The sequence below is a fragment of the Ammospiza nelsoni genome, chromosome 18 (genome assembly GCF_027579445.1).
Source record: "Ammospiza nelsoni isolate bAmmNel1 chromosome 18, bAmmNel1.pri, whole genome shotgun sequence".
Lineage (NCBI taxonomy): Eukaryota > Metazoa > Chordata > Aves > Passeriformes > Passerellidae > Ammospiza > Ammospiza nelsoni.
The window spans coordinates 9,459,136-9,529,953 of record NC_080650.1 but is presented as its reverse complement, the minus strand read 5'-3'; the positions used below and the strand labels follow the sequence as shown (position 1 = coordinate 9,529,953).

The window sequence follows — 70,818 nt, the reverse complement described above, 5'->3', positions numbered from 1 at the left end:
AAAGAAAATAAAAAAATAAGCTAGAGGTTGTGCTTTCTAAGGCCACTGCCAATTTTTTGAAGGGATAATCCCAGCAGATAGAGCATTAGATGACAAAAGTCCCGTTGAGGAAACACAGCCAAGTTTTTAAACATCAGCATTTAATCTCTTGGCAATAACACCAGTCCAGCTATGGTTTATCTTTATTTTTTTAATAGTCACCAACAAGATATTTGCATAAATTATAGCAGCAACATATAGCCTGAAGGTTTATTTGTTCTGCAATTAATAGCAGCATGAAAACCTTCACACAGCAAACACAGGCTGAACCAACAGGCAGAAATCCATCCATGTTAGAGCTGGAATATAGAGAGGAAAGGGATATTTGCCAAGCACCTGCCTCTGTTTCAACCTGATTTTCATCCCAGAGCAGCAGGTGAAGGCAGCAACAGGTTAAATCCAGCTCTGTTCAGGCAAAACTCCTCCTGGTTTTTACAGATAGAATTTTCTAGGATTTGCAAAGAGAATTTAAGGAGCTGGGACCCTAATAAGGACTTAGGGCAGGGCTTTCTCAGGGAACAGAGCACAAAGCCAAGATCCCCATGGTACCCCATGGCAACAAGGATGAGCTGTAAGGAGGGGCTGAGTGGGAAGAAGCCAAGGTGGAACTGAGCTCTGAGCAAGGCAAGAAACCCCTTAGAATCATTATTATTTATATCCAAAACCTTCAAATTTTGGCAGTATGTAAAGAGATACAACATTATTGCAGGGCCATGACAACACAGAGAGTGACTTTGCACAGATGTAGATGTTTTTATCTGCATTTTATCTACAAAAGATATAAAACAAAGCTTAGTTGCGGTTCAGCTCAGCTCAGCTGTCCCACTCTTCCCAAGACAGAAACCCTGGCTGTTGATCCTGAATCCCCATGCCCAGGCAGGGGCTGTTGGTGACGCTGCTCTCCTGTCACTTCATTTTGCTGCAGGTCCTTTTCAGAGCAGGCAGGGATGGATTCAGAGCACTTTGGAGGGGAGGAAGGACCAAATCCTTCCCCTCCCTGCATCCAAAAGCAGCAGGAGCTGGGGAGCAAAAGAGCAGAAGGTCACTGAGTTTTGGAGAGGAAGATGCTGCTCTCAGAGGGAGGAGGAAGATCTCTGCCCTGCCCAGCTGGAGCGTTTCCTGGGATTTTTAGAGTCATGTTTTTTAGAGTCATCAACCAGGAGTATTCATCTTTAAGGAAGCAATTCATGTCTGGGTCCCTGATCACCTTGGGAAGGTGTGGGGCTGCCCCTGGGTCACTCCCCTTGCTCTGGAGATGGGTATTTTCCACCTTGGCTAAAGAGAAATGATGGCTTTGATGGTTTATACTCCCAGCCAGTCTCCAAGTGAGGCAAGTGGTCCCCAAGGATGGCAAAATTCAATAGAATTTTGAAGAAAAGGAAGAAAAGCTCCTTCAGAGCCAGGCAGATCCTAGGAAAAAAAAAAAAAAAAAAAAAAAAAAAAAAAAAAAAAAAAAAAAAAAAAAGAAAAAAGAAAAAAGAAAAAAACCAGAACAACCCTGTGCCTTTCCTGGACTTGGTGACAGCAAATTTTTTGCAAGCTCTCCCTTCCCTTACACTAAGGACTCAGGCAGGAATGGACTTCCCAGCAGGGCCAGCCTTTCCTACATGGCCACGATTTATCAACCCCAAGTTTTCCCAAGGAAACCCTCCAGGCTGAGCAGACCCTGGCAAGGCACAGGCCACGAGGCAGCTGGGAGCTGAAGGCTCCTGAATTACCAGGATTTCCAAGATCTTGCCATAAACTCATTTGATGTATTCCCCCTGCTTTGGGATGAGGCTCCCATTGCTGTGGATAAAATCCGTGGATGGGACTAAGAAACTTTATCCATGCTGGCAATTTCATCCAAATTCAAGGCTTTTATTATAATTGAGGGCTACTCTGATTTATGGTGCTGTTTTTTAAACACCACTTAATTCAGTGGTAGAACTCCTTGTGCAAGCCAAGAGCATAAATGGGTTCAAATAGCAATTAAAAACATTGAAAGATCCAACCTGGGCAATTAATTCCACACAAGGATGTGGATATGACCCCTAGCTCAGGAAATCCTTCAGCTGCAGATTGCCAGGAGTTGGAATGACCACAGGAAAAATCATGAGAGACTTGCCATGGTTTTGTCCTGAGCATTTGCTGCTGGCACCATCAGAGACAGAATTTAGGGAGAGATGTGTCTTTGATCTGAGCCTTCCCAAAGTCTCCAAAACATGACCTTTAACAGATTGACTCTTTCCAAAAGATTGTGGTTTAGGGCTGCAAGATACAGACCTGTCTCAAAAGCTTTATCTTCTCTTCAATCTGGAGATTGAGCCAGAATCTCAGGTCAGGAGTTCAGGATAACTTCCAAGCTTCAGCCTCAAGAAGTCCCTCAAAAGTGTGCTTTTATTAAAGGAATTTTCTATGGTAGGAAACCTTGATAAACAAATGGTGCAATGTTTGGTACAGATTTATGGTTGCCCAAGCTGGCAATGCTTTAAAAAAAAAATCCAGGGAGAACATGGACATCATGGCCTGTAGATGAGTTTTTTTGCTGGCTCCTTGGCATGGCACAAACCCAAAACATGGTGAACATTCAACTGGAGAACACACCTGGAATTTCCCAGAACACACCTGGCATTTCCCAGAACACACTTGGAATTTCCCAGATCTCAGCTCAGGGTCTTCTTCAGATGCTCCAGATCCTCTCTTATGTAATAAAAATGGGCTGAAGGGAAGCAAAGTGGGTTTATTGTTTATGTTTATGAAATCTTTGACAGAATCTCTTCATCCACACAGAGGCTCCGTGGGAAAACAGGGTGTGAAGCTGAGGGTATTTACTGGAATTTTTCTGAGCTGTTAATGATGGCAAAAAATAAAACACAAAGGAAAATCTGGCCCTATAATTCATGCACAGGCCTTTTAGTGGGAGGGTGTTTTGCAAGGACAGAGATGTCATAAGCAAAGCTCTCTCTTTAACTTGTTTTTAAATATTTGAATGTTTTTGTTTTAATCAAAGGGTCCATCATCTGAGAAGTCTCAGCATTTCATCCCTGAAGTTTTCCCACCCACTGAATTTTTGGCCAGCCCAGGTCTGGAGAGGACTTCCCTCCAATGTCTTGGACTGGTTCAAGAAATAATAAATGGCAGCCTTGAGGGCACAGAGGGCTGGGATTGCACAGCACCTCTCTGCTATAAGGCTGGGACAGTGAGCAGCACATTGGGCAATGCAGAGGGGAGGTGACAATCCTGGGAAAGCCACAGGAGGGTGGGCAACAGCCAAAGTGAAGCATCTTTTGCTTGGTACCTGCTTCTATTTGTGCCTTCTCCAGCAAATAAATCCTCCTTATTTATAACTCCAGGTGGAACCTGGCTGTCCCCAGGCACCACCATAATAACCCAGCTGCCCTAGAACCACACACCAAATACAGGAAATTTTAATTTCCCTTTTGCCAGGGAAATTCTGAGCTTTGTCCAGCTTTGTCAGCAGCTGCAGGGCAGAAGCACAGACCAGAGAACAAATATTTTGGCAAGTGACTAAGGTGGCACACAGCTGGAAAATAAGGTATTCTAGTAAAAGAAGTATTTTGGGCTCCCAAGAAGGCGGGATTCCTTTCAACTTTCCAGACAGATTATAGTGGCCATTTCACGTAGCATTTATCACTTTGCCCAGCAATTTACAACCTGCAGGGTTGGCTCTTTTTAGCCCAACAAAACACTCCTGGCTTGGGAGAAGTCAGCAAGCTGGCACAGGTGACACTGCTGAAGCCCTGATGTAACAGAAAAACCTCATTACAGCGAATTTGTTTAGGTAAATGAGCCAGCTAAGATTTCCTATGGCAGGGGACCTCAGAGCTTCTACACACCCAGCTTCAAAGAAGATTAAAAAAAATCCCTATTTGGAAAAGAAATGGAGGGGATTTTGTTTGTGTGTTTGATTTCCTCCTCCATTTCTGATTTAACATGGGAGTGTGTTTGGCTGGAGAAGGCCAAAAGACTTTCCAAAGGCACAGCCTTCCCTCCAGGCAGCCAAGCTGTGGATTTGCCCGCTGCTCTCCCGAAATCCATGGCACAGGCAGAGCCCTTCAGGCAGGAATGCAGCCCTGTCAAATCTCAGGCCCTGCAGGGAGCAGGGTTGCCCTGACCCTCTGCTGCCTCCCAGCTCTGCTGGGCTCCCCCTGATCCCTCACCCCTGTGCCAGGAGGTGCCACTGCTGCTTGTCTGAGCACCCATTCCTGTGCTGGGGGTGCTCACCAGCCTGGGATCTGCATCCCCATGCTGGGGTCTGCATCCCTCTGCTGAGAATCTGCATCACTCTGCTGGAATCTACATCCCCATGCTGGGATCTGCATCACCATGCTGGGAATCTGCATCCCCATGCTGGGAATCTGCATCCCTCTGCTGAGAATCTGCATCACTCTGCTGGAATCTACATCCCCATGCTGGGATCTGCATCCCCATGCTGGGAATCTGCTTCCCTGTGCTGCGAATCTGCATCCCCATGCTGGGAATCTGCTTCCCTGTGCTGCGAATCTGCATCCCCATGCTGGGAATCTGCATCACTCTGCTGGAATCTACATCCCCATGCTGAGATCTGCATCCCCATGCTGGGAATCTGCATCCCCGTGCTGGGAATCTGCTTCCCACTGCTGGGATCTGCATCCCCGTGCTGGGATTTGCATCCCTGTGCTGGGATTTGCATCCTGGTGCTGGGATCTGCATCCCTCTGCTGGGATCTGCTTCCCACTGCTGGTAATTTGTATCCCACTGCTGAGATCTGCATCCCCATGCTGGGATCTGCATTTCCCTGCTGGGAATTTGTATCCCACTGCAAGGATGGGCATCCCATTTGCATCCCACTGGAGGATGCCCAGGTGCTTCTCTGGCCAGAGCTGTCCCTCCAGCTTTTCCCCCCTTGCTGCATGACCAGGCTCAGCACAGTTTCCATGTCAATGCTGGAGAAACCCAAGAACGCTCCGGCTTTGAGCGCTTCCATCCTGGCCTGCACAGAGAATCCCAGAAGAATGCAGCTGTCTCAGGCCAGGATCATTTTTGTAAAGCAGGAGATAGACTTTTTTTCCTGATTTATTTATTCATTGCCTATAAGAGCTTGTCCACAAACATCCCAGCTTGGTTAAATCTTTGACATGTAAAACATTTCCAGAAATTCTTGCTGCCAGCCGACAAGACAAATGGGGAAGACTTGGCTTTATTAATTATTTTTTTTTAAAGACTCCTCACTTTTCTTCTGTTTTCTCCTTTCTAGTGTGACTTTGTCTCTGGCTTTCCCAAAGCAAGGCACTCATTTATCAGGCTTGCAAGTTCTTAGGGATTGGCAGACTCCGTGGCTTTTCCTCTTGGCTCGGGCCCTGCAGCCAGCATATGGAACGAGTTGCACATTCTCACTCCTTATCGGGGTTTAGGATGGAAATATTTCCTTGGTTCTTCTCGGGGCATTTCTGCAATTGCACACATGCTGGGAGTGTTTAACCCTGACACTGCTGCTGAGGAGCTGCTCCTGTTCAGATGCCAGCCAGGATTGAAGTGGGAATCTTTCACAGGGAGCTCTGCCAGTGGTTTGATTCTGTTCCTGGTTACAAATAGCTCCTTTACTCGTTTTGGAGTTCCATGCACAGAGCAGAGGAGAAGCTGGCTTGCTGGCTTGCTGTCTGTCTGTCTCTAAAGAGACAACTTTGTCTCCCTCAGCACACTGAGCCAGTTTTGCTGCTGTGCTGTTACAGCAGTGATGTCTGTGAAGGTAAGGAAAGCTATTCCTCTCCATCCTGCCTTTATGAAGGTGGGTGACAGATGAAGGCAGACAGCTTTTCAGGCCCAGAACTTCCATCCATGAATCTCCCATTGCTCTGCATCTGCTGAGGGGTTTCTGTCTGCTCCCTGTGAAGCCACATCACACTCAGGGTTTGTTTCTCTCCAGCACAGGCCACCAGTCAGCCCAGCTGTGGTAACTGGGGCTCAGCTCATCCGAGGCAGGCTCTCTGCATCCATGTGAGTGCAGTGCTCAAGCTCACAGGGTTGGATTGCAGCTCCAGCTCCCTCAATCCAGTCACATCCACAAACCAGTAACAATATCAGGAGACAACTTCTTCCACTGCCAGGACACTTCAGGGGATGCTGCAGCCAAACCCAGTCCCAGGCAGAGACCAGGAATGGCTGCACCATTCCTGATTTACCAACCCACAGCTCTCCCCCAGTGAGCAGGAGCAAGACCTCTCCTGCTCTCCCCTGTGCCCTTTCTCATGGCAGCAGCTCCTTTTTCTCTTTAACTCCACATCCAAGGCACAGATCTTTCTTCATCAGGCATCCAACCCTAGAAACCCTTGGATAAGATCAGTGGTGACAGATGTGTGCACTTCTTTTCACAGCTTCAGCTGTACACCAATTTACATGTTTAAAGTGAGCTGAAAATGAGGGATAAAGTCCCTTAATCTGCAGAGAAGAATCACAGCGCAAATGAGAGACTAAATAGGATGCAAGATCTTAAACCTCAGTGTCTCTTCCTCAGGGTCTCAATGGAAGTGAGAATCTTCCACAACAAAGGCCTGGGGCTGGATCAGTGCAGTCCTTGCTGCATTTGACAACTTGCTGCAGCTCAAATACATCACTGGACTCTGTAAATCCAGATTTTTACACTTGTCAGTTCTGCTTTTCTCATCCTATGTGGTTCCTGGCCACGTCCAGCCCAGTTGCCTGCTATCCCAAACCAGCCCACAGTGGTGGAATACACAGGCCTTCAGTGGGAAGGGAATTGAACACCACTTTTAGGCTCAGGAATGCTGCCAGGAGCTTGTAAAACAATATTACAAACAGAAAGCAGGCTCTGGTGTCCATAGATCTGAGATTGGTTATTCTTGGTCAAATTTCTTCCACACTATTATTATTATTAAATTACCTGATTTGCTTGTCTGGCCTGTGAGGATTTCATGTGAGCCCCATGTTTTTCCATCAGGCTCAACATTAGTCCCACGTTGATTTCCATGTTCAATCCAGTGGTTTCAGCACTAGCTCCAGTGCCAGCACTTCACCTTTAGTGAGCATACATCACCATCAGTCTCCAGAGTTGTTAAAAACCCCAGGTTTCCATGGAAATCATTGCTGATACTTGTCTGCATGTCTGGTTTTCCTTTCTCTGTGCCCACAGTTAATGGAGTAGAAAAAATACCTATGTGAATCCCAGTTTTGTTAAATTTCTCTCTTTGCAGTGGAAAGACAATAATGTATAAAAAACTGAGAAGAGGGATGGAGTCTGATTTTCACATCCAGAGCCCACAGCAGCTGCTTTTCAGGAGCTGGAGCCCCACTGATGCTGTGGCCAGAGAGGCGCTGCTTTCCTTGTCCTGTGTAAGAGGGATAGCAAGTGCAGAGTTTCCCTTTATATTTCATATAAATTTCCCTTCCTTTTGCCCCTCTGGGAGAGCAGTGCAATCTCAGATCTCCTCGGACATTTGGGCGAAGTCCGAGGGAAAAAACCCACCAAACAATTTCCAACTTTAACCTCCATTAGAGGAAGGCCAAATATTTTAAGAGCCTCATTCAACTTCCCATGTGTTGTCTCCTCCCAGTCCAGCCCCTCACACAGAGGGAGGGTTTGGGTTAATTCCTTGCAGGCAAATGACATTCCCCCACCTCTGCAAGCCTGGAAGGGCACTGATAGCACCGTCCAAGACAATTTTTTCCTCGTGTTCAAAGGATTCATTTTCTAAATCACTTTCCAGTCCTTTCAGTGAACAGGAGGCTCTGAAAACACTCTGAAAGCTTCTCTTCATCTTGATGCATCTGTTCTGTTTCTCCTCCATCTGGCCAGAGCACAGGTACACAGCCCAGCCCTGGCCTTTGGCCCACATGCTCCTTCCAAGGAATTTTTGGACGCTCAGTGAAAAATCCATCCAAAGCTCACTCTGCAAAGGGCTTTTATTTCCATTTGAGTCCACTTCAAGGGGCTGCAGTGGGCTTAGTGATGTTATTTTTGTTCCCCTTTCCAAAAGGATAGCAGAGCCATCCAAAGTTTGGATTTAGGGAATTATTGGGCTGTTGCTGAAAAGGAAAATAGGAGGAGCTGCCTCTCTTCCCTCGTGTCTCAGGAGCTGAGTCTTGACCACTAATTGTGCACCAGATTAAGTCCTCACTGTCATTGCCTAATTCCAGCTCAGACTCCTGGCCTGACTTCACAGGGCTGGATGAGGCAGGAATGGGAGCTGGCAGAGCCAAGGGATGCTGCTCTTCGTCCAGCAGGAGGAACAGAGCTCTGGGAATGACCCTGGCACCTCCTGCAAGCAAGATGGGAATGCTGGCTGGGAGATGGCACCTTCGGGGAGCCAGGACAGAGGGCACAAGCTGCCACGTCCCAGATAATTCCTGAAGCAGGGTGATTCAGGAGAGACAGAAAGAATCCTATCTACCTGCAATTTAAAAACAAAATCATCATTCCAGTCCAGGAAGGACATCTCTGCCAAGTTTCCTCCAGGAGCTGAGTTCACAGAGCAGGTGTTTTGGCTTCCCACAAAGCACTTCAGGGAAGGAGTGGATGAGCTGAAGTGTGGGAAACTGGAGAAGCCAAGGTTTTCCAGCAGGAAAGCTCCACAATGAGGTTGGGAAGAGGAAAACAGCCTTCAGTTTCACCCTCCTGTGCCAGGAGCTTTACTGCCAGCAGGGACACAGTGACACTGTGCCCCAGGGTTGGGGACAGGGCCACCAGGAGGGCTGGGGGCACCCTGGCAGCAAAGGCACAGAGGAGGAGGAGGAGGAGGTGAAGCATATCCATGTGCTGCAGATGAGAAAGCTGAAACCTCCTTTTCCAAAATAAACTCTTGGCCTTCCGAGGCTGACATCCTGCCTCCCAAAGAGCCAAGACAGGATTCCTCCCGTGGAACCAGCCACCCTTTCCATGCACAACAACTCTCCACTTTTTTCTCCCTCTCTGGGGCCAGAGGGGAGGAAGTCTTTAGTTCTAGATTCAAAACTGCCAATGGCTTTTCCAGGCCTGGGAGAGGAGAGATCTCCCCACACAGAACACACAGCCTCTTCCACAACCTGGAATTAGACAAGAATTTCCTCTTTCAAGACCATTTCAACCACTTCCTTTGATTTTATTCTCCTGTCTTTGATCCTGGGTGGGGTGCAAGAGGAAGAACAAGGCTTGGATTGTAGCAGAGATTTAAGGAAGCTCAGCTCCAGACTGAAGCACTTCTGATCAAACAGCAGCTGCCTCTTTGCTGCCCCACCCAACAGCGGATTTTACCTGTAGAACCCTTCCATGTCCCACAGTTTTGTGTTTTGCAGAGTAGCTGATCATGCCTTGTGACCGTGTTCAAAGGGGTTTGTGGATGAGGGAAGAGATGAGGATCTGACTCCATGTTTCAGAAGGCTTGATTTATTATTTTATTATATATATTACATGAAAACTATACTAAAAGAATAGAAGAAAGGATTTCATCAGAAGGCTGGCTAAGAATAGAATAGGAAGGAATGATAACAAAGGTTTGTGGCTCGGCTGTCTGTCCAAGCCAGCTAAGCTGTGATTGGCCATTAATTAGAAACAACTAACATAGGCTAATCAAAAATCTACTTGTTGCATTCCACAGTACCAGATAATCAATGTTTACATTTTGTTCTTGAAGCCTCTCAGCTTCTCAAAAGGAAAAATCCTAAAGAAAGGATTTTTCATAAAAGATGTCTGTGACAGTGCCTGGCTCTTGGTGACATCCAGGTTGTGAAGCAGCAGCTCATCCAAGCACAGCAGGATTGCAGCCAGCTCCTCGAAAGCTTTTTTGTGGTTTTAACAGCAGCCATTCCCTTTTCCCTCATGAATTGCCTTTCCTGTTCATCTTTGAATGCAAGAAAAACCAAAACCATTTCAGTTTTGACTCTGGAGGTCTGGAGCAATGTTTTTCTTTCTCTTCACTCGCTTGGGCCAGCGAGAAAGTTTCCACAGATTTTCCCAGGTCTCTTCTTCGAAAACAGAGCAGAACAATTCATGGAAAGCAGTGCTTGTGTTGCCTGCTGCTGTTTGCTTTGGAGGGCAGGAGCAGGGTGGAAAAAGGAATTAGATATCCTCATGTAGCTACTGAGCTGCTGGATTCACCTCTGGAAAACAGCTGAGCAGGTGCAGCCCTCAATTCACTGCTGGAAAATTAAAAAGCCCAGGGGGAATGAGCTCCACCCAGCACAGGAGCTGTTCTGGGGAAGACGTGTCTCAGAACATTGAGCTAAATTTGATGCTCAGCACATGCCCAGCAGCAGAGATGGTTTGAAATTTGTTGCAGACAGACACCATGATCTCATCCTATCTCATCGCCAAGGTCTGGATGTTCCCCTGAGGTCAGAACAAACGTTTGATGTTCATTATTATGGGGTTTTGCTGGTCTGTGGACAAAGGTTTTGGCTTCACAGAGGCTCCTTCCCTCTCCTGAGTACCTCACCAAGAGCAGGGAAAGCCAAGAGTCTGGAAATCTGCTGGAGAAGCTCCCTGCTCCATCCAGCTCACCAGTCTCTCTAGGTGCTGTTTTGGAAGGGGTTTGTCATCTGAAATGATCAGTAAGAAAAAGTAACAGAACCCGAGAGGGGCCACATGTGATGACCCAGAAGCCACCCAAAGCTCCTGCTCTCCCAACAGAAAGAGGAGTTTGTGTTTATCATTGCACCTGGATGATCAGGGAACTTCCTGCTAAAGAATCCATAGGATTATTTGGGTTGGTAAGGACTTTAAAACCCATCTCATCCCACCTCCTGACATGGCAGGGACACCTTCCACTATCCCAGGGTGCTCCAAGCCCTGTCCAACCTGGTCTTGGGCACTGCCAGGGATCCAGGGGCAATGACAGCTTCTGTGCCAGGGCCTGCCACCCTCCCAGGGAACAATTCCTCCTGTACACTCTGTATAATATCCACCATTTTTCTGACAATGGTGACTCCAGAGCTTCCTTCCACCTCGAATGAAAGGGAGCTCTGGCCCAAACTGCTCCAAAGCCTGGCTGTGCCAGGTCCCTGTGCTGTTCACCCTGAGGGCTCAGCCCCAGCGAGTTTGGTGACAGCAGAGCTGCTCCAGCCTTGAGGAGCACATTGCCCCTGGGTCCATCACAAACAACAGAGAATTTGCTCTCCCTTTGCTCCAGGGGGCTGCTGGAGCCCCCAGCCAGGCCTGGGGAAGCCTGGGCTCCTCTTGCAGAGTTCTATCTCTCTTTCTATTTCGAGTGCGCTTTCAAGTGCAGGGGTTGTGTGTCCTTATCACTTCCCAGCACCAGGGGCAGGCAGCCCTCAGCCCCTGCCAGAGCAGCATTTAGGAAAACAGGCCGAGGGGACACGTTTTTTATTGTTGCTGTGATTATTATTGTCTTGTTGTTGACTTGTTCTCTGCTTTGAAGGAATGCAACCACCCCCAAGAGCAAATAGCAGAGGAGAAGCTGCATTTGTGTTGCTCCAGCCACTGTTTCCCATTGCTGTTTATCTTTCTGTCTCGGCCTACGAGAGGCTCTGAGCAGAAATCTGAGTCTGTGCCAGCTCCCTGTCCTCACCCAGAGCCAGAGCATTGTTTTGCACTGCTGGGGCATCCCTACAAGCACCACATGCTCCCTCTGTGTTTTCTGCTGACCTGTGGAGCCGCCAGGAGCTGAAGGACACATGTTTATTTTTAAAAAAGCCTGGATGAGCAGCTTAAATTTGAGGCAGAAATTTTAAATTGCTTAAATTAGATGCCAAGGACTCCCAGAGCCCTGAGTGCAAAAACCCCAGATCTCTCTCGGGGCAAAGCTCTCTCCCTGGGCTCTTTTTGGGTTAAAATTAACTCAGATAAATTTCAGATAGAGTTAATTTTCAAGGAAAGCATTGGTGGGGATGGGGTCACACTGCAGCCATCCCCTCCTGCCCTGGGAGAACACTGCAGATCCTGGGACACACAGGGTGAAGGCTCCCAGGTGTATTCTGAGGGCTCAGAATCTTTTCCTGCAGGTTGATGGTTATGGTGCTTGTAAGAAAATGCAGGAGCCGGGTGCAAGAACAGCATGCAGCTCCCAGGGACATTCCCCAGGAAAGCTTTGTGGCCTCTGCTCCATCTGGGCTGCTCTGCCCAGGACCTGAGGCAAGGCAACTTCACAAGAGTGAAGCCAGAGTGGGAATCTGCTGGAAAAGGCCATTTCAGGTTGGAATAAAGAAGTTCAGGACACAGATTGCAGGTGACAGTTCTCAAACAGAGCTGTGAGCCCCAAAACACATCCTTGTTCCCTGTTCCCACTCCACTTGGGCCTGCTCTGCCTAGGAACTGAGGTAAGGCAGCTGCCCAAGAGCCAAGCCAGAGGGAGAATTTGCTGGAAAAGGCCTTTTCAGGTTGGAATGAAGATCAGGACACAGATCAGGACACAGATCACAGGTGACAGTTCTCAAACAGAGCTGTGAGCCCCAAAACACATCCCTGTTCCCTGTTCCCTGTTGCCTGTTCCTGAAAAGCTTTGTGGCCTCTGCTCCATCTGGGCCTGCTCTTCCCAGGACCTGAGGCAAGGCAACTTCACAAGAGTGAAGCCAGAGTGGGAATCTGCTGGAAAAGGCCATTTCAGGTTGGAATAAGGAAGTTCAGGACACAGATGACAGGTGACAGTTCTCAAACAGAGCTGTGAGCCCCAAAACACATCCCTGTTCCCACTGAGTGCATGGCATTCCTCTCCTTTCCCTGTGAGATTCCCACATGCAGGAATAATATAAAAATGTCTATCTTAGAAGCACATGAGACCTTTGTGGCCTTCTTGGCAACTGCCTGCACCATCTGACTGTGCTGCCAAGGAAGAGTTTTGTCTGGAATTCCCTTTTTTTTCTAATGGTCCCATTGCCTTTGGACCTTCCCAATATGAGTACGGGCCATTGACGATGTGGAGTCTCTTCCTAAATGGAAAAACCTCAATTTAGGGGTTTAGGTACCCCCATCAAAGGGAGCACTTTGGAATTGGACTTATCCCAGTTCACAGGGCAGTGAGATTCTCCCTCACCACCCCAAACCAAGCTCAGGCTTTTTTTGGCATGCCAAGGTGATGCCATATCTGTATCTGGCCTGAGTTCCAGCTGATTCCTTGCTCCAGGGAAGCACTGTCCCACATTCTTCTGCTAGCTGTGGTTTTTATCCCATTGTAGCTTTAGAACTGAAGGCATCTGAAGGTTTCTGGGATTTATGAGGCAGTTTTAGGCCTTCCTCCTTTCTCTTTTGTCCTACCAGCCTGGCTTTTCAATATGACCTAAAAACCATTCTGATGTCTCACCAGATGACTTCAGAAGTGCCCATTTTTGTGCCAAAAAGAGAGATTATTGATCAGGAATTAAAGAGCTCTCATTGTTTAGGCTCAGGGAGCAGAGCAGAAGGAAGCAGCAGGTATCTGGTGTGGAGTAAGAGCAGAGTCCCTAAAGCTGCTGGCCTCTGCCTCACTCCCTTCTGGACACATCTCTCAAACCTCCACCTCCAAAAGTGAAATTCCAAGAGATGCAACGTTATCAAAGGACAGGGAACACAGCCCAGCCCTTCTGATTGCCCAGAGAATTCCAAATGGCATGGAAACAAATAAAGGCAGAGATTACATTTCAGAAATCTCCACTGAGCCATTTGAAAGGCAGTGCATGTAGGGCTGCACATTCCAGACTCTCAAACACTGCAAGCTCCAGGGATGCTCAAAATCCTTAATTTTGCTAGCATTTATAAGGCGTATCTTGAGGCCATTGATCACTCCCAAAAGCCAAAGTTATCAACCTCTCTTATCTGCTGCCTGTCTTTATCCAGCTGGAAAACACTGTGTGCTCATTTAAGCATCCTTCAGGCACGGTCTGGTTATTCATCACATCTTAAAAAGGAGAATTCAGTGCCTTGGTCACAGTGAAAGCAGTTAAAAGAGCAGGGATGGATCTCTGCAGCTCCCAACAGCACCCCCTGATCCCAGCTCCACCATCCAACACACAGGGGAGCAAAAAAAATAACCCAAAACTCAAAGGGGCCTCCTGGGAGTGAATCCCTAAAATAATCTCTCAGGCAGGATTCAAGGACAGGGAATTGCTCCCTGCTGCCAGGAAGGAGGAGAAGGAGTGACTGGTTAAGGTAAACAATGAGATGGACAGACAGATGGAGACAGACAGATCTGTATTTATATTTTTCCACACATGTTTGCATTGAGTTGGATGCACGGGGAGAATTCTCCAAGCAGGTTTCTGCCCCACAGCTTCTTTGACCTCTCACTCTGTTTCCCCCTCTCTGAGTGAATAATCTCCCTCATGGAACCTTATCAAGTGATGTTTGACAGTCTGGGAACTCGATTGCATCCAGGAGCTTTCTGTCCTGCACCATAGCAGCAATATCTCCCAAAAACTCCTACTAAAGCCAGGCCCACTCCTCATAAATCACAGGCACACATTGGCTGTCTCTTAATCAATCTTCCCCAGGTGTTCCCTCACTCAACCTCACCACCAGCATCTTGAGGCTTTTACTGGAAATTCTATTTCTTTTTTTTCTCTAAAGCATGCTCAGGGCTTTTGGATTTTCTCTTTTCTCCCTGGTAATGTCCTGCTATCAATTTGCTTTTTGCAGAAGTCTCAAGGGTACATAGATACCTTCTACAAATGCCTGATGAGTTAGAAACTCCCCTCAAAAATATCATGTTGGTATTTCTACCTCTATTCGGTTGGCCCCCAATCAAGCAGATTTAAAAAAAAACATTTTATAGACAGCTTAAAATACTTTATATAGATATATAAAGTCAGCTCACTTCACATTTTTCCCTGTCTCCACAACATCTCCAGGAGCACTTCCCTGGTACCCAGAGAAAGCTTTTCTTCTTAAAATAGTTTTTATTCTCTAGGAAGAAAAAGTGATTTTTCAACAGAATGATAATTTTTTACCCTAAATTACCTGGTCTATTTGAAGACAGTTGATAAATCATTAAAGAAGCAAAACACTTCTCTGCATTGAATCATCTTGTAATGAGAAAGATTAATTTTGTCATAGCTTCATTGCTGGACAATTTTTTTTTTTATTTTGGCTTTTAAGTGTCTCATGAAAAACACACTGTTTGTAACATGCCTGCTCCATTTCAGCTTGAAAAAAATCATAAAAAAAAATCAATGAAAGCATTTTTAATTTCTATTTTAGGTCAGAGCTCAGGCTTAGCAGCAGCCTGACAAAGCCATGCAGGGCTGGCTGAGGTCCAGCCAGCAGAGGGGACGGGCAGTGAAGGTCGTGGATGCTTGGAAAAGCTCCCAGAGACATCCCCCAAAATTCCCTGAGCTTCTCTGCCTAAACACACAAGGTGATACCAAAAAACCCCATTCCTGAGAGAGCCTTGAGAGTCTTCTGTGATGGTGTTCACAGGGGTCTCAGGTTGAGGGAAGAGACGAGGATCTGACTCCATGTTTCAGAAGGCTTGATTTATTATTTTATTATATATATTACATTAAAACTATACTAAAAGAACAGAAGAAAGGATTTCATCAGAAGGCTGGCTAAGAATAGAAAAAGAAGGAATGATAACAAAGGCTTGTGCATCGGACAGAGTCTGAGCCAGCTGACTGTGATTGGCCATTAATTAGAAACAACTGCATGAGACCAATCACAGATGCACCTGTTGCATTCCACAGCAGCAGATAATCATTGTTTACATTTTGTTCCTGAGGCCTCTTAGCTTCTCAGGAGGAAAAATCCTAAGGAAAGGATTTTTCATAAAAGATGTCTGTGACAGTCTTCCACAAAAACAAGTCAAGATATGATCCAGGGATGCTCCTTGTCCATCCTCCCCAGCTTTTCCTTGTCTGCAGAGGCTGCTGGAGAACCCTCAGAGCTCTGGGACATCCCTGTGCCAGCACCTGAGCTGTCCCAGCCAGGGTCACAGAGCCCCCAGGGCACAGGGGCCAGTGCCCAGTGACATTTGAAGTGTTTGGGGACAGCCAGGGACCTTCTCCAGGGCTGCACGTGGTGCCCAGGCAGAGCCAGGAGCTTCCCAAGTTCCTGTGCTGAGCTGGGACCAGCCAGGCCCTCCCCAGCAGTGTAAAACACAAAAAGTGGCACAAATCAGGGGGGAAAAGCCCTTTTTGTGCGTTGTATCTATTGAACACCGAATCTTTGGGTCAAAAGCTGAAAAATTGGCATTTCTCAGCTTGACTGTTTTGTTTTCTGGCTGACAAATGCTGCTGTGCACAAAGTCACATCCCACTCCCCTTCTCCCACATGAGCTGCCTGAAACCCCAACAATCTGAGCCTGTTTAGGATGTTTGAACAAAGAGGATTTCCTAGAGGAAAAAAGACCCCTATAAATCCCATTTCTGAGAAGCTTTAATAGAGAGCCCAGCTCCTCTGCAGCTGAGCCTGTTGTGTCTGAAGTATCAGGCACTTGAGATAGCCCAGGGAAGTCGTGGTCCCTGCCCTTTTTATATCTATTGCCTAGTTCTGGAAAGCATCCTGTGAGGAGCCACTTGGACTTTAATAGGATGAATCATTGTTAAAACCAGCATGTGCTTGGAAATGTTTACATGAGGGGGCCTGAAATGGAGATACCGCAAAGAGAAAAAAAAGAAATTCAGCCGAAAGCTGCGGGCAGAGCTGAGAGACACTCGTGTGGAAGGGTTCAGGTCTGCTGGCTCCTTGTTTGAAATCAAAGTGTCACCTCAAGTGGAGAATTGCTAAACCCAGTGTTTTGGGGGATCTCCAGAAGTTCTGTCCCCTGCTGATAAATGACCCCAGGAGCAGCAGTGCCTGATGCAGAGGGAGGGAATTCAAAGGAATCGATGTCTCCTGGCAATGGGAGCCATGGGATTGTTCACCTGGTGTGAATGGCTCCTGGAAGGAAATAAACCTGCAATGTGAAGCCCCCAGAAATCACTGAAAAGCAGCAAAGAGCAGAAAAGGAGCAGCCTGGCAGTGCCTCCCTCCTGAGGAGCGTCCAAAGCACAGCTATAACACAAATCTCACTCTAATAAGTTGTATTTTCCTCTGCCACCTGCCTTTAGGAGAAATTCCCATCATCCCCTGCCATTAACCCACATTTTTCTTGCTTTATCTTCCACTCAAGGCATCACACTGGGTATCTGAGATCAGATGGAGCCTCGGGCCAAAGTTTAGGAAGCATTTTGAGGCTGTTTCTTGCAGCCACATGTTATTTTTAAACACCACGTGCACCCAGGGTACTGGCAGATAGGCTGGGTATGTTTGAGGGCACGGTAAAACAAAGCTCCTGAGGGTTGGGGGTGAGATTCCCACCAGCTCCAGCAGCTTTGAGATCAAACCCTGCAGGAGATAAACCTTAGGCCCCTCACAGACTGCTCTGGGATCTGGGAGCTTTGCCCTTGGCTTTGAGACTTTGAACCAGGGCCAAGCGATTGCAGCTCCTGGTTTAGGGGAAAAGGAAACATAAAGGAACTACAGGCTTAAAGGATTAGAAGGAAGAGCTAAAAATAAAGTACCAGCAATGCCAGACCCCCAAATTTACTGCTTTCCTGCAAAGAGGATGGGCTTTCCTGTTGTTTTAGTGAGGGGAATCAGCTTTCTGCGTGACTTGGAAGAGCAGGACACCGAGGGAAAGCTGAGTGCTGTTACTCTCCGGGAGTTGATCCTGTTGTTCTTCCTTCTTCCTGGAACTCATCCTCTGGCTCAACATGAAGAGCAAATGGGTCTTGGAGAGCATTTCTCAGCTACTTCAGCTGATTTCAGTGAAGGATTGCAGCCCATCAGTGCCAAAAGATGACACAGTTAAAGATATTGTGCCTCTGTCACATTTTCTGAAAAATCCCCTTGCCCAGGATTCTTCTCCTGGGAAGCTGTGAAGCCTCAGAGAAAAAGGAAAACAATATTATCTCATTTGCTTCTCCTGTGTTTTGCTGCTTTAGAATGTAATTAGAGATTGTTTATCCAACGTGAATTATTTTAACTTAATGACCAATCATGGTCCAGCTGTGTTGGGACTCTGGAGAGAGTCACAGGTTTTTAATTAGTATCTTGTTAAGCCTTTTGTAAGTATCCTTTCTCAATTCTTTAAACTAAACTATTCTTTAGTATAGTTTTAGTATAGTGTTCTTTAATATAATATAATATCATAAAATAATAAATTAGCCTTCTAAGAACATGGAGTCAGATTAATTTCCTTCCTGCCACGGGGCACCCCAAAAACACCACAATATTGGGCATTTCTGCTGGGGGAATATCCCTGCCTTGAATTTTTCTGCCATGCTGTCCATCTCCTCCTGCCTTTTCCTCCAGCCCTAAATGTCCTTCCAACCTGGTTGATCCTCTCTTGGGGCCTGGATGACCTTTTTGGGGTTTTCCAGATCCTGTCTCTCACCCAGTCTTTTTCCAGGGACAACAGCTCAAGGAGAACAGGAGCAGGTGCCACTGGGACAGGCAACTGAGGCTCAACTTGAGGGAATTTTCTGGGAATGAAAGGAAAAGTTGGAGTGTGGCTCTCTGCTGCTCTGAGCAGACAGTTGGCTCTTGAGAGGAAGCCCAACACTCAGCCCTAAAAACTCTACACACACAGATATGTTACATATTTATCCGAGGCAGAAATTGGCCAGGAAATGGCTATAAAACACACATTTTGAATAAAAGGGGGGAGATTTATGGCTCTTTTGTGAATCTGAGTCATATCTTTCTGCATCCCCCAGGCAGGAATACTCTAATCACTAACATACCCCAAACATGGACGCACAGTGGGCCGGGAATTGCTTCCTTCTGGCCACAGCTCCAGCTAAAGACGTGATAGGGATTGAGCTACTTTATCTGACAGTTGGTAAATGAATTGCCAATTCATTCTGAGCTCGGAGGGGGAGTTTTTCCCCTTGAAAAAAAAGGGTCCTTTTATATATGTCTTTGATCAGGCAGGGCCTTGACAAATTATTTTCCAAGGAATTTCTTGAGCCCTAATGCCATGAGAAGGAGAAAGGGGGGGTTGGGGAAAAAAAAAAAAAAAAAAAGTATTTGCTCTGAAAGAGAAGCTTTCATGTCTCCAAAAATCACAGCAATGTAAGGGATTTTCTGCCATTTCCCCCTCATCCCCTTGGCTTCAAGGGAGGCAGGCAGGTAGCTTGGGGATTTTTCCATGCCATGAGGAGGTGGATGGGGAGGGAGCAGTGCCAGCTCTCCCAGGCTGATCCCTCCCTGGTGAGGGGGAGCTCGGTGAGCTCCAGCACCGACTGAACATAAAGGTCAGGGCCATCAGTGACACTGAGAAAGAGCCCCTTCAGCACCAGCACGAGCCAGGAGAGCAGGGGACAGCTCAGGGTCGTGGCACCACAGAGCTGCTCCTTGCCACGAGTGCTTTGGAAAGGTTGGGAATCAAGGGAGCATCTCCTGCCAGGGTCACTCCAAAGTGTGAGGAGAGAGCAGCGTTTGCTTGTCTCTTGCTGGAGTCTGGGGGGTTTTTCCTGCCTTTGCCATTCTGTTCCTTTTATCCTACCATTTAATCCCTCTCCTCCAGGCAAGGATCGTGTCCTTGATGGAATCCCAAGTGAGTTGCACAAGCCAGGTCTGGACAATGGCTGTGCTTTCTGTTATCCCTAATGTACAAATCACTTATTCCCCTGTTATGGCACTCTTCTGTCCTGAAGGAGAACAGATCCCCACATTGAGCACAGCATTCAATTAATACATTTCTGCTACACTGAACAACATCAGGATGGATTAAGCAAAAAAATAGATTAAAAAAAAAAACCACATGACTTTTTTCTCTGACCTAACTCTGCATGGGCCCATCTGTCTAAAAGAATATTCCTGGTGGAATTCCTAGTAGCAGCCCTGCTGTGGACAAGACTGATGGATAAAACCTTCTGGTTAAGGAGTAGTTGGTGCAGGGAGTTAGGAGCAGCTAAATTTCCTCAAGAAATGGGCCGTTGCAGCTGTGTTTTGGGACCTTCACAAGCTAAATTCAAGCACCTTCAACAAAAAACCCAGAAGAATTTCAGGCTGAGTGTTGAGGGTCCTCAGTGAAATGCCATTGAGTTTGGAGAGTTTCTCCAGCCAATTCATTCTTTAAATAGTGCCTGTCCAACTTTTCCTGGCTCCCAAACTCTCCAGGTGAAGCCCTAATTTAGGTTCCATTTATTTACTGTCCCATCCCAGCCTGCTGCAGCTCTCAGGCAGTACCTGTCCTGAAATTCTCCTGGAATTCTGTCCCCCTGGAAAAAGCAGGAGCAGGATTCAGCTAGTGATCCAAGGGGGTTCTGCTCCCATCCATCAATAACTGATCAAGCTGTTAAAAAACCCTAAAACCTGTTTAAAAAGCCACAACCAGGTAAGAAAGGAGATCTCTTTCCTGTGCTTTATTAACAGTTGTGCCAATTAAACAAAGATCCAAACAAAACAACTTTAAAAATAATCCCATATCAGGTTCAGGAATGCCCTGGGATGGTGATAATCCTGCTCAGACCCAGAGCTCCCTTCCCTATGGGTAAAAACCTTCAAGTAAAGGCACAGACTGAGCCCCGTGCCTGGAAGAAAGAGGGGAAATACTTGAGATTTTTTTCTTATTATTTATATTATATATTATATATTATATCAAATTATTATATTAAATATTATAAATATTAATAATTATTAAATTGAATATTATATTAAATATATTGACTATATTTGATTATTATTGAATAATAATAAATAATGAATAAATAATATTAATGTATAATTAATAATAATATGATTAAATATATAGTAGCTTTATTATAACTATAAATAATTGTAATATAATGAATTATATTATAATAAATAATATTTATTTGTTATTATAATACACTGTAATATAATTATACTATAATAAACTATACATTATACTAAATATATTGACTATATTTTATTATTATTAAATAATGATAAATAATGAATAAATAATATAATAGATAATTAAATAATTATTAAATGATAATTAAATATATGCTAGCTCTATTATAACACAGCTAAGAATGAGTTGACCCTTTTTGGTTCCTGACTTCCCCATGTTTTATTCCTTCTGAATACTCTTTACAGCTGAGCACAACTTGGGATGCTGGGGTGGCCAGCACCAATATTTTATGCCAAAAACTAAGCAGCTCTGATATTCCCAGAGGCAGCAAATACTACTACTACTACTACTACTACTACTACTACTACTAATAATAATAATGATTATGATGATGATGATGACTTTAACAGAGAAAAATAATTTTTAAAAGCAAACAAACAAATTTAAAAGGCCCCAAAATGAAATATTTTTTGGCCCATGATGAGTTCCAGCTCCACCTCCCAAGTCATGGTTTCTCTGCCTCACTTTTTCTCTTTACAGTATGTTCTAAAATCAAACAAAAAAATCAAAAACAGCACAGTGGGGGAAAGACTCAGAATCCTTTGAGAACCTCATCTATTCACTGGTGTCCAGGAGCTGGAAATTTTAAGAGAAAAAATGAAACCACACTTTTGCAAATCACATGAGACTCATCATAAAATTGTCAGAGTTGGCAGCACTGTAAAATCTATGATATTGTGGGCTGGATTTATGGACAAGAATCCTGAGGCTTTGGGATATTTTTTTCCCTCAGCCCTCGAGGCACAACAGCAATTTTTTGGGAGGTTGGCTCTGCTGTGGGAGCAGCCTGAGCAGCAGAGGGGTGACTTTGCCCCTTCCAAGCATCCCTGCCTGTAGGAAAAGCTTCATCAGCAAAGGTTTGGGGGGAAAAGTCATCTCAAAACCCACCCAGCACTGTGGCTGGGGAAACCTGAAATGTGGAGTGATTGATAGGGGCGACAAAGAGCTCTCTGTGCCTCTCAAGGCATCAAAATCCTCCCCAGGTACCCGGCAGGGAGTGTTTGAGCCCAGGGAGGCAGCTGGAAAAACAGCATTGTGACCACAGGCTGGAATTGCTGCTCAGCCTTTCAGAGGTGTTCTCAGCATGAGCTGGGTTCTGTGCTCTGAGGAATTGCTCAGCCTGCCCTTGTTTATTCTGCTTCATCCCTAAAGGCCAGTTTGCCTTCAGCCTGGTGGTGTCCCAAGGCTCCTTTCCTCACCAGGCTCCCTGCTCATGGGGAGGAGGGGTCTCCACTGCTTCTCTCCCCACCTCAGCAGCTCTGGAGCTCCCTTTGGAGCCCAGCTCCCTCCTCACCCCGGGGTGAAGCTCTCCTGGTTCCATCATCCCTGTCCCCAGGCCTGGGGCAGCAGCAGCCCAGCCCCAGCCCAGCCCAGCACCCTCAGTGGGGTTTATGGAAAACACCAGAGGATTGTTTGGGGATGGTCCTCCTCATGTTTCAAGGCTCTTATTAAAGAATCATGGGATGGTTTGTGTTGGAAGGGGCCTTAAAGCCCATCCAGTGCCACCCCTGCTATGGCAGGGACACCTTCCACTGTCCCCAGCTGGCCTTGGACACTGCCAGGGACCAAGGGGCTTCACTGGCACCCTGTGCCAGGGCCTCACCACCCTCACAGGGAAGAATTGCCAGTTTAGCTCTGAATGGGGTGAATTTTGCAAGCTCTTTGGTCCAATTCCTCCACTGACAAATGTAACTTTCCCCCAATTTTGCTGTTTATTGTTATCTTCAGCATTATTATTCTTGGCTATATAAAAGAATATATATATATAAATCCATAAGAAAAGAAACCAAAGAAATCAAATCAGGATCTTTAGAACATAAAATCACAATCAGAGGGAGAGGACAACCTTCTTTTTGACAGCTCCTGGTGTTGTTTTGGACCACCTGAGGAAAAGCAGAAGCTCAAGGTAGAGCAGGCACATCCACATCCAGGCTGGGATCACTTTTCCCTTTTCATCCTGACTGCTCCCAGCCCTACCCATGGAAATGGAATTGCCATATGGAAATGCCATGTTGACAAACTCCTTCAAAAGAAGAGGAAAAGGCTGTATTGGATCCTCCCACCACCTTTTCTTTGCCTTGATCCCAGATTTTACTGCTGTGACTGCCGCCCCGATTTTTTAAGTCTTTCTAGGCCTTCTGATGTTTACATTCTTGTAACAAACTTTCTCACACACTTTCTGTAAATAACTTATTGTTTTGCATTATTTTATGGAGGAGGAGAAATTTGATGGACTGTTGGTTTGTCCAGTGTCATTGGAGAGGTTACACTGCCACCCTCCAATCCACTGTCACTTTTGGAATCTATAAATGTTGGAGTCAGAAATTAAAAATTCTTTTTTTACCTTGTGAGAACTGCATGTCCACATCGTGTTATTTGGTGTCCTGTAGCGACATGTGACAAGTGATGATTCTGCCACTGATGGCCTCCCTGCTCCTCATACCAATGAGGCTCCACAAGGCTGGATCCTCGGGGATCTGCCTGGTTTTCCAACCCCAAAACCCATCACAGAATCTCAGCAAAACCCCAAAGAGCCAAACCCCAAACCTGAGGCGCTCTGAGGAAAGGAGTGGAGTTGGAAGCTTGAGGCTTTCCTCCCAATGCTTAAGAAGTAATTTTCCATGGGAGTTTAGTTTTCCTTAATCCTCTTTGAGATGCCTGGCAGGCATTTCTGGGGAGTCCTCTTTACTTTCAGGGTAACCACAGCCCCTGTAATGACATGGGAATCACTTGGTGGGGATTAGATGATTACATGGTCAGCAGTGGGACAGCCAAGCTGGGAAAGGACAACCTAGATGACAGCTAAATAGAGTGTAATTGTTGTGTTCCTTTACTCGAAATGCAATTTACTCATCAATCTTGGAGCACTGCATGTTCTGTGTGATTTAATGCAACGTTTGGGTGATTCCCTGGGGGTGGATCCATGCAGACAAAAAGCTTTGCAAGGATTGAAGTCCCAGCCCTGCCCCACATGTGGTGCCTGCATCTCCTCCTGCCCACAGCAGAAGCTTCACATTTTGGCTGTGTCTGACCCAACAATCACTAAATGTTTTGCTAGCATGAGGCAGTAAAAGCAGATATCCAAAAAATAAAAGTTTTATTGGAGGCAGTGCTGGGAGAGGTGCAGAAGACCCCACATCCCTGGGACAGCAAGGTGGGAATATCTGTGGGGTGGCCCTACTGATCCTGGGTGGGAAATGCAAGCACAGAGAGCCCCCAAGGCCTTGAGAATGCAGGCTCAGAGATAGAGATGAATGCAGTGCTTGACCTAAGCCCTTGGAGAAGGCTCGAAGGTTTAGCACAGACTAGTGAAACAGACATGAAAACAAGAATAAAGATTTGTAGTTTAAGCAGAAATATGTTTTAAGCAAGTAAATATGGGCCTCATATAAGTGAATAAATATACTAAGCAAGATAATAGAATACAATTGAAGTTTGGCAACAGGACTTGTTACAGAGTTGATAAAAAGTAGAAGATACAGCAATAAGTTTCTGTAGAGTTATATGATTGCATAGAAAAAGATGCATTGGGGTAAGTCATATAAAACTTAGCAATTAGCAATTGGCAATGAAGATGTTAGCAAGCTTTGTGGAAAGTGCTGATTGGATAAGAACTTTATAAAAGTCATTGTAATTAGAGTTATAATGACTTCTGATGCAAGTCCTCTAATGTATGGCTTCTAAAGTGATGGCTTTGGGTGTAACAGCCTTAGAGTCTCACCCTTCCAGGAGCCTGATTTTGCAATAAACCATCTGTTAAACACCTCTTCAGCCAACACCATCTTTCTGTGTCCTGAACAATCCTGCTGCCTTTCTGTGCCTTTGCAGGTGTCCCTCGGTGTCCCTGCCATGTGGGACAGGCTGGGGACACACCCTCAGCTCCTTCCCAGGACATGGCCATGCTCTTCCTGAGGTGACCCTGCCCCAGGATGGGGACACCTCAGCTCTTCCTGTGGTGATCCTGGCCTAAGCTGGGGACACCTCCTGGGCTCATTTCCTTCCATGCTCTTCCTGAGGTGATCCCACCACAGATTGGGGACACCTCCTCAGCTTCTTCCTAGCACCTGGCCATGCTCTTCCTGAGGTGATCTTGGCCAGGCTGGGAACACATCCTGGGCTCTCCTTCCCCTTATCCTGAGGGGATCCTGCCCCAGGAGGAGAACACCTCCTTGGCTCCTTCCATGCTCTTCCTGAGGTGATCCTGGCCCAAGCTGGGGACACCTCCTGGGCTCCTTTCCTTCCATGCTCTTCCTGAGCTGATCCCAGCCCAGGCTGGGGACACCTCCTCAGCTTCTTCCCAGCACCTGGCCATGCTCTTCCTGCAGTGATCCTGGCCCAGCCTGGGGACACCTCCACAGCCCCTTTCCTTCCATGCTCTTCCTGCAGTGATCCTGGCCCAGGATGGGAACACCTCCTGGGCTCCTTCCATGCTCTTCCTGAGGTGATCCTGGCAGGCTGGGGACACCTCCTTGGCTGCTTTCCTTCCATGCTCTTCCTGTGGTGATCCTGGGTCAGCAGCTGCACAGAGCCAGCCTTTCTGTTGGGCTTCCCAGCTACAATCTCTTCATTGCTCTGGAGCTGATTTTCCCACCTGGTTTCCAGTTCCCAAAGCATCTCTCCTCCTTCACCAAGGCTGGGGCACAACTCCTCACCTCCCCTGGGCCAAACACCTCCCACCAGCCTCACTGCCCTGGGAACAGGGTGGAAGTTCCACCTCGCTGGGGGCTCCCAATGCCACCCCAGCACCCACCAAGGTCACTTTGAAATCTGCCTTGATGGAAAAGTGACCCGGGAGAGCAGGGCCCTGGGGGACCCAGGCAGCTGTGGAGCAGGCAAGGCCACAGCTCAAACGCAACTCAAGCTCAGTCCATCCCTACCTTCCCCCCTTCACCTCCTCTACTACAGCAGAAATCAATAAAAATTCAATTATAGGCATCAAGTATAAACAAAAACAAAGACAAAAAAAAAAAAAAAGAGGTAAAACCACTCCAAACCCAAAAATACATTTAAAATAGGTGGGGACTCCCTTGCCATTGAGAGGGTGTGGTATTTATTAGCCATAAATTGACACACAAAAATGGGACGGCACAGCTAGGTTGGGATTATTTTTTTCTCCTTCGCTCCAAGGATTTGGGTGCTTGTCTGTATTCCCTCCCAGATCAGAATTCCCACACATTCCCACCCACATTCCCAGAGGCTCACACGCAGGTATACCTCTTTAGTTAATTAGAATTACTTTTAATTAAAAATATATGTAAATTATATAGAGTGTGCACAGCTTGGAGAGGAAAAAAAAAAAGAAGAAAAGAAAGCAAACTTCCATTTCAATAAAAATTTGAACCTCTTGGAATCAGCTGCTTTTGTGACATCCTTGGAGTTATTGGAACTCCCATGTATAAATAAATAGGACCAGGAAATTTTACACCTGAAATATTCTGCAGTAGACATTTTTCCTCGCACAATTTTGCTTTTCCTTCTCTTTTTGCCTCCACCACTCCCAGCCTCTCATGATCACTTTCTGCCCCTTTTAAACACATTTATTTAATATCTCACTTCACACACCCAGACTGATATACTGATATCCCTTTTTTTTTTTTTTCCTTTTTTTTTTTTTCTGGAGAGGAAGCAAAGGAACACAGGAGAAAATGAAAGCCTGGGATTGCAAACAAGCATCATCATTATTTGGGTGAGCAAACTTTTTCCTCTCAGTGTCTGCATCCTCTCCCCACTCTCCCCCTGTGGCAGCTGGCTCAGAGCCTGGCTTTCCACATGCTGCTAAAAATCCAGCAGGACTCAAGCTGGGGATGTTTGCAAGCTTGGAAATAACCCCATGCTTCTGTCAGAGATGGCTGAGGGACCAGGAAAGACCAGGAGATGGGAAGGGAAGAAGAGCGAGAGGATTACAAGTGGGAAAGGAGATGAGGGGATGGTTTATGGAATGGTTCCTGGAGAGAATTTTGGGGAATTTGTAAGGAAACACAGCTCCCTGTGGGAGTAATTTCACTCTTGGTACAATGCCTGGGTGAGGTAGGTACTGGATGTATTTATTTGGGGTTTCTCAGTACCTCTTTCTGTTGAAAAGTAAAGATAACACTAGCCCAAAAAAAAAAAGAAACACCACTCCAAAATTCACCCTCGTTAAAAAGGGCCGGTGTCTTTTTTTTTTTTTTTCTGAGAAAATTGAAAGAAAAAATATATATTATTATTTATTATATAACATTGTCAACATCAACACCACAAAAAAAAAAAAAAAGTAACATCCTAATTGTTCTCGTTCAAGCATTCTGACCATGGTGAGAAAGGCAGCAGGAGTTTGGTGTCGCTTGGAGAACAAAAAGAGCAGAAGGGCGAGGGGGGACGAGGGTGGTGGCAGCAACACAAACTGGGTGGGACCGTGGAGGGACAGAAGTGTGCTGGGCTGTTGGCTTTTCTTTTGAAACAAAAGAAAACAAAAGGGGGGTCAGGGCAAGTCACAGCGAGGCCGTGGTTTCAGTCAGTGTCCGTCCCTCTCGAGTGCTAGCGGTGAACATTCACTTCAAGGAGTCTTGCAAAACGCTTTGTTATCAACAGGGGGATTCTTTTCCTTTTCCTTCTCCCTTTTGCTGGGATTTTCCCGTGGCTCTGGCACTCCCTGCCCCCCTGGTTAGCTGTTCTCGCTCCACTCTGGCACCATCCCCACGCCGTGCACCGAGTGGTACTGGTGGGGCGACAGGGTTCGAGGCACGCCGTGGGAATACAGGAATTCCGCCGGCTGGAGGCTGCTGGGAGGGGACTGGATGCCCGTTTGAGGTCCACACTGCCTCACGATGGGCTGGTGAGAGCTTTGGTGCTGGAACATGCTGTGGGTGTCTGCGATTTGGGGCGACGTGTGGTTGGCCACGCTGCCCAGGCGGGGCATGAGCGGCCCCGAGGTGAAGTGGGCAGAGAAATGCTGGTAGGGTAACCTGTCCATGGGCTGCATGGCAGACACTGTGCAACTGCTGTACGAGGGCACGCTGGGCCACGTGTTACAGCTGATGTCCTCCAGGCTGGGCACGGGCTCCGTGGGCGGCGCAGAGCTGGCGTACATGCAGGCCTGGCGCTGCGCCGACTCAGTCCGGTACGACGTGTTCAGTCCCTGCTGCTGAGGGTAACTGGACCTGTAGAAAGGGTCCTCGTCTGCTGGAGAGGTTTCCATGTAGGGCTTCTTGTAGGGATGCTCGGTGGTGGAACATTCCTCATCTGTTGGGAGAGAAAAGTCCTGGTAGTCACCAATGATAACGCGGCCGAGGCTGTACATTCTTCTCTGCAGGACAAGCTGACACTTCCCTTGGTGTAAATCCCCATTGCTTCCCTGGAACTCATCTATCCTGTGGAAACCAAGCCTTACACTTGGCCCTGCTAGAGTAGAGAACGGATTATCCAGGAGCTCTGGGAGGAAAATCAAGACGCTGGAGGGACCTGAGGTTTATCTCACTTGGTGATCCTCCCACATGCTCCCCATCTCCTTCCTGCTGCCACTTCTACCTGAGGAACAACATCTGCCTGTGACCTCTGCACCTACCAGGATCCCCCCTCTCCCCCAGGAGGCTCAGAGCTGGTGCTGTCAACTCAAATCCTTTACAACAAAATATTTGCATGATAAAATATAAATGATAAAAAGAGACAAAAAAGGAGATTACAATAAAAATCCTCCCAAGAGAGCACCAGCGATGGCACGGTTGGGACAATCAGATTTGGAGTCTGACAGCCCCAGGCTTCAGCTGTGCCAAGGCAGCTGGGCACATAAATCCTCACAGGGCTGTGGGCACATAAATCCACACAGGGCCGTGTGCTGGAGCCAAGGGGAACAAAGGAGAAAAGTAAATTTCACAGCTAGAAACAGCAAGGCACATCTTGCAGAGCCCTTTGTTTCCTGCAGCATCCCAGGCCAGCAGAGGGAAGGAGATAAACAATTTAGGTGAAATCTCCAGGGTGAGGCCAAATGAATAAATGAATGTGTACTTATTTATTCATTCATAGGGTCATCAAATGAAATCCAGCTCTGCTGGAATGGATGGCCAAATTCCCAGGGATGAGCACTTCACCAAGAGATTTTAAGGACAGTGTGGCAAGGGAAGGGGAGCTGTTCTGACATGGATTAACTGCTGCTGCTGCTTCAAAAACAAGATTTCTGGTGCAGGCAGGAAAACATCCCACTTGGTTAGAGCTGTCCTGGCTGCACCCTTTGAACAGGGGTCAGATTTGAAAGAAATTTGGAACAAGTTATCCTTTACAATTTTTCTCCACCAATGTGTTTTCAGCTGTAATTTTTTCCACCCTCAAAATATGATGGGGAAACAAACCCCAAACAGTTGTACAGAAAGGAGGACTGAAAGCATGTGCCCCACAAGGGGCACAGAGGTGTTGCTGCCAGTCTGCTCTGAGGGGAGTGCTCATGTCACACCTTCAGGAGGGGCAGGTGGGCAGTGCAGGCATCTTTTGTTTCATCTAAACACACACATGCACGTAACCCTTATTGCCCTGAACAGCCACGAGGGCTCTCCTGGAGGCTGCACCCTCTCTGCATGTAAAATAACCCCTTGCTCCCACCCAGGGGTTTTCCAAGTGCAGCTGGAACAGCTGCTGCTGCTCATCCTGGTCCAACAATCCCACAAAGAGCAGGTCCTGAGGGACACCACAGGGACATCCCCACAGTGGCCCTTGGCTCTGTAATGGCATCAATTCAGCTGGAAAGCCACAGTCCCATTTATTTCTTCCTGACAACATCAAAGCCTGGCTCCTTCACCTCAGCAAGGCAGAGCCCTGATAATCAAGTTTCTCCTCTGCCTTCCCTGTACATTGGGGTGGGAAGCAGGATGAGATAAAAGAGCAATTCCATCGTATTTTTGAAACCAGCTGGAACAATGAGCAGGGAGATGCAGGAATGTGTCAGCCTCCTCACTCCAGCTCAGGTCCAGTTTTTGTAGGAGCAGGGGAAAGGATGGGGTGCCATGAAAGCCAAAATCTGGAGGCACAGGTCTAACCTCTGTCCTGATCTCAGCTCCATGACAGGAGGTACATCTGGAAGAGCAGCCTGAGCTGGAGCTTTTATGGACAGTGTAAAAAGTTTGGATTCCTGACCCACTGCTGAGTAATAAGAACACTGGGGTGGAAAAACAATGTCTTGTAAAATGCAGCATTGTTCTGCTAATAAAGTTTTCAGCATTAAACCGCATCACTCTGCTGGCACCAGAAATCATTGGCTTGGGGTTTGACTGTTTATGTTATTTTGATTTTTTTAAATATACTACACAAACCAGTCAAACTCTGTTTTTCCATGGTGTAAAACTGCCCGACTTACAACCTGAGCTTGCTGATTTTTCCATTTAGCCCAGACATTTCACTGCCTGCCACAGCCCAGCTGGGCAGAGCCGCAGTGTCACAGAAACACTTCCAGAATCCATCACAGGTGAAGAGGAAACAACAAAGCCAACCAGGATTTCACCCCATAAGTGCCCTTTATCCTTCTGTAAGCTCTCAGGTTCACTCTACTGGTCCCTCTAGAGCCAGGTTCCCTCATGTTTTATGTGGAAAGGGATTTTAAGGTGTGTAAGGACCTTGTTCCCATCTCCAAACAGGACCTAGGCTGACCAAAGGATTCCAGGCTGCCCTAACAGCTTCTGCCTGTCCTCCTCCCCCTCTTCCCAGTGATTTTCCCATTTATGGAGCCTCAAAGTGCTAGAGAGGGAAGAGAATGGTCCCTGTGCATCCTGAGGTGGGATGGTGCAGAGCAGAGAGCCTCAGCTGGTGCTGCCTGAGGGATTTACAGCAGTTCAGGCTCTCTGGTCTTGTCCCACCTCAGAGGAGATCAGAGCCAGCACAGAGCAGCTGGAGGGCATCCCCAGGGTGTGAGGAGCAGCTTTAGGGTGGAAAGGGGACATCTGCAATGACAAAAGGGGCACAAGACCAAAGGTCTCTCATGCTGCAGTTTCAATTCATCCTCATGGGCTCTGGACACTGGACAGTGCAGCTCAAAGGACAATCCTGTCCCTGAAGATCCTCTTCCCTCCTATCAACATAACCAGGACACTGGGATATGTAACTGCTTGCTCAGGGTTTGATTCCTATGTTGGTTCCCTGACAGCAGCTCCTTGTCCTTTTCCAGGTGTCACTGAGCCCTCAGAGCAGCTGTTGGCTATCCTGGGAGATATCCTGACCATGTCCCCCTGTTGCTGCTATTCTTGGAAGCCAAGGGTGGTGATCAGCTCTAGGGAGCAGCCCCTCAGTGCTGCACAAACCTCAGAAAGGAGGAGGTGCTGCCAAGCAGGGGGAGCTGCCAGAGCCAGGGAGAAGCTGCTCTGAAGTGAATCCAAGGAAAACGGAACCTGAAGAATGGGCTGGAAACTGGCTCCCTCACAAGGAATTTGATGATCTATCTAATGAAGGAGCTCGAGTGAGAGCATGAGCGCTTCCAAGATTTCCGGTATTTACTACTTCCAGCTGGGCTGTAAATACCACACAAATGGCTTTTTAAATGGAATTTTCCCAGTTCCGAGATTCGGGCCACGTAGAATGAAACACAAACATGGAAAGCCTCTGGACTTCAGGGTGTGCTAAGCCTCCCTCTACCCCCCTGGTGTAAATCAGGAGAGCTCCTTCCCCACAGATGACACTCATCTCCCCAGGGTGGAAGACAATGAAGAATGGGACATGACTCCTTTGGATTTCAGAGCTCACCCGCACTTCCAGGGCGTTACAGGAGGTTCATCCTGACTTTGTGAGGGACACACAATGGGTGATTATCACTAACTCTGTTGTTTTATCCAGTCTGGATTCCAGCATGGATCTGGCACCAGCCTGAAGAGCCAATACCAGGCTGCAAGAATGACAAAGGTTGTCCAAGAAGAAAAGGACAAGGCAGATCCAATCAAAGTGAACATCTCTAAAGGGAAAATAAGTCCTAAATCCAAGGACATGGAACCCAAGACATGCCAGCCATTCCAGCTGTATCTCACCGTTTGTGATATGGCTGTGTTGTGTTGAACACAACAGGGCTGTGGGACAGGGACAATCCAGTCCCCAAAAGCTGTAATCTTTTCCACAGGCAGCAAGCTGCCAGCACTCCCTACAGAGGCACAGCAGGCACCTCTGACAGGAGAGGGGGATCAGAGGATGGGTCAGGCTGGAAGGGACCACAGTGGCTTATCTGATCCAACCTCCCTGCTCCAGCAGGGTCATCCCAGAGCACATGGCACAGGATTGTGTCCAGAAAATTCTGGAATATCTCCAGAGAGGAGACTTCACACCCTCCTGGGGCATCCTGGCTGGAAAGATGTCCTTTCTCATGTTCAGGTAGAACATCCCAAGCATCAGTTCCTGCCTGTTGTCTGCTGCTGGACACCATGGAGCAGAGCCTGGTCCATCCCTTGGCACCTCCCTGCAGACATTGATGGGGTCTCCTCTTAGCCAAGACTGGCCCAGCTCCCTCAGGCTTTCCTCATTAGGGATATCAAACTACAGTGCCACAAGAGTGTGGCTGCTGAGCAAGAGTTGGGTGCACCCCAGCTCCCTGAACATCTCCCCATGCAGGGAGTCCCTTCCTCACCCTCAGTGTCCCACGGGCACCCTGCCCTGGGCTCCACTGCATCTCTCCATCTGCAGCCTTGGCCAGCTCATCGCATCTCCAAACATCAGCAGGGTGAGCAGTGTGTCCTCCAAGGAGACATCCCATGCCTGAGTTTTGTCCTACAGATTCCTTGAGGGAAAAAACAGAGCTGGGTGGGATGTGGGAGAAGTTGGTTCAGTCAACAAAGAGGTCTGTGCACACTGACCGTGCCTGTTCCTGAGGAGAAGGTGGAAAGACATTGCTGTACCAGCAGTGACCTCATCAGAGCAGGAAGGAGATGAAAAACAAATCCTTCCCCAGGGTGATGTCCAAGTTAGGGGGCTGAAGGACACGGTCCTCACCGGTTGGAGCCAGTGGATTCTGCCACGTCCCTCTTCTCCCTCAGAGTGCCAACTTGACAACTTTTATAACCTCCCCAGGGAGAGGCTGTTCCAGTTGCCTCCTGTTCAGCATCACAAGCATCCCAGAAATCTGCCAAGTGGTTGGGATTGTGTAAGGCTGGGAGGGAGCAGAGGTTTAGAGGGATGACTATTTAGTCCACAAGATATCTGAGAGAGAGGATAATACAAGAGAAAACAAGGCCCAGTATCCTAACTGGGATGTGGGGCTAAATGAAAGACACAAGGCAAGCTGCCTGCTGGTGAGGCCTTTTGGGCTTCTCCAAGCACAACAATGGGAGAGGGAGAGGTGGAGAACAACCAGAAAAAAGACAAAGCTCCAACTGCTCTTTGTGTCAGCCTAAAAATCCACATCAAGAGCTGCAGCCACTCCTTGATGAGATACAGGGTTGGAGATAGTCCATCCTCCCAAGACCAGTGGCTTTGTCACATGCCATCAGCAATCCCAGAGTGGGGCTGGGATACAAGGCAGGATGATCCTTGCCATTCCCCATTCCTGGAACAGCAACCCCACTGCAGTGCACCGGGGTCATTCCCAATGCTGTGACCCTGCCCTCCCACCTGCACACCAGGAATCACCAGATTAGGAGCTCTGGGATGTGTCCTTCCTTCCTTCCTCAGCCAGGAGAGCATCACCTCCCTGAAGCAGGGGAGCCTTCAGAGATAACACCCCCTGGCAACCCTGCTGCTCTCCCCTAATGCAATTCCATATCAGATCTCCACAGTGAATCCATCTTGCCTTGACAGTTTAGAACAACACTGCCAGCCACAGAGACTTATCCTTGCCTTAGGTCACCAGGAAAGCAGAAGTTGAACAAGGTTCCTTTGAGTTGGGTGAACACAGACCTGTCCCTGAGTAAGCCTAACCCAAGGCTTGGCTCTGATTGAAGAGGAGGCAGAGAAAGTTCAGGAGATGTCAAAGCTGGAAGGAGACTGGCTTGGAATTCACCCCAGAAGATGCAGACAGCAGCTGGTCTCAAAGCCAGCTGAAGTGCCCTCTGCCCCTGAGAGCACTTATCCGTAACCACAGCCTTGGGAAAGGAAATAATCCGCTTGAGATAAATCCTAAACTGCCTCAGGAGGAGTCAGTGCTTGGGGAGTGGATAGTCCAACACAATCAATAAGATTTCCAGTCCAGAAAATGGACACAGGGGCAGTAGGAGCAGACAAACTTTTGCTTTTGAGTTTTCTGAGGTGGTGAGTCTTGATAATTGTTAAGCACAAACATAGGAAAGCAGGAGAACCATGAAGAAAAACTCAGAAATGAGAGGCTGGAACAGCAAAAAAAAAAAAAGAGGAATATCATACATAGGATTATGTTCCCATGTCCAACAAAGATCCTTGCTGGTGCTGGAAGGAAGCTCCACACTCAGTGACATGAAACCTTGGATCACGCTCGAATTGCTCATCTCTAGTGAATTTTTTTTCCTTTTAATTAATTTCACTTCGCAAAGAGCTGCTTGGCAGCCCAGGCTGTCTCTCTGGTTCCCATTAACTTTGTGTTTCTTTCCTCTAAGCCCTGGTGGCTGTTTTCCATTTACCAAAGGCACGGGGAGGGGAGAGGAGAAGGCTCAGTGAGGAGAGTGGAGGCTCAGGCTGCTGGGACACCCAGCCTCGAGGAAGAAGCCTCTGGTGTTGGGCAGGACGTTGCTCCTCTTTGATTAAAGCCTTTGGCGGCTCTGATAAAAGGCCCTTAACTGCTTGTGCCACTCAGGGCATGGCAGAGATAAGGAGGGGAGACGAGGCCTCCCTGGGCCTGTCCCCGCGCTGGGCCGCGCAGGCCAAGAGGGCCGGGGAGCTTTATTCCAGGCCAGATAGCTGTGCCTTTTGTGACAATAAGAGGAAGTGAGATAATTGGGGGATTGAGGGAAACCACCCATGGAGACAGCACTTAGCGGGAATCCCAAAACTGGAAGGAAACCTCTGCTGGTTCCTTATCACGTTCCGACGCGGAGGCGAATGATGAATTGCCCCGCGGGGCAGGGACACGCAGCAGCCAGGGATTGTCCCGAGGGATGGTTGTCATTTGGGCCAGCTTGTTTTGGTTAGTTTTGGAAAAGGGGGAAGAGCAGAGGTGAGAGCTCAGCTCCCAGGATGGAGGAGCTGAGAAAGGGCTCCCAGGAGCTGCAGCTCCCAACGCTGAGGAGGGATTGCAAGGATCACCTTCCAGCACCAGCAGTGGGACTTTGTAGCAGCCCAGCACCTCACCCCACAGCAGTGCAGGGGTTAAACAGGCCACACATCCCCCCTCTGACCTGGGGGACACTTTGGGCATGTCCTTATTCCCTGCCTTACAGCCAGCATGCCCATTTCCAATCCCTGCTCTGGCACATTCTATGTGAGCACAGGCACCTGGAGGGGACAGCAAATGCCACCTGCTTTCCAATGTTTACCTCAGGAAAACATTCTGATTTCTCAGGGATTTTTTTTTTTTTTTACTTTGCATACCTGTACACAACCCACGTGCTGTTACAATATCTGGGGGATTCACCAAGGACATGGGAGAGATTTCCACTGCCCTCCTGCCTCCTCTGCCAGCACTTCCCAGCCCTCCCTACCTTAGACTGTGTGTCTGCACATCCCAGTGCTCCAGGGGTTATGTTGCTAAAAATAATGACATGTGTCTGACTGATAGGGTTGTGCAGGGAAGTGGGAAGGGCTCTGCTGTGGGGAGAAATTCCTGCTGCCCTGGTGCTTGCTGCCTTCTGGTAGCTTCTCCATAGAGGAAATCCCAAGAAGAGCAACAGGGTTGGCAGAAACCAGCTCCTGCCCACCCCTTGTTTCATCCAGCCCTGGAAATCCCCTATTTGTTTCCAAGTAAAACTGATCTAAAGCTTTTCCTATCTCAAGTGGTGCTGCATTGAAGCATTCCCACTGCTCTGGGAGAGGAGGGCAGAGACCACAGACCCTTCATGCCTGCCCAGAACAATCCCAGCACTATCAGGGGGCTCTTCACGGCAGAACAAGCTGAGCAGTCACTGGAAAGCCCTCACAGTTTGATCCCTAAAGTTCCTAAAGGACCATGGATATCATGGGTTTCAATCCCAGGCACCCTTCATCAGCCTGAGCATTTCTGCAGACAGAAAACTGTCTCCCAACTGAGAGACAGCCCTGAGTTGAAAACTGGCCAAAATACAAACTGTCAAGGTGTCTCCACTTGGAGATTAAGCCTGTCTGAGGGGCTGCAGATAAGTCATCTTTATCTCCAGCACCAGCTATCTTTCCAAATGTGGATTCATGGTGGGTGAAAGGCACTGCCAGCCCTCCAAACAGCTCATTCCCAACCCAGCAGAAATGGGATTTTAGAGTTTCCCAGCCCACAACCCTCATGCCTTGCTCATCCTCCAGCATCATTTGTTGCATGCTATTTTTGCCCAAAAATCAACCATTGGAGGAGGGAGACAAAGGAAAGTATTTTCTCACTGAATATCTAAAATACTCTCTTTCTTTCACTTTGATGTTTTTCTACCCACAAAGGCAGTTATCCTTGGAGCTGTCCAAGGGGAAACATCAGGAAACAATGCTGACAGTCATGTTGGGAGGGGGAAAACACAAAGCAGAGAGCAGGCAAGCTCTGACCTTTTCTCTTGGTGCAGTGGTAGATCTGGCCATGCTCCTGGGAGATGGGGTAGGGGTTGGCAGGAGGCAGCAGGTCCTGGGAGGTGCTGGACACCCCGTTCTCACACTGGTACTGGGAGCCCAGGTTGGAGGAGGCAGAAAGGACCCTGGTCTCACCGCTGAAGGGGCTGTGGTTTGAGGACACTTTTTGTCTCACTGTGCTCCTGGGAACAACCGGGTACTCTTTACTGCAAGCAAAGAAACAGAAGAGAAACAAGTCAGCAAAGCAATCAATTAATCCTCTGATCTATTTATTAATAAATAAAGGCAGCACATTAGTGTCATGGAGTTTGTTTTGGCTTTCAGGGAAATGCATATATCCCTCCCTGGAGGCTGCAGCCCCGTCACACTTTATCCATGCAGAACTTGTTATTCCCCTTCCTTTCAGTCCCCTTAAATTCATGCCTTTTCAACCACCACTATTTTATACACACACATAAAATATATAAATTCAGTTTCAGCAAAATAAACATGGTTTCTATTTACATATTGTAGCATTTATAAGCTACATACTGTTTGTAATGTATTCGCAATATGCACATGCATGTAAATAAAACCAGCATTTCTGCCAAGATTACTTGGAAATTAATTAAATATTTTGGTCTACTTTTTTTCCCCTTATAGTAGTTGTCCCCATTCCTTTTGCCTGGAGTCTGTCAGCCTGCTTGCCCTGGGTGGGGATCCCTGCACCACAGACCAAGCTCAGAAAAGAGAAATAAATAAATCACTGAGATTTGATGCACACCAGAGCCTCAGCAGAGTCAAGATGAGAGGGAAAGCCTGAATTGTTCTCTTGCCCCCAGATCTGGTTTGAAGTCAGGATTCTTTGCCAACACAGGTTGGAAATTCCCTCTCCTAAAGACCCTCTGGTGTTTTTTGGAGATGTTCCTTCAAACACATTGGCAATGTGACAACCCCAAAGATGATTACTGCTCTGCAGGGAGAGCTGAAGCTGAACAGGGGGTCTCAGACACTTCAGGTGAGGTAAAAGTCTCCTCCTGAACCCAAAGGCTTGCTAAAACGCATAAAGATCAGGTAGTACAGCACCCCAAAGCGTCACCAGGCTCAGAGCAGCCACAAAGTGCTGATTCCAACACAAGTTTTCTCCTCTGAGTCTGTAACCATTGGACCAAGCTGGCTTTGAGGTACCCCCCTCACTTGTCCAAAATCATTGTGCTGGAGCAAGGACAGCTCCTTAAATGCCATCCACAGGCTCACCTGGCACTTCCATGCAGAGGAAGAGCCCTGAACCTGCAGTGACACCCCTCAGGGAGGATCTATCACCGTAGAACTCACAACTTATTTACAAAATTTAACAATAGCAATCATATAAACCTAGGCCAGCAGGGAGCTTTCATCCAAACCACTGCTGTGCTGGCTGCCAGAAACATCAGCAACTGAGCTGGAATGGAAGGGAAATTCACCCAGGAGCTCAAACCCAAAGAAATGTGGCTCTGGTTGGGCCATTAAAGCTTTCCCAAGCCCAGGAACTGGGGGCTTGCCAAGGACAGCCTGCTCCAAAGGTGGGGTTTCATCTCCTGGAAGCAGCATTTGCTCAGAATAAAATCCAGGCTGTGCACAAGGAACAAAGACAGATGGACTGGGAGGAAGCAGAGATTTATCCCTTGGATAGTCAGGGCAGCAGTGAATGCCAGGGTTTGTGGTGGCATTCAGAGGACCTGCCTGTGGACACACAGCATTTAACTCCACCAGGAGATTTAGCTGGAGCACAGCTTTGGTGGCTTCTGGGGAAGGTCAAGACCTGTGGCCACCAAATTTCAGGGATGACCCTCAGATCTTCTGGGTTCTAAGGGATCTCCCAGCCCTCCCTGGTGATAGTTTTGAGTTGCCTGTTCCACCTTCACACCGTGATCCTCAATGAAAATTGTACCAACAGAACACCCCTAAGCCGCATCCCCACCTTGTTTCCCTACCAAGGAGAGCACCTGCAAGGAGGTGACTCCTGGACATGCCCTTGGCTCTCCTTCCTGAGGAGAGGCTGCATGGATTGGCTGGGTTCATCTCTCTTAGCCTCACACAACCAACATCCAATTCCCAAAAAATGACAGAGCTTTGGTTTGTTTCCCAGTAGGAACCTAAGAGCTCCAGTGGAGGAGAAAGGGACATCTCATGGCATGATACCAGGCCATGTGACACTTAGGAACATCTTTCACTGATAGCTTTGGCCAAAGTGGGTAAATCTGGATGCAATCCTAGAGGTGTTTTCCTCAGTGATTCCATGACCCTTTTCAAAGGTCTCTGTGGAATGTGATCTCCATGGGGGTTTCTGACCATAAATTCTCAGTGGGACCCCATAAAGATCACGCACTCACTGTGCCAAGCCCCACACAAACACTGGCGAGCCATCCCCACCCCAGATACTTCTCACCCAAACCAATGGAGAACTGAGAGCAGGAAAAAATGAACAACCTGATTAGGGCTTTCATTTCTTGATCAAAAAACTATTTCCTTAGAATCATGAAGGTCAGAAGAGACCTCCAAGGTCGAGTCCAACCTCTGATCAACACATTGACAACTAAACCAGAGCACTGGGTGCCACATCCAGTCATTCCTTGGGCACCTCCGGGGATGGAGACTCCACCACCTCCATGGGCATCCCATTCCAAGGCCTGACCACCCTTCCAGTGAAGGAATTCCTCCTGGTGGCCAAGAGGAAGCTCAGCTCCTTTCAGGCCAAGCAGGAGCTGTTTGTCTGCACCAGCAATACTTGAACCCCAAGTGCCGGAGCACAGAGGTGTTGGGTTCCAGATTCCTTCCAGAATTTCCCAGGGAACAGGAGGATCTCCATGGCCAGAAGAGAGGACTGTGGTGTTCTGGGGGATACAGCAGGAGCTGGGAGTCACTCAGGAGATAGAACAGGTTGGAGTCACCAAGTTTGCAAACAGCAATTCCCGGGAGGTATCGCAATAACTTCTCTCCAGACTGAAATATTTCCATTTCAGTCAAAACATGTTGGGTGCTATTTTTGCCAAAAAATCAGCTACTGGAGGAGAAGGGAAGTGTTTTCTCACTAAATATCCAAATAGTCTCACAAATATCCAAAATATTCTCTTTCTTTTCAATTCACAAAGTCTGCTATCTCTATAATTCTACATATCCTTCCTTACAGGAGCTGAGCTGAAATAAATCCTTAGTATCTTCTAAAGCAGCAATCATCTCAAAATATTTAATATTTCTATTTTTTCCTGAGCCCACTCAGCATGTAGAGTGCACACCTATAATTTTTAAAGACTGAAGGGCAAACTGAAATGCATCAATTTTTTTTTCCTTAAAGTCACTATTCCTAAAGTAGTGATTATCATCCTGAGCTATAGTTTAATGGAATGAAAGGTTTCTGTCATATCCAGAAATTGTGCTGTCCAAAAAAACCCTGTAGTGAAGTAAGAAGAGGGGAAAAATGTATTAAATCTTGACTTAAGCAATGTAGGAAATTGTTCACATAGCAAGGATGAGGTTGTTGATACTTCTGGGCCAAAATATTAGTTTTACATGGGCTGTTAATAGGCTATTTTCATTTTTGCATTAAAAATTGCAAAACTAAAAGAATTTTTTTTAATTGATTGGGAAAAGAATTTCCAAGGAAAAAACCCATCCCTGGTCTATTTAAAGTCTGTTGGAGGCTAATAATTAATATTTAGTTACTATATTAAAATAGCAGAAGAGGACAGGAAGAAGCAGAAAAAGTGCTGTGTAATATTTTGGTTTTTGTTAAAACTTGGGAAAAGAAATCATGGATGATGTCCAAGCGTATAGGTACTGAAGTGTATTGGTAAATAGGCTTTGACATCATCCATGATTTCTTTTCCCAAGTTTTAACAAAAATCAAAGTATTTTTGATCAAAATCAAAGTCTGGGCTCTGTTTTGCCTCCTACCTGGCCAGAGGTTCCCCAAATCCACAGGGCTGGACAGCAGCTCTGCAGAACTTCCCAGCAGCACCCACATTCCACTTCAAATTCCTCAGAGAACTCCCACCCCACAGATCAGGCCTGACAAGTGAATCCCTCCTGAAATCCCAAATCTCAAATTCCACCTCTGCCAGGTGCAATTAGAAACTCACTCTCATTTTCTCTCATGACAATTTCCCCTTTCCCTGGCCAAGTGATGCTCTCACCACGACAGACTCAAGAGTTCTGTAAAATCACTCCTGCCACAAACTCAAGGCCAGCAAAGAATTCAAAGGAGCAAATACAAGATGATTTTGCAATATCAGAACCAGAAAACTTGTTGGCCACTACAAATTACTAACAACAGACCTGCACAGAGCAACATCCAGTTCACTTTCTTGCTTATTACTACACTCTAAAAGAATAATAATTTTCCATATATTTTCATGTACAGACCTGAAGTTTCCTGATGTACCAGCTAAGGCATAGCAAATGAAGCTGCCAGACAAAAACCTTGTTAAAAACCTCTTCAAAAGTCCACAGTTTAGAATCAGGAAGCTCCTGCATTGAAGTATCCAACCCCTCCTGGCCCTAAACAAGTTATTCTAGAAAATGGTCCTGATATTTCTGCAACAAAACATTGGATACCTCAAGGCTTTCCAGAGCTGCTGTAGCTCATGGCAACAAGGCTTCAAAAGACTTATTAAATATCAGATCCCAAGGATCTGTTGGAGGTCAAGGTGAACCATGACATGGGAAAGGATTTCCTTTCCATGTTTTTACAGCAGCCTTGGAAATCCCTGAACTGTCTACATCTTGTTCACAATATCAAATTTTAGTCCAAAACCTGACCCAAGGATGAACACAGGGATTCTTCTCCATTCTTTCCAAATTTCCAGGAGATTTCCTCCTTGGGCAGTCCCAACAAAAGGACAAATATTTGTCACCCCATCAGTGCTGTCCCCTCTACCCAGCACAGAATCAACCCCCAATTCCAGATGTGCAAACACAACTCAATGGCTTTGGGTTTATAGCTCCCAGGCCACCAATTTGTTGTCCTTCCTGCTGAGGCTCAAGAGGAGGGAAGGAGTGGAAGTCAGCCATAACAGACAAAAGGAAGAAGTGGGGAAAAGTGTCTGGAATAAACAGATCATCTCCCAGGGATAAAAATCAAAACCCAAACCCAGTTGTTAGTGTACATTCATTTCAGCTGATTTCCAGAATATTGAAATAAAATTGAACCACTCTCAAGAGGCTGTCTGGAAGGTGATAAGCTAGAGCAGGATAGGAAATGGTAGGAGAGGAATTAGTGAGGACTTCCTGCAGTCTCAGCCTCTGATTAAACATGACCCCTTTTTGTCATGTTTAACAGAGAGTAACACCTGGGTGTGCAGCAGCACAAACCAAAATATCCACTGAGGAACATGGGAATCTATTCAGTGCCCCATTCTCCTCTAACACAGCAGATGTCCTGACCTTCCTGCCAGGACCTGAGGGGCTCCAAGATCCCTGGGTTGGGTTGGGATGGGAATCTCAGGCAGCTGAACAAGGCCCAGTGCCGGTGCTGTGCTGGGGCAACCCCAGGATCAGTCCAGGCTGGGGATGAAATGATGGAGCAGCCCTGGGGAGAAGGGATTGGGAATGCTGGTGGGGGAGAGCTGGACACACCCCAGCACCCAAAAAACCTCCCATGTCCTGGGTTGCCTCCCCAGCATCATGGACAGCAGGGCAAGGGAGGGCTCTGCTCCTGTGCCCTGCTCAGGTGAGACCCCACCTGCAGAGCTGCCCCAGCCCTGGGCCCAGCACGGGGAGGACCTGGAGCTGCTGGAGCAAATCCAGGAGGCACCAGGGTGGTCAGAGGGATGGAGCAGCTCTGCTGGGAGAGCTGAGATTGGAAATTGTCTCTGCAAAAGAGAAGGTTCCAGGGTGACCTACAAGAGAGCTGGAGAGAGACTGTTTACAAGGGCCTGGAGTGACAGGAAAAGGGGAAATGGCTTCACAATGAGAAAATAGGTTTAGATGGGATATTTGAAAAAAATCCACCCCTCTGAGGGTGGTGAGGCCCTGGCACAGGGTGCCCAGAGAAGCTGTGGGTGCACCTGAAAGTGTCCAAGGCCAGGCTGGACAGGGCTTGGAGCCACATGGGATGGTGAAGGTGTCCCTGCCATGGCAGGGGTGGGATGAGATGGTCTTTAAGGTCCCTCCAATCCAAATCATTCCATGGTGATCCTGTGGCCTGTTAGCAACTCCTCTGAGCAGTGCAGCCCAAAGCCATCTCTGCAACCAACCCAAGAACCAGCAGTGGAAAGAACCAGGTGGAGACCAAGAGCTCTCATTAGCAGAAATAAAAAGATACATTTCTCCATAAAAGATGCTGGAGTAAGAGGAACACAAGAGGAGCTGGAGAATGGACGTGGGCCAGAGGCAGCCCCTCATCCCTTCATGCTGGGCTGAGCTGCTGCTGATCAAACCCTGCTGCTCAGATCCCCAGAGGAAGATCAGTGGCAGAAACTGCAGCTACCCTGTGTTTCTTGAGTGGCTTTCTCACTTCAAAAAAGCTGTGAATAAGTGGGGTCTGCCCAGCTTCCCTTTGGATTTCATCTGAATTCTGTTAAATTCTGCAGAACACATTTCAACCAGGATCAGGAATATTTCCTGGGGGATGTGTGCTGGAGGAAATCTTCCCCTCCCCAGCAGATGTTATAATGCCAAATCTCACACTGACAGAGGGTGACCCCTGGGAGATTTCAGTGACAGAACCTGGGAAATGGAAGTGGATTAAAGATGCAGTGAGAGGACACAAGAAGAATGAGGTGGTTTCCAGCAGACCAAAACTGGTATGCTTGACTCAGCCTGATGCCCACCAGTCCAACAGGATGTTGGAATGCCAGGGAACAGCAGAGCTCATCCATTTCTTCTGCTGGCACCCCAAAATGCACTGTCATCTCTGTCACACTGGCTCTGACTCATGGAGCTGATTTTGTGTCCTCAGTGCCTGGCCCTGTTTCTGCTCTCAATGACACATGGGAATCTCTGGAATAATTCCTTTGGAGCCAAGAAGATTGTTGTGGATCAATGCCAGAGGCAGCAAACTGGCTCGTGATCCCTGACAGAGAAAACACAGCCATGACATCAGACTGTGCTGTCACTCTTCCCTGTCCTGTGCAGCATTCTGGATTTTTTTGTCACTTTTCAAGGGCTCAGAGTACCCATCCAAGGAGCCAAGAGCCACCATTTCATGGCATCATCACCCCCCTCAAAAGCCTTCCCAACAGAAGCTTCAAGGGTTGAACTGCATTAATTTACAAAATTAATTAAATTACAAAATAACCAGACTACCAGAAGCTCCTCAGCCCCCATAAGAACCACCACAGACAATGGGAGCTGCAGATGAGCAGCAAGAATTGGCTACAGGGTTGACCAGAATTGCTCCCTCACAGTGCTCCAGACCCACACATGCAGTAAAACTCACATCCCTCTATGCATTTTCCTTCCTTTGAAATGTTTTGGGTTTTTTTCCCCTAATCAAGAAAATAAAAAACTCAACTTCATGCTCAGAAAATTGAAAGCTTTGAAGAACCTCCTCTTCCCAGAGGGTCCAATCTACCAAAGAGGCTGCTGAAGGCACCTCTTGTGCTCCAGGAAAGAAAGGCAGCGGGAGGAAAATGAACATTCACTGGAATTTGGATCTCTCTGGAGCTTGTGGCTCCTCTTTTTTAGTGAAATCCTCTCCTGAAAGTATTCACACCACTCCTGAATGAAGTTCTACCTGGACAGACTTATCATCATCTTTCTGGGAAATAAGAGGAAAAAACCAACATGGGAGGCCCTGGAAAGGAAAAAGCCAGGGAGAGGGATGGACTCAAAGCCATGGTGAATGAATGTCAGGTCAGCAGTTTCTGGTACAAAAGGCTCTGAACTGTTAAAAAATGTGGGGGTTTTCCAGATACTTTTTCATAATGAAGGAATAGCACTAAAAATGCATCCCACCATATTCTCCAAGGGCATAAATGGACATCATTCCCTAAAACCAGGATAGACTGGTCCATCATTGGGAAACAACATCATAAACATACATTTATATATTAAAATATATAAAATATAAATTTAATTACATTTTAATATATATTTATATGTTAAATCTATATAAATCCACAAAAGGCAGGGCATAGTTCTGCAACATTCTCAATCCTGAATGGTTCTTTATCTCATAGACACAACCTATTTTTTATAGCTACAATTTATTTATATATATAACTAATTTTATGTATTTTCATATATAATTTTGAATATATTCATATATCTACATAAAAAACCCACAAAGGTGGGCACATATTTGCAACCTTGAATGGGTCTTTATTTTACTATAATCATCTTATCCTGCCCTCCCTTAAAAAAAATGCCACCTTTGTAAAGGCACACAGCCATTCCTCTGCTAAGTTATTAAAATGAACATCAGAAATTATCCAGTAAAGGCAAGGATTTTAACCCTTCCAGCTCTGAGTGGGTGTATTTATATATTCCAAGGGTTTCTGTTCCCTGCATCAGCGACCGCAGCCCCTGCATAAAAATGCCAATCAATTTTTAGCACGGGCTCAGTGTGGCTTGATGCCATGCTCTTCACATGGCACTGAGCCCTTCCTAAGAGTCCTCCCTGTTCCACCTCCTCCCTCCTGCTCCAAAAAAAAAAAAAAAAAAAAACCTTGAATCCAAACCTTCAAATCTTTCCAGTGGCTGTAATGAAAGGGTGGTTTGGCAGCAAAAAGAATATTGGCAGGGGGGAGAACACATCATCACTCAAGTTGCAGTAGAAGCTGGGAGACTGGCACGGGGTGGGGGGAGCTATTTCAAGGGGTAGTGCCACCATAAATAAATAAATATTGACAGATCCTGCCAGGATCTGTTGGAAAGGGCAGGCAGGGAACACAGGGCACATTCAGGAGCCCACAGAGATTATTTGGATGGAGCAGATTAAGTGCTGCCTATACCTTTTTTATACATCTATCTTGGCTTTTCTGGGGCTGAGTCTGAACATGTTTGTACACAGGAGGACATTTGCCCAGTTTGGGTGGGTTCCAGGTGTGTTTGCAGGATTGCAGGAATTATTTGGCGCCTGACAGCACAATTTTCCTGGCTATGGAGAGCCACACTCACATCATCAACTACAACAAGTAGAGATGACCACCTACAGCTGGCTCCTGGGTGGGCAGTGGGAAAAACCCTCCCATCACAAGGTCCCAAAGCAGGTCCCTCCAGCAGGAGCCAGAGGATAAAGGATCTGAGTGGCTCCTCCCCTCCTGGAAAATGCTCTGTTGAGAATCTCCATCTGTCTTAGCTAGGATCGTGGGTATGGCACCATTCCTGCAAAACATTTGCACCAGGAAGCAGCTTGACACATGGAGAAAGTTCCAAGTGAAGGGAAAAGCGCAAAGTTAATTACCAGCAGGGCCTGATATTTAGAAAAGGACATTAAACAGGATTTTCAAACAAGATTTAGGCTTGCTTTTCAGCTTAAGTACTTGCAGCCAAACCCAAGATTCTGAAAGGCCTCCTCAGCCACCTGGCCCTGGAGATCCCAACATTTTCTAACTTTCCCTTCTTCAACCTGAAACCACCACACCTCTGCTGCTGCTCTGCACATCCAGAATTGAGCAGGCAAACACTCCCCTCCTGCCAAAGCCCCTCCAAAGCCAGCAACAGCAGAGCACAGGACTCTCCAGCACCACCTCCAGAGGCAGCTGGAGCAGGCTTAAAAACCCTACTCCCAAAACAAGGCTGGGAGTTTTGTCTTTAAAGCACTGTCACCTGGGAGAAAGGAACACTGGTGGCCAGAGCTTCTCCAAGTTTTTAATGGGTCTAAGTCCACGTGCAGCCTCGGAGAGGAGAGTTTAGTACAAAACTAAAGGGTGTTCTGGATGGGGACAAGTCTGAAAGAAATGCAAGGTCCCCGTGGCCAAGACAGCATCCCACAAGTGAGCTCCTGCCTCTGCCACCCAGCAATTACGGTGGGAGCAGAAGGTCCAGGATTTTGGCCCCATGTCCTGGGAATATTTCAACAACCTGACGTAGAGCACCCATGCAGATGCCAAGGCACCATGTCCTGGCTCAGGGACATGCCAAGCAAGGCCCAGGTGGCTCTGGTGAGGGTCCCCATGAGGGTGGCACACGTTACCTCTGCATCCTGGACATTCTGTGGAGCTCCATGTCATCGCTGCCACGGAAGCCTTTGGCGAAGGGGTTGTTCTCAATCTTCAGCTGGGTGATCTGAAAGGGAGGAAACGCAGCAGGGTCATGGCCAGGGACAGAGGGGACAGAGGTTATTAAACCCAGGTGGAATGGGATGGAAAATACAGCTTGCAGGAACTCCAGTCATCCCTCAGCTCAGGCACTGATCACTCCAGATGGGCCTTTCCCTGGAATGCTCCACAGCAAAAATATCTCCTGTCAACAGCCTCTCGCTTCTCCCAGCCTTGTCCCATAACTAACATGTGAGACTGCTCACACACATTTTTCTCTGGAGAAAATCTGCTTTCTGAGAGTTTCATTTTGTTGTTGGGACAGAAGGGGCTTCACTGCTCCAAGGACCAGGGATGGAAGTTAGGTCTGAACAAATCCCAACAAGTATTTTCTCATCAATGCACAGACAAGACCAAAACCTCCCCTCTCAGACCCCCACACCCTCTCTCCCAGCCCAGGGAATCTCACCCTTTGGGTGTTTCAGACCAGCTGAATGTGCTCCAGATGCTCTGCATCTGCCATCCTGCCCCACAGCTGACAGCAATTCATGGACTCATTACCTAAATTACTTTGAGGGCAACTTCACCTGCGACCATGAAACCCTGGAGGATCTTTTGTCTCCCCATCACTTCCAGTTTGCTCACTAAGTGAGAGTCTAAATTTTAGCCAGATTAGTCCCTTCAAACTCAACTTTGGCCCTCTTAAAACATCTAAATTTAACATTTAAAGCAGCTTCTCGACAGACCATGCCCTTACCCAAGGACTGTGCTGCTCCAAGAGGTTCAATCCCTCCTGCACTACTTTTCCTGAGGGTTTTGGTGAGCAGGGCTCGTCATTTAAGCCAATATTCATTGTGGACCAGCAACACCCTCAGCTGCCCTGTGGATTTTGTAAAAACTCCCTCTGCCATGCCAAATCTCATGCAAATGCTTTGGTGCCTTGGCAGAAGAGGGCTGAGCCTGGACCAGGTGTGATATTGCTGCAAAGCCCCAAAATTAGGGCAGAAGAGGGGAAATTTTCTTTTTTCCCCCTCTTTTCTCCATCCCTGCCTGGCAGTCTGAGCTCTCAGCAAGGAATCAGGAGAGACCCTTGCCCAGGAAGAAAGACAACCTCATTTTGCACTGGAGGAGCTTCATGCTCTGACCATGTTTTATGGAAACCCCATCCTTCCTTCCCATTGAGAGCTGGCCAAGGGGAAGGAAAGGGCTCAGGATCAAGGCAGGGAGAACAGAGAGAGGTTCATGCTCACAGAGTCAAGCACAAACAACCAGGCCCACCTCCCTGCCAAAATCCAGAGAGGAAAATCTGGCTCGCCCAGTGTCAATAGCAAACCTCGCCAGGTGTATGCACAACCAGATTATTTTGCTCTTTTCTTGTCTTTTTGCATATTTTTTTCCAAGAGCCACTTGTTTATTTGCCATTTTTTGCCTCATTCAGCCCCAAACTTCTCCCAGAGCCCCCCACCACACTTACACTTATCTCCCCAGGCATTCCCATTAAATCAGGACCATACTTCAGCACATAAACAAGCCCTGGGCACTTTTGGCACTTTTTTTTTTTTTTTGTCCCTCATTTCAGATTTCAAAGAGAAGGGTAAACAAACAATCTTTTGGGGTCAATTTGCCAGTTGAGCCATTCTCTAGCAATAAAACAGAGGTGTATTTTGTAATTAAAAGCCCTGAATTATTACACAACCAGCTGTGTATTTTGCAAAGCAGCTGCCTATCGGTTTGAAGGTGGTGACTCTTCTAGAATGAATAATAGGCATTATTCAACATTTTGAATTTTCTTGAAGCCCTGTAAATGTAGGAGTTGTCCTGCCTTGCCGACCCCAATGGCAATATTTCCTCACATAAGTGAAGTCCTTCAGTGAGTGAGGATTTACAGGATTGGCACCCGCACACAAAGGCACAAAGGGCCGGATTCATCCCAACCTGACCGAAGGCATTTTAACCAAGGCGCCTGCACTGGGAGCCTCAGCTCCCTGTTGGAATCAAGGGAGGGACATGGGGACTGCCAGAGGGCTCTGGGGTGGGTGGCAGTGCCTTCACAGGTCCCCAGTGCACTCTGGTCACTGCAGGAGGAGCCAGCAGTGCTCCAGCCCCTCATTTAAACCCCTCAGTTGAATGCCCCATTTGATTCTTCAAGGTTTTAATGACCCACAAAATAGCAGCGAAAATATCAAAATGGAACCTCAATATTGCAAATCTGGTGATTTAAAAATCCCCTAACCCACACCAGGAACACACTTACAAGCAAAGGTGTTGATGCTGGTGGCCAAAAGCCCCAAGAGAATCACTGCCAACTTCAGCCTCCTTAAAATTAAGGATCTGCTGGATTGAAGGCATCTAAAAACCAGGGACTAAAGATTTAGAATTCATTCTCAGACCTTTGGTGTCATTCAGATGGATTGGAGCTCCCAGAACAAAGTTTCCCTAGGTGACAACTCATGGCATCCACCACCACAAAGCCAGGAGAGCCCAAGCCAGATTTAACAAAACTGTACACAACAAACTAGAAAACAGAGAAAAAGTTGGTGAATCCCCGCTTGAGCAAACAACCTGTGGAAGATATTTCATTTGGCCACTCTTTTACCTGACTTCCAAACTATTCCAGAGGTGGAAAAGCAAACTCAGGGGTGGAAATAACCTTCTTCTGGATCAGCTTTGCCACAGCAAAACTGAGTTTAATTGACTATAACTCACGGGGTGGGGGGGCAGGGGGGGAGAAAAGCTGTCAGAAAGTCAAATGACAATTACCTCATGAAAAATTAAACAAAATACAACGTCCTGAGAGGTCATTAAGACAGAGTGCCCAGGGCTGAATTGTACAGCACAGGTTCAATAAAACTGAAGGGCTTTGTTTGGGTATTTGTTACTGACAGCAAAGTTTCCCTGGTTCTGAAGCTGCCACAGACCCTTGCAGAGAGCAGAGCTTTGCAGGGTGAAGCCTCCCAGATTCCCACTTTCCAGGGCTTGTCTGACCTATGGGCTCATCCTCACTTTAATGGGAAGTGACAGTTCCCAGTGGAATTGGGAATCCCAAAGGAATCCCTGGGCTGCTCCCCTGCACTCCTTTCTCTGGGCTAATTGGCCACAAAGCTCTTCTGCTGAGACCTTCCCACCAGCATCCTCAGCTCCAGCATGGCAAAATTTAGCTTTGCACGGAGTTAGGTCTCTCTGCTTTACTTCTTTTTCCTTTTCCACAGGCATGTATTTATATGGGATTTGTGCCTAAGGGCTCATGAATATGGCCAAAATCAAAACTACCATTTTGTATTACTTTTTATCAAAAACTTGCCATGATGAGATTTTTCTCAATTGTTTCTCAGTTTAGAAGTTGTAACAAAGTTAGAACTTTGTTAGGGGTGATGTGCTCCACACCAGATGCTCTGGACTCAATTTTATTTACATATTTTGCTATTAACTTCTTTTTTTTTAAGCACTTAAGCTAAGGGAAGACACTTCACCCTGATCTTTTTGGGCTCTTCTGAAACTAAGAAAGGTTGGGCATTTTGGAAAAAGAATGCTCTGCAAGGAATATGGATCCTGAATTTCGGAGTTCTCACTCAGGTCTACTTGGAGAACTTAAAACTGATTGGAGGGGGGAAAAAAATCCCCATTTAGTGATGAAGAGGTGCAGGTGCTTACCCTTGAGAGGTGCAGAGCACTCATGGAGCTCCCCTCTCCATGGGATCCAGTTCTCCCTGGCCTGCAGGTGGCCATGGTCCTGCTCAGGGTGGCACAGAGGGACCTGGAGCTGGCAGTGCTGGCAGCCACAGGAGCTGCAGAGCACAGAGATTTCTCTGCCAGGCTCTCACATGGCCCAGGTGGGAACCAAGGAGAGAAACAGATGGAGCCAAGGTGGCTGCTGAGCCCAGGGACACCTGGGCCAGGCAGAGGAGCTGGATGGGGAGCTGGGACTCAGCCCCAGGAGAAGGGAGGGGGGAGTTGCTGGCAGAGGGGAGAAGATGCTGAACCCAAAGCAGTGAAGAAAATGGGAGGGACTGGGAGGCTGCTGGGAGGTGCTGGGGTGAGACAGAGGAGCTCACTGAGGAGCCTGCTGCCTGAACTGGGATACAAGGACAGGAACAGAGACCTGGCACAGAGTTCTGCAGGAAGGAGAGGAGTCTGCAGGCAGGATGGATGCCAGATCCAGAGGGAGTCTTGGCCAAGCTTGAAGAGAGGGGCTACTTTGAGGACCAAAAGAGTCCAGGGGCTCAGGGCTGGCTGAGCACCCCATCCCAGGGCTGGCAGGGAGCATGGACAAGACTGGGGACAGAAGGGGACAAGGCTGGGGACAAAAGGAGACAAGACTGGGACAGAAGGAGACAAGACTGGTTCACCCAGAGTTGTGAAGGACATGAGACCCCTGGAAGGAAGCACTGTCCCACCAAGGCCTGGAACAGCAGTAAGGATCATGAAGAGCCCCACAGAGGGTCAGGGAGAGCAGCAGCTCCCTGCCATCCTCAGGTGCCCCAGGGCTGCACAGAAGCCACCAGGGCTGGTGATGAAGAGGAGCTCCTTGGTGTCACCTTGCTTAGCCCCGGGGAGCTCTGTCTCTCCCAGCACTTGGGGGACCCCTCTTTGGAGAGGAGTCTGCCCTGGGTAAGGAGAGGAGCTGTCCCCTCTTGCCAGCCAGATGGAGAAGCACAGGGACAGTGACCCCAGGCAGGGCAGGGAGAGCCTGGGGGCTGCACGGGGGAGCCCCATGAGATGCCAGCCTGGCCACCACACTGGTGGCCTCTGCAGAAGGGGTGGAGGTGGCACCTGCAACCTGAGAGAGGGAAAATGGAGCTCTCAGGAGGAAACATGCACACCCAAGGACCTGCTCACCTCCAGCCCTCAAGGACAGTGACAAGAAGCCACATGCTCAGAGGGGACACCAGCTCTCCAGAACCCCAGAGCGGGCCACCAGCTGACTCACCAGCATGATTTTAGCACTGGGTCTTTTTCTTTCCTCCCTTCTCCTTTTTCCTCCCCTTTTTAAGGGAAGGATGAACCTCTGTATTCAGAAATCCCACCAGATACCTGGCAGTGAATCCAGTCTTTGGCCATGCCCTGCCCTGCTCCTCCCAGCATTTCTGGGGGCCTGGAACATCCCACCCAGGGCTAACATTTCCTTAAAAGAATTTTGGCTACCAAGAATGTTAAATAACTTAGGGTGGGGAAAAAAAAATCAGCATAAAACCGGATATCCTGAGGGGGGGAACCAATATAAAGCCCAAGCCCAGCTAAGGGGGAAAGTAGGTTGTAAAAATTAATGAGAATAATTGTTGTGAATTCTTGCTTTTGAAAGAACCCTCGTGAGGGGAGAACCTTAATTATTTCTGTCTATTAGGTTCATTTCCTGGTCCTAAGCAGAGAGCTCATACCTAATAAATATGAGCCAGTAACACAATGATTTAAGCTACAGCAAAATGGTGCTTAACTGCAGGGAAAGTTAATATTTGGGAATCAACCTGATTGCAAGCAGCCATTGTGTAAATGGCAAGGAAATGAAATGTGCATGTGACCTTTTTTAACACCTCAGTATTTCTGGGGTGTTTTCAAGGGTAGCAGAGAGGGGGGAGGTGACCAATGGAGCTGCTGACAACCACCCTGAAAACTTCACCAAAACTCTCTTCATAGCTTAAGCCTCTTTTTGGGGAGTAGGGCTGAGGAGAGGGAGATCCCAGGGTGCTTAAATATCTTTGCAGGCTGTCTAAAATATCAGGGGAAATAAGCACAAGCCCTACATTGGGATTGCAGCTGTGTTCTTGAAATAAATTGACCTATCTGGAAGCAGGCAGGTATTTCTATAAGCTGTGTAAGCATGGACTCACATGCATTTTGGGGTGAGTCACACAATTCATTCTGTAATAGAATTCAGCTCTAACAGAGCTCTTGAAACCTAAACCCCATGGAGGGATGAATGTGTGTGTGTAAAATACATGGGTGTTTAAAATATGTCAGAGCCTGGGTGGGATGGATGGGAAAGATTGCATGAGGGATGAGCTACAGGTGAGAGAGAAAAGTGGGAAAAAAATCAGCAAGAGCTGGAGATGCCCCACACGTTGGGGACTGCCATCCTTTATGGCAGGAGGAATGCAGCCTGTGTTACAAGAGCAAAATCTGGTTTTCCAAGCAACCTCTCAGCTGTGAAAGCTGAGCTCAGGTTTCAGCTGGGGGAAGAAACCCCAATTCACCCACCTCAGCTGGGAGATGTTTCTCCTTGGCATTTGCATCACCCCCAATATCATTCCCTGTCTGCACTGGGGTGAGCTCCAGCTTTTATTCCCTTCCCTGCAGGGAGATGCCATTTAGGGAAGATCATCCCCTGGTTTATTTTTATGGCTCTATCTTTCCCAATTGGGATTTTATCTTGGGGCTCCAGCCCCTCTTCCCCTGTTCACCCCCCGATTCCATGCAGCACAGGGAGGAATGTGTGTGTCAGGGGGCAGAGGGATGTCAGAGCCTGTAAAACGTGTCAGGGGTGTGTAAAATGTGTCCTGGTGTGTCTGTGGGGATTCCTGCCTGTGTCAGATACACAGATGTCATTTCTTATCAAACAGATGTTGCTGATTTACAATCAAATATTCCTGCTCCTCCTAGTATGGCAGTTTTCCCAAACTACATGTTCCTGCTTTGCTTTAGTTTTATTTGCATGATCATTTCTTTTCCTATAAACCAGCCCCGTTTTTCTTCAAAGGAGAGGAGCTCCATTCACGTCTGTTTTCTGCTCGGGAAATGCCTTTAAAGCAGGCAGTGTGTCCTGTTTTATTAACTCCCACTTCTATTAATATTATATTCTTTCTGCAAATCCATCAAGCAGAAGTTAAACTTGATTTTATAGCATCCACAGTGGAGTTATAATTTAAGGCATAATTTGGCAAAGACTCAATTTGGATTGGGTTTGCTTGTCCCAGCCGTGCCAGCAGCTCTTATTTTAAAGGGCAGGGAAGTATTTTCCTTTCTCCCTGGTTATGGTGGAACACACTTTCTTCTCCAGCCCAGCTTGCTGGTCAGCTGATGAATGGAGGAAATGCAATCATTTCACACAGCTTTAGGAACCTGCATTTCCAGGAAAGCATCCAGGATTTCTTTGGGGTGCTAAATGACTTTTCTCTGTTTGAGAAACAATTATTCTATGGGGTACAAAAGAGCCATTCTACCTACCTGTAATACAAGTTTGTAGTAAATGCTTTTCATGTGATTGGGAGAGGAATTTGCTGTTTTGCTGAGAGAAATTGAGTTTTCATGGGGCTGTGGCAAGGGACAGTTGGTGAAAGATTCATCTGTGGAGAACCACCCTGCCTCCACTCAGCCTTCTTCCTCCTCCTCCTCCCTGCTGGGTGGGGAAGCAGCGGGCTCCTCACAGAGGGGCAGCGACAGCACCAAGAAAACCCTTATTCCACCCAAGCCAGCACAAGACGAACCCATCCCGTTATTCTCGTGCTTTGTTTGCTGATCCCGGGGCTGAGCCTCCCTTTCCTGGCCGGGCCTCCCGGCTGCCGAGCCCGCAGCCCCCGTGGGCAGCCGGGTTATCAGCGCCCGGCTCCCTCCTCCAGATTAGGAGCCTTTGACCCACGGCGAGGGGGGAAGATAAACCAAACTTCCTCGGTTGGATGTCTCCGTGTGAGCAAAGCATCCTGGTGAGCTCATTCCCCCCTCCCCGGCTCGCCCCGAGCCTGGCTTTGGATGCTTTGCGCGGCCAGGAATAACAGAGGGGATGGGATGGGATGGGATGGGAGAGGGGAAAGAGGAAGGGAGGAGGAAAATGGGAGAGGGAGAGGAAAGGACAAGGAGAGGAGAGGGAAAAAAAGGGGACAAGGAAAGAAAGGGAAAGAAACAAGAAAGGAAAGGAAAAGGAGGAAAGGCATGGGGGGCAGAAGAAGGAGACAAGGAGAGGAAAGAAAGGGGAAGAGAAAGGAGGAAGGAAAGGAAAAGGAGAAAGGACAAGGGGAGAAAGAGAGGAAAAAGAAGGAAAGGAAAAGGAGAAAAGACAAGGGGACAAGGAGAGGAAAAAGAAGGGGACAAGGAGAGAAAGGGAAAGAAGAAGGAAGGAAAGGAAAAGGAGAAAGGACAAGGGGACAAGGAGAGGAAAAAGAAGGGGACAAGGAGAGGAAAAAGAAGGAAAGGAAAAGGAGAAAAGACAAGGAGAAAAGGAGAGGAAAAAGAAGGACAGGAAAAGGAGAAAGGACAAGGAGACAAGGAGAGGAAAGAAAGGGGAAGAGAAAGAAAGAAGGAAAGGAAAAGGACAGGGAGGAGAGAGCAGGAAAAGAAAGGACAAGGGGACAAGGAGAAGAAAAGGAAGGGGGAAAGGAAGTGGGGAAGGGGAAAGGAGAGGAAAAAGGAGGGGGAAAGGAGAGGAAAGGAAAGAAAAAAGAGAAGGAAGGAAGAAAAGAAAAAGGAGAATGAAAAAGAAGGGGTGAAAGAAGAAGCAGGGAGGGAAGAGGGGCTGAGTGTCTCAGGAAGAGGGAAGAGCGGGATGCGGTTTGCGGGGCGGGGGCCGGCCCAGCCCCTCACCTTGTGGTTTTGGTAGGAGGTGACGGCGATGAAGGCGGTCTCCGGGAAGACGTGGGTGCAGAAGGCGGTGTTCTTGGAGCCGAAGCCGTTGTTCTCGTCCGCTTTCACGATGTGGAGCCGGGGCTGGTACTTGTGCATGGAGTTCAGGATGATCTGGGCAGGGGGAGAAGGAGAGGACATCCCGTGGGAATGGAGGGGGCACAGCACGGCGCAGGGCAGGAGGAGAAGGACACACACCAACAGGAACCCACAGCCCCTTCCCCAGAATGTTTGCTCTTTTCAGGAGTCCCTTCCCCAAAATGTTGGCCCTTTTCAGGAGCCCCTTCGAAGGGCAGATGGAGGTGCTGGGTAGGGGCACGGATCTCCCCAGAAACTCGGGAGATTTTCTCGAGGAGAAAATTCGCGAGTAATAAATGGTAGGCACGCCCGGGAGCCCAGTAGGGCCGGGAGGTGCTGTCAAAGGTGCTTCCTCACCTGCTGCCCCCACACAAACCCCTGAGGGACCAAAGCTGCTCCCCCAACACGCACTGGGGGCAATGCGGGCATCTCAACACCCCCATCCCATCTCAGGGAGGGTAAAGAGCGCAGAAAGGGCGAAGGAGGAGAGCTGGGGGGATTTGGGGATTTAGGGCCATCTCTCCCGCACAGGACGGTGGCGGGGCCGGGAGGGGCTGCGGGGGGTTCCAGATAAAGAGCGGGCCCTGCTCGGTACCGGGTTAATCCCGGGGGAGGATGGGGGCCGGCGGGGGGCCGCTCGGGCCCGATAATGACTGCCGGACCCTGGCGACAGCGAGACGCAGCGCGTCCCGCCGCCGCCTCCCCCGTCCCGGGGGTTTAAGCAAATTGCTTTGACATCCAGGAAAGTCGTAGACATCAACGGTGAACGATCTAATGGTTTTTAATTTCATTACAGCGACTCTAATTGAGAGGCTCCTGGCGCAGCTCCTCCTCTGAAGTCCCTTATTGTCCCTTCAGCGTCTTGGGTTTGTTTGGAGGGACTTTTTCCCCAGAGCCGCCTGTTCCCAGCGGGGATGCCTGGCCCCTTCCCCCCGGGGCCGGATCCCCCCCCGGATCCCCAAAAGCACCCCGGGGCTGGGATGGGTTCCCCTGGCTGCGCTGCTTCCCTCCCTGTTCCCGCAGGAAAATTCCTGATCCCTGGGCAGCAGCCCCTGCAAACCCCTTCTGCAGCAGCTCCATTAGAATGAAAATGAAATTTGAATTATAAAAAGAAAAATTCGAATTATAAAAAGAACAAGGAAATCAAGCCCCGCAAATGGAGGTGCAAAGTAGCGCTTGTAAATGATGCTCAGCTTTGGGGTGGGCTCGGGACTCTGCTGGCTCCTCTCTCCCCTAAAGCCCTCTCACTTCTTGGCGACCACGTGGGCGAGGATTTAATAGCACAAAATTTATCATTAAAAAGCGAAGAAGAAGAAAAAAAAAACCAGCTTGGAAAAAATGAAACTGAAGTGTTGAAACGAGACTGGAGAAAAATCTGCTCTTGGAAAGGGCTGGCGGGGTCTGGAGTCACATATTCGTTCAATTATATATTTTATATATATATACACATATATATATATATATTTTATTCATATATATTTGCTCAGAGGAACTCGCATCTTTGGAGACCTTCGAAGGAGGGCTGTTCCTGGCTGCAGAATTCACACAAATTTTCACGGCCCCACGAGTCTCACAAAGACTTTTTTAATGCCCAAGAAGTTCTAGCGGGACTTCAATTTCTCTAATTGTCCTTAATTATTGTTACTTTTCCTTTTTCCTTTCTTTTTTTTTTTTTTTTTTTTTTACTTCCTGATCGAGGATCCACATCGTTTTAGGTCCTATTTCCTCCGCTAATTATGCCTGATTGATTTTACCTGTTAGGCAAATTCCCGGGCGGATTTTAACGATTGGGGACTCCGCATGCGATTAAAATCCGAGTGACCAAATTCTCAGTGAAGCCGGGAGAGTTTCACCCACTCGCCAACTCCAGGCCCCGGGGGTCTGCCATCAATTCCCACGAAATTTGAGGTTTATTTCTGGGGGGGTCCTCAGGGGGGTTCACCCCGCTCTCCCAGGTGAGAATAACCCCCCAGCAGCCTGGGTTTGAGGGTGGGTGACACTGGCACGGGACAGCACGGTGCCCTTGTCCCAGCCCCGGCACTTACATGTCCGAAGGGATCCAGGTGGTTGTTGGTGAGTTTGAGCTTCTGGAAGGAAACCAGCTGCCTCATCCAGTGCGCTCCGGTGGCGGGGGAGTCGGGGTGCACGTACAGCCTGCCGGGCATGGCCGGCTCTGCCTTGCCTGTCACCGACCTGCGGGGGACACGGGGCTGGGCTGCGGCCTCCTGGGGACGGCCCGTGGGCTCCTGCCCCCTTCAGTACCTTCCTGTTCCCGTCTGTACCCTCCCGTGGGCTCCTGCTCCCCGGCCATCCTTTCCTGGGGCTCCTACTCCCGTCTGTCCCCTCCCGTGGGCTCCTGCTCCCTTCAGTCCCCTTTTGGGGCTCCTGTTCGCGGCCATCCCCTCCTGGGGCTCCTGCTCCCCGTCCGTCCCTTCCTAGGGTTCCTACTCCCTTCAGTCCCCTCTTGTGGGCTCCTGCTGCCCGTCCGTCCCTTCCTGGCGTTCCTGCTCCCCCATCCATCCCCTCTTGGGTCGTCTGTCCCTTCCTAGGGCTCCGGCTCCCGGCCATCCTCTCCTGGGGCTCCTGCTCCCCGTCCGTCCCTTCTTGGGGTTCCTATTCCCATCCATCCCCTCCCGTGGGCTCCTGCTCCTCTGCATCCCCTTTTGGGGCTCCTGCTCCCCATCCGTCCCCTCTTGGGGTTCCTATTCCCATCCATCCCCTCCCGTGGGCTCCTGCTCCCCATCTGTCCCCTCTTGGGGCTCTTGCTCCCCATCCGTCCCCTCCTGGGGGCTCCTGCTCCCCCTCTCTCCCTTTCTGGAGTTCCTGCTCCCCCTGTCTCCCTTCCTGGGGCTCCTGCTCCCCGGCCATCCTCTCTTGGGGCTCCTACTCCCCATCTGTCCCTTCCTGGGGCTCCTGCTCCCTTCAGTCCCCTCTTGGGGTTCCTACTCCCGGCCATCCCCTTTTGGGGGTCCTGCTCCCGTCCATGCCCTCCCGTGGGTTCCTGTTCCCCCATCCATCCCTTCCTGGGGTTCCTCCCGTGGGTTGCTGCTGCCCCTCGGTCCCCTCGCCCCCAGGTACCCCGTGCCGGGGAGAAGGAGAAAAGGCATTTCCAGCACGGCTGGCTCGGGGAATTACTGAGCTCTTTGGCACCTTTCCCGTCGGAGATGGCTCTCGCCGCTCGCCCGTTTAACCCCATCCTTCCCCCTTTCCCTAATTACTGCCAGGAGCAAAGAATCAATCCTTAAAGGTTTTCCTGCCCGGCGATATTCCCTTCCTTCATATAATTAAACCATCAGCTCCACAATAGCAAATAATTTCATCGTCAAACAGGATTCGTTAACTGCGACAGAATTCCTGCTGTTTTCCCCTTTTTTTGGATGCATTTTTGTCCCAGGGGCTGTGGTAACACCCTACTATGCCCAAGTGAGGATCCTGCAGCCCAACATTTTGCACGGAAAAAGGAGGACGAGCCGCTGATTGAAGGATTTCTCCCACCTCGGGCAGCCCCAGAGATCTCGTCCCTGTCCCCCCAGGCGTGCCTACCATTTGTTATCCGCGAATTTGTATCTGTGGTCATCCGCCGGTACAATATCCATCAGCAGGATGTACTTGGTCTTTGGATTGAGTCCAGTGACCTTCACTTTGTAGCTGGGGAACATTCGCCTGTTGAAGAAATAAATAAATAAATATAAGTAAAAAAACAAAGTTTGCCAGGGTGGTTTCGTGTGTGTGCGAGGAGGAGACATTGGAGGGAACATTTACCATTTAACAAAAGGGTTAAACCCCGTTCCCAGATGGATCTTCCCCTGAGAAGGCATTTGGGACAGGTTTGGGTGGTGCTGGGTCCCATCCAGGCAAACCGGGTGATTTATCAAACCAAAATCGGAATTTCGAGGCTGGCGTGTTTGTTTATTCACCTCCTCGTGTATCTGTTAATCTATTCGTATTTTTACTAATTATTTCTTTCACTAAAGTTTTGAATCTCTGGGGTTTTTTTAACAAATCTGAGCGTGAGAACTTTTGGAAGCAAGTTACTTCCCTCCCTCCATAAACCGCTGGAACAGGAGAGGAAATTTGCCAAAAAAAAAGTTTTAAAATAAAAGTTACAATATAGATACTCCTATAAAAATTATATTTATATATCTTTCTATAAATGTATATGTTTATAGAAATATGTTCTCATATATTACATATATAGAAATATAAATATTTTAAAATACATTAATATGAACACCTCGAGGTTCTAGGGACAGATAACGAGCAAAAAACCTGCACGCACTCAGGTGGAAGAGAAAATCCGTGAACAGCACTGCGATCACCCCGAGACAGCAGCAAACACACCTGACAAATCCTTGGAAACCCTCGGATACACACAAGGCAGGGGCTTTTCGAAATATTTTCCATTACTGCAAGGCAGGCACTTAAACCACTGCTGTTATTTTAGTTCGAGCTTTCCAAATATTTAAAAATAAAGCAGATGAAAATGGAGCCCTGGACTTAAAACACGCATAAACAACAAAAAAAAGAGAAAAGTCCCACACCTCTAAAAATACCTCGCTCTTCTCCAGGCTCGGATCGTATCGCTGCCGTGGGGCACCTGGGCTGGGCTTTAATTCGGCTCTAAAAAGTTGTAGGGGGGGCGAAAAGCGCCCAACGAAGGAAGCGAGTGTTGAACTTAAACTTTTTAAGGGAGGAGAAACCAAATTCCAGCTGGAGATTAATCTGTAACTCCATGGAAAACACCTGAGCAGCGGGAGCAGGGACTTGAACGAGAACCACGGGCAAGGATGTAAATAAGGAAACCGAGCCCGCATCTCCCCTCGAGCCCTGCCTGTAAATGTCTCTTTTATTGCCCTCCAGATGAGATCTCTGTCCACAGAGATTTTTGTTTGAAATTTCTGCAAGGTGGTTTCTGTCTCCCTTCGGAGTTGGAATTTTTAAATTTTTTTTGTCCCTGTGAACCGGGGTTTTTATCGGGACATCCCAGCACCGACTCCATCCCATGTCCCCTTGGCCACAAACCCCTCTCAAATCCATTTTCGCAGCAGCGAGGTTCAAGGGGAAGGCGAGATCTATTCGCTAAAACTTTATCCAACCAGCTCGATATTTATTTTCCCCCTCCCTCTTCAGGCAAATACAACAAATACCAGCTGACAGAGCAAAACGAAAGTTTGATTCTGCCCTGTTGATTGCGTCCCTACAATCTGAAACTATTCCTACACGTGGAGCCTTTTTCCCTTTACCTCCAAGAATTCTAATTGAAAATCACAACGAAAAATCCTCCCTCGGGCTGCCCCCAATTTGTTGATAGGACTGGAGAGACTTTTTTACTGCGTCTCGCTGGCCACTCTTCAATTTAACAACCCTCCACCACGTTAATATCCAGGATAATGTTAAATCCCCTCAAAAATACCCTCGTCCGCATATAAATATCTGCGGATCAGGTTTACACGGCCGGTCATGGAATCGATTAAACCCCAATAAAGTTGGATTTGCAAGGCTGCATATTTTGCCGCACACCCACGCAGATAAACACCCGCACAGAAACACACCCACATGATATTTATTTGCGGACGCATCTATCTCTGCATCTAAACAGCTTTTTTATGTCTCTATAAACAGTAGCTTAAGACCGCCTCGACTTTTAAAAGGGGTGAAGTGGCTGAGATGGGAATATTCGCTCCAGAGTGAGCAGAAATAAATAAAAAACTCCGTAAAACGGCATGAAACTTTGGGGGGGCAAGCAGAAGAGCCAAATTGCACCAATAGTAATAGTAATAATAATGGCCCAGCGAGCTGCTCTAAACAAAGTTTGCTTTTTGGCCAAGTGGTTGCAACTCGCGTTCGCCTGGAAAGTTTCCAAAGGCCTGAAGTCGGAATTAATGACCCAACTGTTCTGGTTGAGAAAGAAGCCAGAAGAAACAATTTCTGCCGCCTCTCTGCAGGCAGGGAGGGCTCTGCACGGCCGGCCAGTGGCACACACACACACACGGACACCAGAGGTGTGACTGTCCCCGGGCCAGGGAGGTGCCCGGTGTCCCCTTCCAGGCGGGGTTGTCCCCCTGCCCGTCCCCGCAAACACCGAGGGCACCGCGGAGTCCCCCTGCTCTTACCTGCCGGCCTTGGTTATGATCATCTCCGTGCCCACCTCGTGGAACTTCAGCCACAACTCGCGTTCGTGCAAAAACACCTTGATGCCCTCCATGCCCTGCGGAGCGGGGAGGCACAGAGCGTCAGCCCGAGGGCAGCGGGGACAGCCCCGAGGGGAGCAGGGACAGCCCCGAGTGGAGCAGGGACAACCCCGAGAGCCATGGGGACAAACCCGAGGGGAGCCGGGACAGCCCTGAGGGCAGCGGAGACAGCTCGGAGAGCAGCGGGCACAGCCCCGAGAGAAGCGGGGACAACCCCGAGGGGAGCAGGGACAGCCCCGAGGGCAGCCGGGCTCTGCACGGCCCCGCACGGCCCAGCCGGGAGCTGGCAGGGAAGGGCCGGGCTCTGCGGGCCGAGCTCGGGGCACTCCCGGGCTAACCCTGCCCAGAGCCGGCCGCAGGGTTTGCAGGCCGGAGGGGTTTGAAGGACGAAGGGTTTGCAGGCCGGAGGGGTTTGAAAGACGGAGGGTTTGCGGGCCGGAGGGATTTGCAGGCCGGATCCCCGGGATGCCGCTCAGGGCAGGCCTGGAGCGGGGTCCTGCGGGCAGAGCGCCCCTGAGCCGGCTCCCACCGCATCCTCCCGGAGAAATCCTCGCCCGGCTGCTCCCAGAGCCAAGCGGAGGAGACTGACACCGTCCCACGAGTGATTTACAGGCCAGAGCGGCGTGGCTGTCGCCCTGCTCCTCTCGGGCCCTGATTGTCTCGATGCCACCGTGGGGACAGCACATCCCTGCAGCCGGGTTGGGAGGCACAGGGGACACCCGCGGCCGAACTAAGGACTGCTCCCCATCCCCATCACTAAAAAAGCCCCTCAGACCTCGGGGATCTCTTTCCAAACACTCCCGGTGCCCACCCTGGCCCTGCCGAGCCTTCTGTGCACCCGTGGGCAGCGGGGTCCATCGGGGGTGCTGCCGGGGAACCCCACAGCAGGGACCGCGGTGAAAATCTCCTTTCCCCGCATTTCTCCCCTCTCATCCCAGCACCGAGAGCTCCCATTGCGGGGAGAAGCCGAGGGCTGGCTCGGAGCACGGAGCCCACACAGCGCCAGGGGGGCCAGGGCTGAGGGAGGGCACCAGGGACCCCCCAAGTGTCGCTCTGAGGGTGCCCACGCGTGGCTCAGCCTGCGCTGAGTGCCCGCTGTGCCCGCCAGGGAGTCCGAGGGGCGCAGATGTGGGTATGTACAAAATATACACATTTATATATAAATATAAAGGTATCTCCGCCCTGTGTGTGCTCGCCCGTGCATTTGCCCACCCGGGCACGGACACTGGTGGGTGTAGGGGTGCCGCTGCAGGCCGGGCTCCCCTCGCTGTGTTTTGGGGTCCTGCTCCCCTCCTGCTTCTCCACACTCCCAAAATTCTCCCGGGTGCATCCCCGCAGCTTTGGAGCTGGAGAACGACCTCAAATAACTCGGCAGGAGGGTGAGCCCACGGCCAGGCGAGGCTTTACCCACGCGTGGGGCCTAAATTCCCCCAACCCCCGGCTGGGAAGGAGGCAAACGGCGGGGAAAAGGGGGAATGGAACAGGGATGGGGGGAAAAGGGGCAAACAGCGAATGGAACAGGGATGGGGGGAAAAGGGGCAATGAGAGAATGGAACAGGGATGGGGGGAAAAGGGGCAATGAGAGAATGGAACAGGGATGGGGGAAAAGGGGGAAAAGAGCGAATAGAACAGTGATGGGGTGGAAAAGGGGGAAACCAGCGAATGATACAGGGATGGGGTGGAAAAGCGGCAATGAGCGAATGGAACGGGGACGGGGTGGAAAAGGGGCAATGACCGAACGGAACAGGGATGGGGTGGAGAGGGGGCAATGAGCGAATAGAACAGGGATGGGGTGCAAGGGGAGCAGCATGGGCGCTTACCTGCTGGGTGAAGGCTGCCTGGGGTGAGGTGGGTGACTTGCTGCTGTTGCCCAGCTGCGTGTCCTGCTTGCCCTCGGCCTGCAGCTCCTTGGCCTCCGCATCGGCCGGCGTGCTGGGCAGCCCGAAGCCTTCCTCGCTATCCGCCATGTTACGAGCTTCCTTCGCCGAATCCCCCACTGCAGGCACACGTCGGGAGAGAGCAGAGATAAGAGACGCACAAGTCAATGCTGACGTTTAATAAAGGATAGATTTTGATCGGGCGGGGTGGCTCCGAGCGAGAGCAGCGCCGGCCGGGGCTGCCCCGACCATCCCAACACTCACTTTAACACTCACAAGGCCCTTTAACTTTGGGAGAGGGAGAAATAAAGACTTTTATTTATTATCGCAGCCCGCAAGGGATGATAGGATTTGGGGGGGGCTCGGGGGGGGTGTGGGGAGGGAGGGGAAGGGGGAGGCGGTATTATTGAATGCATCTTTTTGGAAAAGGTAAACAGCGCGTTTTTAGGGCTGCCTGGCAGCACCCGAGGGGCTGCGGAACGAGCAGCGAGTGGCACAAACGGCTCTGGAGCCCCCACCTCGAACCCCACAACCTCCAGAGGCTTGGCCACCTCCAATTCCTCCCGAATCGCTGCGGCCCGGGGGGTTGAAAGTCCCAACTTTGCTCCCAGGGAAGGGAAAGCGTTCACCCCGCTCCGGTTTGGAGCAGGAGAACACCGCTGACACACGAGGCCACTTCTAGCACCCAATTCCCAAGGAAAATTCAACTTTTTGCACCTCTCATGAAACAGGAATAATTTTAAAAGCCTGTTCTTCTCTTAGCCCCGGCAGTTACAAGAAACGAGAAAATCACAATATAAAAATGCAAATAAATCAATTGGACAAACGCTGTGCGAGGTAACTCGGGCTGGTGAACGGGGGATGGAATCGGGGCTGGACTGAACTAAGCCAGAACATTTAGGATAAAACTGCACCAGCAGAGAAAACGAGCTTAAAAATTACAAGGTTTATATCTGATGTGAGTAACCGCAGTGAGTTTTAAAGCTGTATTTTGACTTAGTTTTAAAGGCTCTATCAGGAATGGTAAAAGTTTCATAGCAACACAAAAAAAAAACCCACCAAAAAAGATAAAAGCCATTGAATTATCTGTTAGGTTTTTATTGTTTTTAAGGAGTTGGGAGTTTTAGCTGCTTTAAAAAAATATTTCTTGCATGTTTCAAAGAAGGGGATTCAGTTTTGAAAGGCCAACCATATGGAGGCAATATTGGGTTTAAATACATGAGAATGTTTTTAAATGAGTTCTTCGCCCTGCAACGACATTTGAAAGCTGTTCAAAATCAAGCAGAGAGAGCGAGAAAAAGGCAATTCTCCTTTAAAAGCGAAGGAAAATTGGGAGTGGAAGGGAGGGGGGAGAAAATTATCTTCCCCGCTAGTGGTGGGGAACGCACCCAAGGACGGATTTATAATTTAAAGGCCAAAAAGCGAGGGGACTGCAGGTCCGCACCCCTGGAGCTGCAGCTCCTGCAGTCACGGCCCGTGCCCGTCCCTCCCTCCTTCCCTCTCTTCCCAAAGGTTTTGCCCGGCCCCGGAGCCGAGGGCGAAGCGAGAGCGCGGAAAGTGCGCGGGGCGCTGCGGGAGCCGGGCCCGGGCCCAGCCCGTGGGAGCAGAGCCGCAGCTCCAGGGACCATTTAAGGCTTTTCTCTTCCCCTCCTCCTCCTCTTTTTTTTTTTTTTTTTTTTTTTTTTTCTCCTCCTGGACTGTTGTGGTGTCTTGTTTGTTTGGTTTTTTTTCCCCTTGCTTTGGGAAGCGCCGCTTATGCATTTTTAAATCGATTTCCCTCCAGCTTGGAGCTATGGTTCCCTCAGAGCTGGCGAGGTTAGGGGGTAGAGCGAGGGAAAATAATAATAAAAAACCCTAAAGCGTGTTTATTAAAACAAAGAGGGACCCAGCCATGGCAGCGCAGCCCAGCCCAGCGAAGCCTCCTCGATGCTCTCCGCGCCCAGACATAATTAAGCAGATATAAAAATATTCATAATTTTAAAAACAGAAGGTGTGACGACAAAAAATAACCCCACAACTAAGAGCATTTGGCGATCCGTGACTTCTAATTTCTTTTTTCTTATTTTTTTTTCCCCTTAAAAGAGCTTCTGAGAAGAAATGGAGCTTGACAGAACCAGGCCGCGGTGGCTGGATGAAAAATGCATCTCCCTTTGCTAAAGTAGCGCCGAGTGGGGTTTGCGGGCGGAAAAAAGCACAAGGAGGGGGGAAATTTTATAAAATAAAATGAAATAAATGAAATCACCACCCTCTGCTTTTGTTCCTGGCACTCCCCGAGCCCGAGGAGCGCTGGGCAGAGCAGCCCCCGCTGCTTTCCCCGCCGCTGCCGAGGCCTCGCGGTGCCCCCGCTCTCGCTGTGCCTCGCTCACGCACCCGCACACACGGACGGACAGACCGAGCCCGACGGACAGACATGGCAATGCAAGAGCCGTTACCTTGCTCGTTGAGTTCCATGCAATCAATGCATCTCCACATATATAATGTGTGGCTCTATTTCCCCCGTTTGCAATGGAAATTACAATGGGATCAGGCTTCTCGTGTGCATATTTCCTTTTATTTATTTATATTTGCGGATCAGCATGTGAAAACACAGCCTGGAAGAAAAAAATCTATCCAATGCAAGCCTGCTTCTCTCTCTCTCTCTCTCCTGCTCTCTCCAAACACTTCCAGGTTGTCAGACGCGCTAGAAAGGATCCTGAGACCAAGATAATGCCCCCACCCCCACCCTTTTCTCAGCCTGATCTGATGCAGTTCTCCCCCAGCCCACTCTCGCTGCTGCCCAGCTAAAAATAATTTAAAAATTAAAAATAGTCATTTAAAAAATAAAAAAAAAAAAAAAAAAAAAAAAAAAAAAAAGAGCGCGAGAGGGCGAAAGAGCGGAAAAAGAAAGCAGCACCCTCTCGGATAAAAAGAAGAAAAAAGTTTCTGGCGGCGGGCGAGCCCCGCTCCTCCGGGCAGGTTCGCGGCGCTGCCGCCGTGCGCGGAGCCGGGCGCGGGGCGCGGAGGAGCCGAGCGCAGCGCGGAGGTGACGTGGGCTCGTCCAGCTCCGCTCGCCAAGTGCCGGGACCCGCTGCCCAACCAGCTGGGATCCTGCTCCGGAGAGACTCCCTCTCCCACAGCCCTCCCTCCCGCCCCCTCCCCCCCAAACCTCCTTTTCCAGCCTATTTTTCTGGCCGGCAAACAAGAACAAGGCACAAAGACAATCATCAAACTCCCCGGCAACCCTCCCCCTCTCCTTTACCTCCTTCCCCGCTCCCTCCCTTCTTCCCTCCCTCCCTCCTCCATCCATCTCTCCCAACCAAAGAGAAAATTCAGCGGCTGGGAATATCCTGCCCCCCCAGCCCTAAATAAACCGCTGGCTGCGCTAACCTCGCACCACCCCCAGTTCCCCCTCCCGCCCTCACAGGCAGCCCGGAGGTGTGGATTTAAACCCGGCTCGGAATTTGCTGCTGCTCACAGAGGCCTTTTATTGGGGGGTGCGGGGTGTTCCCCTAAAATAGATTTTCCTAATGAGTGCAATCCCCCAAAAACAGCGGCGCGGCGGCACCGATGGCCCCGGGCTGTGTACGCGGGGCTGTGTCCCTTGTCCCCGCTTGTGGCCGCATCCAGGCTCCTTCCCCTGCCCTTTGCCATCCTCTTCCTCACCCCTGGCCGCGCTGCCACGGCCGAGGGCCGCAGCCCCCCGGAGCTCAAATAATCAAGCCGTCAGCGTGGAGAGGGGCTGCGGGTTTATCTGCATCTTCCTTCGCTCTCTCTCTTTCTTTTTTTTTTTTTTTTTTTTAATGTATTATTGGGAGGGTAAAGTTGAATAGGTCAGCGCAGGGTAAACAGCCTCCCTGTCGCATTCTGCAGGCTGAAGAGAACCAGATTGGCGAGGCGGATTTTTGATAAGACTCGGAATAAATGGCATGGTTCAGATCTGCTCTGCCCACCCTCCTCCTCCTCCTCCTCCTGCTGCTGCCCCCACCCTCTGCTCGCCGCTCTGTCCCATCCAAAAAAAAAAAAATCCCTCACTCTTTTCTGCCTCTCAGACAATTTCTCTTTTTGTTGTTTGTTGTTTTTTTGGCGTTTCGAGGAAATTTTCAGCAAATCCACCCTCGCAGGGCGCGATAACACCGGAGCCCTCTGAAAGTTTGAGGTGAGGAAGGGGAAGGTCTGGGGGCTCTGAGCGGCTCTCGGGGAGGGGGGCGCGGCTGCGGGTGAAGTTTGGCATCTCCCAAACCCTTCCCATGTGCACGCCAGTCCCAGCAGCTACTTGAGAAGAAACAGCCAACAGTAAACGCTCGCAAATAAGAATAATAAAATAACTGCACTTGTAGCCGCAGAGAATAAGCCAGAGAATGCTACTTAAACAAACAGAGCCAAGCTTGTCCCATATTTCATTATTTTTTCGAGGGGAAAGGAGCCGTGCAGCGCTTCCAAACACAAATAAACCAGGCAGCAAAGCGGGCGCTCATTGCCCTGCGGGGAAAGCGGCGAGGGAGCCCCGGCCTGGGGCGAGCGAGGGCTCCGAGGAGCCTTTCCCTGGCCTGGGCTCTGCTCCGAGAGGTGCAAACCCGAGGGAAAAGCGGGGAAAGGCAGCGGGAAAGGCGGGCAGGAGGTGCGGGAAAGCCGCGGAAACACGCGGGGAGCGCGGCCGGCCCGCACCGCTCGTGTGCCGCCAGCATCCCCGAAAGGACAGCGGGGTTTCCTTAAAAAAAAACCAAGCAAAAGCAACGAGGAGAAAGGTCTCTGGCAGAGAAAAATAGCTTCCCTCCCCTGGGCGGAAAGGAAGGGAGAAGTGAAAATGCTGAAGTTCGGAAGAGGCGAACCCGAGCACGGCCGCTGCCTAGAAAAGCACTCACCTCTCCAGTGCCAAACTAGCTCTCAAACACCTTGAAGACAAGTTGAAAACGATGCAAATAAATCGAATTTATTTCCGTCTGCAGGTTGGGGGGGGGGAGGAGTGGACAAGGAGGGAAAGAAAAAAAAAAAAGAAAATAAAAAATAAAAAGAAAGCGGCTGGGGAAAAAAAAGAACGGCAAATTCAGGCTCCCCCAGGACTGGAAGGGCAAGGCGAGGAGCCTTCCAGCTCGAAGCCGGTTTGTGGTCTCAGACAAATTAAATATTACTGTTTATTACCGGCCATACTCCGATAAAATAAAGAGAGTTCAAGGCGATAGCTGCTATCTCACGAGCTTTGCTCCTATAGGACACGGAGACGTCACCAACCACGCAACTGGCCTATTCTGTCATGGTTGACTGCAGCAGTAATGGAAGGTTAATTTGTATTATTCTCCTCTTTTTAAAGCTCTATCAGGGAAATTCCTGTGCCTTTTTTTTTTTTTTTTTTTCTTCCCAAAAAGAAATCCATTCGGTGAAATGCAGAATAACCGTGGCTGGGTGTGTGCGACCTCTATATGATGTATGTTTATGTATATAAATATTCACGAGGCAGACTTAGACATGCGAGTGTGAGGGGTTTTATAGCATATCCGAGCAGGAACTGAGCCTCTGGAAATGTCAGGGAAACCCCCTCATCCTCGAGCAGAAAAAGAGGAAAACAGAAACAAAACTCCCTCTTCACCACAACTTAAATAATCCAACGGGATCGGCATTATGCAGCTGAATTTCTTTTTCTAAACAAATAATTCAGTGAGAGTGAGCAGAAAACTTGTCCAATGAACGCTCAGGCGCCTCTGGAAGCAAGCACGCTGGGCTATATATAGCAAATGATAACCTGGTTATTTGCACGGATTCAAGTGTGCTTCGGGAACCAATTATTTGCTCTGATTAAATAAAAAAATATAAGGGAAAAAAAGGAAAAAAAAAAAAAAAAAGTAGTAAGTCCAGGCGATTATTTGCCAAATGAGATTGACAAGGGGGAAAAAAAAAAAATCAAAACCCTCCAGATCACTCCAAGTGCAGCCAGAGATGCCGCTGGCGCTGCCCCGTGTCCCAGCTCTCCCTTCATCTGGAGGAATTTTAGGATGCACACGCGGTGGTAGCAGGAAGATTTCACTCAAATTTTAAAAACAAAAAATAAAAAATAAAAGGAAAAAAATGAAAGGAAAAATAAAACGAAAAAAATAAAAGGAAAAATAACAGGAAATAAAAGACACACACGTATATAGAGAAAAAGGTACTAAAGCGTTTTTTCCTCCGACAGAAAAAGAGAGGAGGAGAAACAGGGAGCGAGGAATTAAAGAGCAGCAGCCAAGGAGAGCGAGGAGCCGTGCGGGAGCCAAGGTGAGTTCCCAGCGGGCATCGCAGCCCTGCCCGGCCCGAGGGGCTGGGGCAGCACCCCCAGCCCTGCCCTGAGCCCCCCGGGCCCAGCTTTGAGGGGTCTGGATGAACCAGGCCTGCTGGAAAAGCACCAGCGAGGATGGAGGGAAAAAATTAAAATTAAGGGGGTTAGGGAGGGAAAGGCCCCTTTAACCCTGGTGCGCCACATTTGTTGGATCTGGCCGTGCCAAACATCCGGGATGGAGGGAAAAGAACCCTGAGAAAAGGGAAAAACCCACCGAGGATGGTTCTCCAGCTGGCACCGAGCGCCCCAAGGATAGGACCCCAGGCAAAATGAGAACTCAAATATTCTCCCCCGCAGCCGACATCACCTCCTGGTGTCCCCTGAGGTCCCCCCAACCCTGAGGGATGGGAATCGCTGTCCCTGCTCCGAGAGCGGATCCTGCTGCTGCTGCTGCTGCCGGGGAATGAGAGCGGCGAGGATGAGGGGCCACAGAACGGGCACACGCAGGAATGCAGATAAAACCACCCGAAAATGCAGGTATTTAAGGCAAATACAGGTTTTTAAGGGAAATACAGGTATTTAAGGCAAATACAGTATTTAAGTTCAGATGTGCACACATGAGTGCGGACACCCCATTTGCAAACACGCCCCCGCACACGATGCCTCTTCGCTCAAGCCTTTAAGCGATTTTATATCCCATTATTCCATATATTATTTATTTGGTATCTTTAGGCTAAGCGTGCAGTGTGACGGCACGAGTGCTGAGATCCAAGAGTTCCTCGTGGATAAACGCGGCTGTTTGTGCACGGAAACACCCCCAGGCACAGCACAAAAATCGCCTGTGTGGATGTGCAGGTGATGAGATCCTCACAAACACTTGCCCAACAGCTCGAGCCATCCCTGCCCCATCCGCTGTTTGGTTTTATATGGATATTTCCATTTTACCCGGGGTTTAAAGAGGGATTTTTGGGTGCACACAAGCCTTAATGTGCCCCCACCCTCCTCACAGCTCAGTGGGAGTGGGCGCAAATCTGCGCGCCAGCAAAAGGCGGGCGAGCGGATCGGCGTGCACGCACCGCCTCTGCACCAGATATATAGAAATATATATTTATATATTATCTAGAAATACAAATCTCCCGCATTTTCCGGCAGCCACGGCCCCAAACACCGTGCAACACTTACCTGGGTGGGGATGGTGGGTTTGTGGCTGTTCCCCCCCGGGTTCCGTGCAGCCCTGCCGGGCTCGATCCCGGTTTTTCAGCTCCCCGGCCGCACTGCCCGGCCCCGGCGAGCCCCGGCTCTGGAGCCCCGCATGGCCGGAGCCCCGGGCACGGTGTCCCCGCAGCC

At 48.8% G+C, this 70,818-nt stretch overlaps 1 protein-coding gene across 1 annotated transcript; it reads right to left on the bottom strand.

Moving 5' to 3' along the window:
- Nucleotides 1-27,106: 27,106 nt before the first annotated feature.
- On the bottom strand, nucleotides 27,107-63,364 carry TBX5 (T-box transcription factor 5). Its single transcript, XM_059485260.1, has 8 exons — nucleotides 63,189-63,364; nucleotides 61,291-61,385; nucleotides 58,721-58,840; nucleotides 57,223-57,370; nucleotides 55,061-55,213; nucleotides 46,489-46,580; nucleotides 36,372-36,598; nucleotides 27,107-28,028 (listed from the first exon to the last, which is right to left on the bottom strand). The coding sequence occupies exons 1-8, from the start codon at nucleotides 63,333-63,335 to the stop codon at nucleotides 27,451-27,453; spliced, it is 1,560 nt and encodes a 519-aa protein (XP_059341243.1). The 5' UTR covers nucleotides 63,336-63,364; the 3' UTR covers nucleotides 27,107-27,450.
- Between the last annotated feature and the right edge of the window lie 7,454 nt (nucleotides 63,365-70,818).

Bases quoted from the DNA above. Each gene is read 5' to 3' on its own strand.
- TBX5 (XM_059485260.1), bottom strand. From the start codon at position 63,335: ATGGCGGATAGCGAGGAAGGCTTCGGGCTGCCCAGCACGCCGGCCGAT. The intron at 57,371-58,720 runs GTAGGCACGCCT...TGTCCCCCGCAG, and splicing joins AAATTCGCGGATAACAAATG to GTCGGTGACAGGCAAGGCAG. The intron at 28,029-36,371 runs GTCAGAGCTTGC...CTCTCCCAACAG, and splicing joins CCACTGCACCAAGAGAAAAG to ATGAGGAATGTTCCACCACC.